We start from the raw sequence: 72,089 nt of genomic DNA on the forward strand, positions 1-72,089 counted from the left end.
CTATTTTTTTAAAAGTTAATTTTTTGAGGAAAATTCATCATCGTCTCAGAACAATCAAGTGTCAATCAAACAAATTCTAGAATACAGAATGGTAGCATAAGATAAATGCTCTAGGCTCTAGCTGGATTTCTTATTCTTAATTTCTGTTAAAATATCTATTAAAAGAGATGTATGGGAAAATATATACATTAACAGAAAAAACTCTGGAGATCTAATGACTGCAATGGCAATTCAGTGAGGATGGATTAAAAGACTCAATTGCTGCCTTCATTCAACCAACTGAGCAAAACCAGCAAGCACAGAGTGAGAGAATGGGGGCAGGGATGGTGGAGCCTTGTGCCTTTAACAGCTCCCAGGCAAGGACAAAGATTCCATAGTTAGCCAAGCAATTGTTAAATGCAAGTCATCCTAAGAATTAATATTGTGGAAATGTTCATAGTATCCAAAGCAATCTACAGATTCAATGCAATCCCTACAAAAGTACCGACCGTATTTTTCACAGACCTAGAACAAATAATTCTAAAATTTGTATGGAACCACAAAAGGCCCCAAATAGCCAAAACAATCTCAAGGAAGAACAAAGCTGGAGGTTTATCACAATCCCAGACTTCGAGATATATACAATGCTACAGTAATCAAAATGGTGTTGTACAGGCACAAAAATAGACACATAGATTAATGGAGTAGAATAAAAAAACCCAGAAATAACCCCACAGTTATATGGTCAATTAATCTATGACATAGGAGGCAAGAATATGCAATGGCAAAAAACAGTCTCCTTAATGAATGGTGCTGGAAAAACTGGACAGCTAGATACAAGAGAATAAAACTGGACCACTTTCTAACACCATACACAAAAATAAACTCAAAATGGATTAAAAACCTAAATGTGAGATCTGAAACCATAAAACTGAAAAACTCCTGGAAGAAAACACAGGCAGTAATATCTTGGACATAAGCCCTAGCAACATTTTTCTAGATTGTTTCCCTTGCCTGAGAAAATCTAACAAATAAATAAATAACTAAACTATCGAGACAACACCAAAATAAAAAGTTTCTGCATGGCAAAGGAAACTATCAACAAAAAGAAAAGGCAATCTACTGAAAGGAAGAGATCTTTGCAGATCTTATGATCCAGGTGACATGACTTTAGAAAGTAAATATTGTAATTACATAAGGGCTAAATTTTAAGATGTTGTTGATAAAAGAATCAGAAAGCTTGGTAAGCTGGTAGACCTGATCCTGAAGCGAACCACCAATCCACCTTGAGTACAAGTGACTGCAGGAGAGGAAATTTTCTTTCACTACTTTTGCATCCTCCCTTTTCTTAGGAGAGTGCATTGCATATACAAGTGTGTTGCACATATATGTTATCATTATCATTGTTGAATTTATAATTACTGAGACTGCAATTATTCTGGCAACAAAGGTTGTAACTATTTGGAAAAAAGCTTTCCATAAATACTGCCTGGCACTTGTCGGAAGTATATAATTTATACAAAAAAGAAGGTGAGTCTCTATCTGGTAAGAATAACCAATTTCTTAACCAAGGAAAAAAAAGGTTGTTTTGGTGAATGTGTTTTGGTAATGTACTATATTTTTAAAGAAAAAAAATTATAGATACCAAAACCAAATTTTGTTTCATTTCTTAATAACCACATGGAAAACCAAGAGAACAACTGGAAATCTTTAGAATTCTTGAATGCTAAATGTCTTGTGCTACTAGAATGTAAGTACTGTGAAAGCAAGGACCTTGTCCATCTTATTCTCCACTTTATCCCTGACCCCTCTAAAAGATGTAGCACAGAAATAGGATCCAATAAATAAAGTTGAATGAATTAATTAGAGTGAATTAAAGTTAACAGGCTCAGTCAGAAATGCTAAATTAGAAATATTTTGAAAGGTTTGCTTAAAAAATTACCTTTTTTATGTATGCTAAAGGGTCATAGATTTATTATCTTCCTAAACAGTAACTAGAGACCTGATCTTAAAAACAGATAATTTATTTTCTTAATAATTGTCATTATAAACTGTTTTATCTAAGTTTGGTTGTCCATAATTGTTGGATTCTTTTAGTAAACATTGACAACCTCCTGTATTTAAAGACAGATGAGTAATTACTCTTTATAAACTTGCTACCATGTAGTATGTTATAATGAGAATAAATGTAATATAGAATTCCACCACTCATATATTTATTAGTCAATAGGCACAAAATAGTTGTACAATCTATTTTATATGCTTCAGTGCAGTTCCTCTTCCATGAAAGGATCATTTGAGGCAAATATGACAATATTATAGAAGCAATATACAGCTAGTCTTTTATTTTGATCAAGTACCAAAAAATTCTTGGCAATCTCCTAGATATAGGACTGGCTCAAGAATTCTAACCATACAGAGCCATTATGAGAACTTAAGGCACTAAATTCACTAGATCCTTATATAACTTAGATATTGCTATAAAAGCTTGTACAGAAATTTTTTAAAAAGATTTTATTTATTTATTCATGAGAGACACAGAGAGAAAGAGAGAGACACACACAGGCAGAGGGAGAAGCAGGCTCCATGCAGGGAGCCCGACATGGGACTCAATCCTGGGTGTTCAGGATCAGGCCCTGGGCTGAAGGCAGTGCTAAACCACTGAGCCAGCTGGGCTGCCCTTCTACAGAGATTTGACCCAGTTCACATATTTGATTTTTTTGTTTGTGAAATAATGTTCATCTAGTAAAATACATTGCTTTATTTGAGAGACAGAGAGACAAGAACAGATGAAGCAACTTTAGCCACTGTCTATGTAATATTGTTTTTCACATGTTAACCATGTGAAAACTTGGGGAAAAAATCCCAACCAAGTGGTTGGTTAGCATGTAAAAAACCTAGGGAATATTGTTACTAGAAGTCCATGTTGAACCGTCTCAAGAAGTTGTCCATGTACTTGGGAAAAGAAAAGAGATTATAATTTAAATAATAGATGGTATTAAAGGGTGATGGAAGATTAGAAATGCAAAGACCTGAGCATGTTTCTGTGTGTAAAGGATTTTATGATAAAAAAAAAGGAAGAAGAATTAATGAAGTAAACACACATAGGAGAATATGATCATGGGATAAAGATAACAAAAAGAGGGATTAGGTTTGGAAATAAAGACAAGGGACAATGAGGGAGGGCCTACACTTGTTGAGCAATGCATTTCAGTGCTCAACAAGGATTTGCTTAGTGAGCATACAAAGAACTTTCGATAAGGAGGGCCCAATGAGAATCAGAGTGAAAATCCACAGTATCAAAAATTCTACTACAATTTTTAATTCACTAGACAATACATTAGTGATTCAACAATCTGACTTCTCTTTTCTCTAAATCTTTTCATCTTTAATTTCTCCTCTATCCAATCTGGGTGGACTTTAGGGACAACCACCTCAATGAACCTCTTAAAATATCTTCAGCTCCCTTTTGTCTTTCTTCCCCATGTGTCATAAAAAACTTCTACCCCAGATCAATTTAATCTTCAACTACTCCACTCCACTCTTTCCAAAGTATTAAGAACTACTGGTAAAAATCATAATCACAATATAATGCTGATTGCAGTCACTACAAATTAACTTATAGTCCTCAAACTTAAATAAATAAATATGGTAGAACATTGTATTTCTTTTTCTCCAAAGCCATTATATTAAGCCTTTTATACTATTTTCAAACCTCCTATACCACACACAGTCTCAGTAGACATCACATCCAAATCCACAAAGAAAAAGGAGGTCAACAGATAGATGCACCTTTGACTCTCTCCTTTTACATTTTAAAGTTGGAGGGAAGTGGCAATGATGAGGATGAGAAGACACATGTCCACCTCCAGGCAGTCTGACTTTAGGCTCAAAGCTATACGTCACTTCCAGGGCTTCTCAGAGTGGGTGCCACTGGATGGGACAATTCTTTAGGAGTGTCACTTAAGATATATTCAAACTCTTAGTTTGTATTTACCACTAGTTATTTTTATAGCTTTCTTTAAAACCTTATCATATATTATTTCACTAGGCTTGTTCACTAGTCCCTAAAAGTTTAGTTTTTTATTCTGTTTTTGTTTCTCCTTATATATCTTTTATCTTTATAATGCTTTTACATTTTGCTTCCCTTTGTTACTGGAGTCCTGCCACTTCATTTAGTCCTCTTGTCTTTTAGTATCTTTTTAAGCCTTTGTAACTTAGTGGATCCAGAGGCAGAAAGAGAGAAGCAGCAAGAGGGAGAGAAATGTCTCTGAAAGAATAAAAAGCTGTTTGAATTCTTCTTCTGTTTTCTTGGTTAATTCCTTTTGTGTGGTATTTTCTTCATTTGCTTTTGGCTTTATTCTTCTCCTTTTTTTAACCTTTGTGATAGATCCCAGGTTGGTTAATTTTTTTAATTATTCATTATTCATGTATTGGGTAAATTATTTATTAAACCAAAAGTGGGAAACCACAGGCAGGAACAGAGGGAAGGCAGTGAGGAGGGAGTAACACCAAACAGGTTTGCTTGGATTACTTATGGTCAAAACACTTCACCAAGTCTGTCACTTTCTTTTTACTGATGCTAAATAAAAACTAAAGTGGAGACCACAATTTGAATGTGCCCCAAGCCCAAACATTCGTAGTTACATAACCATCCTACTGATTTCTCTGAAATGCTGACTCTGACCTTAAACAAAGCTTAAATCTTCTTCATGTCAATGTGACCTTACAGCTTCCTAGCTAATCAGCTGCAAACCAGTAAGCTCATGCAGGAGAGGAGAGGAAAGTGAGTTTCCAGTAACAAATTACTAAAAAAAAAAAAAAAATGTACTTCCTCATTCTTGCTTTATAAACTGAGCTCTGAATACTAACAACTTTATACTAAAACTTTAGGTTTTGAAGTCCCCCTGTTTACCAACAGTTTCTCACTCAATAAAATATATCTAGTAAAGCTTTCTGAATTCCCTTTTGCCATTGGTAGCATTGGAAATATCTCCTCTTCCTTTTCAACATTCAGTAGGTATAAGTGGCCTGATTTAGCCTCCAGTGACCACTGTTTCCCTCCTTATTTTACTCTTTTGCCCCCTTGATAATCATGTTCACAGTGGGCTTTAGAAAAATCTGTTCTTTAATGAGCTTTGAAGAATATAGAATATTCTATAATATGTTCTATATATATTCTATAGGACATAGAATATCAGCAACCCCTTTCATTTCAGATTTCTGAGCATTTAGTGGTATTATCCTTCAAAATATAGGGTTGAGGATTGTCATCAGTCTCCTTATTTCATTGATAATTTTTTTCATTATTGTTTGGAGAAAGAGTTTTTCAAAAAGGAGGAGAAAAAGACCCTATGTCTATGCTATCTTTACCTAGAAGTTCTTTGAAATAGTTTGGCATTAGAAATTGTCCTTATATTAAAAAAAAAGTTCAAAACCATATTACCCTGGAAAATCAAATTCAACTTCACTAGCTCCTCTCACACTGTTAACGGTAAATGTGTTACAGTAAACCTCCACCGAATGGAATGGCCCATAAATGCTTATGAAATGAAAGGGAAGCAGCAATATTCTATACTCCATATTTCAACCCTTCCACAAAGCTTATTTTAAGTCTTGCCTCTACTACCACTTTCTGACTGGTTTAAGTTTTCTCATTTACTAAATGGGAATCATGAAGCCTACCAAGTACTCTTGTTGCAAGGAATAAATAACATTAGTAAGTTTTTATACTATAATGCATTTTCCTAGTTAACTATCATAAAGATCATGGAAAGCCCACTTCCAAACCAGGAATTTGGGAAGAGACAGAGTGCCTGCTATATACTTTATTATTGTTTTTCTCATTAACTTCAACTTTTTTTTAAAAAGTAATTTCACCTACTTTGTAACCTTTGTAGCTTTAGTATCCCTATCTGTAAAATAACTATTTTTACTTATTTCTAGAGTTCCAATTTGTTTTTTATTCCACAAATGGTTTCTTACAATTTGAGTTTTTTTTTTTTTTTTTTAACTCTGCTGTTTCCTTAGTTTGGCCTTTTGTTCATTCAATACTTCTTTTCCCTCTACTGCTTAAATGGTTGGCCTGAATCAATCCAAAAGATTTCCACTGACAATAGCTGGGTAGATTTCTGTGTAACAAAAATATTACATACTATTCGCTAGGGTTTCTGTTTAATGGATTGTATTCAGCCAGTTGTGTTAACATTTCAGCCTTATTTTCTCTCTACAAAAAGGGCACAATGTCAAAATCTCTAAACTTTCTTTTTAGGACTAAGGCAAAGCAGTAAAGATTTAAAATTATACTGAATCTACGTACAAACACTTGGAAAGCTTCCTATCAAAGAAAATGTGTCAAGTTTGTGCATTACAGTAGAAAATATAACATTTATGGATACAGAGGTCTTCCAGTTCTTTAGCTTGATACATCCAGCCAGTCTTCAGAACTGGGTTCCATATATTTTTTTCCACCCTGTGTCATTCTATTTTCCCAGAGGAAGATTCTATTGTATTCAGACTCTCCTAGATTCAAATATCTGAAGAGAGAGACTATTTGGCATCTAATACATAATTTTTGAATAAATGAATGAATTGTTGAATATATATATATATATGTATATCAGAATTTAATAGCTTTTACATCTGTTTAGAATTAATATATAGCAATGAGGGGTGTTAAAAAGCCAAATAACATATATCTTATCAGGATCCGAACAATTTTGTTAACACTAATGACAGTATGCTTTTCTAAGTACAGCTTCTTAAATAGTCAATTTCTAAAAGACTCTACCTAGAAATTATATAATGGGTTATCTGTCCTATGTCTCCTCTCCTTCAACTGAGACCTTTTGTCCCAGTACAGTGTATGTACTGGATTTTCTGTGAAAGGATACACTTAGAACCAATAAATGTTAAAATATGAAGGGGTTTTCAAAGTGTTACTAAGCTTTACTAATTTTAAAATAAGAAAACAAAAGCCTAGGGAGGTAAGGTACTTTTCTCTAATTACATAGATGTAATTGGTTAAATTGGGCTTTTTGATGCTGAAGCTAGTTATCTGTAGAATACTTTCTGGACCAACTTGGGTGATTTTATGTAGTCTATTTTAATTCTCTCTAGCCAAAGTACTTATTTGTTTCTCATTAAGCACATTTTTACAGCAGACATTTATAAAAATAAAAAAAAAGACACTGTTGAAAACACTGGGCGTTCAAACAAAAGCTAGATATAATGTCAACTGGGCAAATCATCTCTGAATCAGACCTTGAGTCTCATTGCTCTTCTATGATCACCCCACAGTAATCCCAGTCATGATCAACAGAATCAAAAGTGCCCTGACTGTTTTTTCTAATGAGACTTATATTTTCATTAGCAAATTTTCTTTCAAAGACCCAATCTTGACAGCAAAGGACTAAATATCGTCGTCTTAATTATAGTATCTGACTTGAGGAGAAAGTTTAATAATAGAAATAATCACATTAGGCAGATCATATTGACTAGTACAAAGTTATCACTGATCAATCGAACATACCAAATATGAATAAATTGCAAAGTGTTCACTTGATGTTTGCTTCTCTTTACCGCTGGGAAGAACACATAAAAATATTAATTATGGGTAAAAATTTCATAAAAGGGATAACACCTGATTTACCCACACAAATAAGGTGTCCAGCTGTACTATGGCCCCAGTGACTTAGCCTGAAACTCAGATTCCTCCTCCAAACTCAGGATATGTATGTAGAAACCTTCAGTTTCCTTCCAACTCTAAATTTTAAAATTTTTATTTTTCTATTAAAAAATGCTCATGGGATGCCTGGGTGGCTCAGCGGTTGAGCGTCTACCTTTTGCCCAGGGCATGATCCTGGAGTCCCAGAATCGAGTCCCCACACCGAGCTCCCTGTGCGGGGCCCGCTTCTCTCTCTGCCTGTGTCTTTCTGTCTTTTGTGAATAAATAAATAAAAATCTTAAAAAAAAATGCTCATGTTACCAGAAGTTTGTTCTGGGAGAAATAATGTTAAACTGGCTTTCTGGGCATGAATAAAATACCTGGTTTCTAGTGTTTGCTGATTACTGTTATGAATACTTCCAATATGACCAATTTCAAGCTACCAATGTGAAATCTATAGATGTAGAGTTGCAAAGAGATAGACAACAATCCATTCTTCTGTAGTACAAGCCAATTCCAGCACATTGGCTCATTAAGTGGCTGAAAATCAATAATTTTTTAAGAAAACATATTGACACATTTTTAGGTGTTTCTTATTTCATGTGTGTCCTGTAGGAATATGCACTTAAGTTCTTTCACTAGGCATGTGTTATTAACATCATTGATTTTCTTAAAAATTAAACATCTCGACAACAAATAGTTGCTGAGCACCTAATTTTACCAGGCAGTGTTCAAAGGAAAACAATTTATCAGTGAACAAAACAGACAAGAATCCCTGCCCTAATGGAAAGCGAGGTGTATCTCAAAAATCATTTACAGATGCTGTAGCAAAACAGAAGTCATTGTATCCGTTAGAAATCTTTTAGTTGCAAAACATAAACCAAAATAAAATTCATCCCTGTTGTAAGAGAATCTACTGGTTCATATACAAGCAGAATCTAGAACTATACCTGAGGTGAGTCTTCATCCAATGGCTCAAATCAGTCACCAAGGACCCAGTTGTGTTTGTCTCACTAGTCTGCTTTTTCTGCTTTACACAGGACCCTTTGCAAACCAATGATATCCCTTTCTGGTAGCAAAATAGTTACTGTGTTTCAGATCTCCAACCTCACATCCAACAGAAGAAAGAAGGTGCCTTTCAGAAGCTCCTGCAAACCAGAGAAAGAGCCTTTATTTTAGCAAAAGCCTCAGAACACACCACCTTACTTTTTATTAGATAAATTGCTTATCTCTAAGAAAATCTTTTTTTGGTTAAGGGAGTAAGATTTGTTGATTGACTAAAGCCCATGATAGTCCATTCTTAGAGTTAGACTGTCTAATGAGTCAAAGATTCCAAAAGCTTTTTAAGGACTTTATATATATAAAGTTTTTTTTTCAAATTAAAAATATCTCAAAAGATTTTGTATCCTTAAAAACATACTGTCATTTCCAAGTAGGAAACAATTTTTTGCTTTTAAAAATAGGCTTGGAGTGCCTGGGTGGCTCCATCAATTAAGCAACCAACTCTTGATTTTGGCTGAGGTCATGATCTCAGGGTTTTGAGATGGAGCCCCACGTGAGGCTCTGTGGTCTTCTTGAGATTTTCTCTTTCTCTCCCTCTCCCTTTACTCCTCCCCCTGCTTGTGGGTGTATGCTCTCTCTGTCTGCCACTACAAATAAATAAAATATATTTTTTAAAGGCTTAAAAAAAGTCTTCTGTCCACTCAAATATCATGGAACAACTAGAGGAGGGAGTTCTTCAAAAAGAAAATCTATTTGGAAAACACACACACACACACACACACACACAAGATGCTAGGCAGTAAAAATAACAAGTGTACCGTTGACTGGTACTTTCAGAGCACCTAAAGTGTGAATTATCACACTGTCAGAAAAATGAGTAGAGCCAGTATGGTTTCTATCTCTCTGGCCACTTAAAAAAAAGTGCCTACTGCCTCTGTGCTTATGGCCTAATAGGGATCTCAGACTTGGTCAAAATAGTGAATACTTCAAAAAGTACTAACTGAAGGTTGGGACATTTGTAATTAATTATAATTAACACAGCTGTCCCAGTTAGTTCAATAGAAAAAACAGAGAGGATAAATTTAAACAAGGATCAAAGAGTCTCCTTTTCATGTTTTATTCTTTTTTAACAAGTCATAGAAATTTCTTGGTGATATCAAGTTTTTTACTCTGTATCAATAAGGGTAACTGAGAGAGTTCCAACCTATTTTAGAGCAAATCAGAATTTACCTGACACTAATCACACTATATAGGTGCTTGTGGGGATTTCTGGAGAAATACATAGACTGAAAGCTGAAACTTATGATGTTTGCGGGAAAATAGTTGTATTTAAGTAACTGCCATGGATTATGAGAAATATAATCATGTATCTCTTTTCAAATAGTAATAACTGGTTTAGAAGCTTTAGTTTTTTTCTCCAAAACTATCCACACACAACTTTTTTACATATGTATCTTCCATTTTCAAATGAATATCTGCAAAATGCATTTAGCCCGAGGTTCAAAAAAAATTGAAGCATTATTAAAATGTATTACATTTCTCTTCTTCAGATGTTCATGAAAGAGACTGACAAAAGTCTTAAGTTTTTAGATATAATTATCTTTATGTCAACCAAGTGCATATCTTTTTCGACTACGATTGTCTCCTTTTTACCATGATTAAGTTGCAACCTGGCTAGTGATGTCAGTAGTTTCATTTAGATGTGCCTTCATATTATCAATCTAAATCCCACCGGAGTCTAGCTGTAACTTAATCCCATTCCTCCTTGTTACATCCTCCAGGGAACGTAAGGACAGCAATTAACCTAAGGATTTCAATTAAAAATGACATGCATTTTTTTTTTTGTACAAGGAAATGCCACCCACTGGCCTTGTTGGGGTAGTCTTAGCTTGCTCTGTATACATCTGAGTCACAGCTGATGGAAGCAGAGGTATTTCAGTTATTTACTTCTGCATAACAAACTATCTTAAAATTTAGTGGCATAAAACAATAACCATTTTATTAAATATTGTAACTGTGGGTCAGGAATTGAGACAGTGCTCACCTGGGTGATTCTCCTGCACATAGCATTGGCTAGGGACACATGGCTGGTACTTTGGTGGGGACACTGGAAGGCTGAACTCAGCAGGGCCCTTCCCTCTTTCAATGTAATCTCAGAGCCTTTGTGCATGTCTGTCAAGCCGGGTGGTTAACACAGCAGCTCGTATCCAGGAGAGACTATTGTTCTACCAGAGGCCCAAGTAGAGCTATAAGGCTTCTTCTGACCTGTGGAAGTTCTTCTTCCAGGTCACATCTACTATATTCTATCAAGTAGATCACTACAGCAAGGCCAGTTTTCAGGGGAGGTAACTTAGATTCATCTTTCAGTGGTAAGTAAAAAAGAATTTCCAACCCTCTGTATTTTGCCACAGGCAGCAGATCTATAGGTTTGCTAGGGATGCAAAGCCTGGTTGAACAGGTAAACTAGGCAAATCACATTCCACTTTCAGTAACCTGAAGTCGAGAAATTGGTAAGGTGGACCAGTTAGCTATGATAAAGTGGGGCACAAATACCAGTAGAGGCCACTGTAAAGCCAGCTGAGAAAGGGGAGGGTAGTCATATATATACACCTTGCAAAGGATTACATGGCTCCTGAGAGAGAGGGAGATGGAAAGAACAGCTCTCTGAGTTCTAATGGGCTTTCATGCCATGATGTCATGATAAAACTTGCTATTCTTGAGGTTATTTACATGAGACATTATTTCTTGAAACCAAAAATTTGTTGAGTCAGCTATTCCCCATCTGTACACAATGTTTTTACTGCATTTTGACATTAAAAACAAAATACTATATATTACTGCATCTTTTTTGCAATAGCATTTCCTTGTCAAAGTATTTCTCAGGTGGAACAGTATTACATGAAGTCTTTAGTACTAAAGTACGACATGAACATGCTGAAAAATCACATACTGAGTCTATACGATGCCAAAATATATGGGTAGATGTTGAAAACTCAGCTGATTTTGAAGGATTTTTCTATCCAATACCAATCACTTAGTTATCTGAACTGAAATTATTGACTGATTATCTACCTGTTTTATCCTTCTATCCTACCAATGAGGCTGAGACCTAGAAGGCAAAAAAATGGAAATGGGTGGCAGGAGAATAAAGCAGGATACTTAAACCTCTTGTTCATGGAAAATGCGGCCATGACTTGATGAGGCCAGCTGGGCTATGTTTCAATTATATAATAGTTATAAAAATGTTAGAAACTGATTCTTGAAGACCTAAACTATAAAGCAACACTCCTTATATCATATAATCTAAAATTATACTTTTCTTTCCTTAAAAGTATGCTGCTATTTAGATTTTTTTAAGAGGGTAAAACTTTAGTGAATTATATCATCAGTGGGAAAAATTCAAATATTGTCTAAAAGGGAATCAGGTCTATTTCTAAAAAATTATCTTAGTCTATAGCTAAAAATTCATAAACATTTCAAAATTAAATATTCAAAAATTTCCTTCTGCCATGTAAAATTCTGCAGAATAATTCTGATTTTAAAGTTACTAGACTGGTTGAATTGGAGTCTTTAAAATTGGATTTTTTTTTCTCATGAGAAACACAACAGTTTATACTCCACATGTAGTCAGGCTATTGAAGTAAAACTTCAGTGGATTTCACAGAATCTGAGATAAACAGAAGCTGACTATTCTGGTCAGAACCAAAGTTGGTTTAAGTGATAGAAGTAAAATAAACATAACAGTCTCCAAACTTAACCATCTATTGAGTGAGAAGAGATGACTTTTTGTTTGTTTGTTTGTTAAAGAAATTTATAGGAAGCTCGACCACCATAGCTGAGAGTAATATGTTCCTTTTTTAGGAGTTTCATATAGGCACATATTGGCTACCTCTGGAGATATTTAAATAGTGCTGAAGAAATGATCTAAGCAAACATTTTGCTTCAATGCTGAAAAGTCCCATTTTTGTTACAAGGAAAGATGAAGAAAAAGTCCTGAATTTTTATTTTGTTGCTTCTTTTTGTCATGTCAGAACCGTCTCTCTCTTTCCAGCTAGTGTTGGTGTTCTAATCTCAACCATTTAATGTGTTTCTAATTTGAAATTTTTCAGTCTGAAAAGAAAGCATACAACAGGTTTAAAAAGCACATTGTTCTGTCACCCATTTGCAGGGATTTTTTAATGGGATCAACAGAATACATCACAAGTAAACACCTAAATCACAGGGCAAGAGGTCAGAACAAACTTCAAATGGCTCAGATATCATCTCTTACTTTGAAGGACATTATGTTCAGGTAAATAGCAATGTATCTGAAGCCGTTTCTGGAAGAGGAATCATCATAGCTTTTATGAAGCTTTAATTTTCTTTCTTGTTTATTAGATGCCATTTCAACTTCACAGTGAAACAAATGCTTATCTTTCCTATGCAACAGCAAAACTGAAGGTGAAATTAGGCCTTTTTTTTTTTTTTTTTTTTTTTTAATTCGCCATGTGCTTTAGTTTGTCACTCTCTGGGTATTCTTTTTAATGTGTATGTGTTGAGAGTGTGGCCATGTTGTGCTTAGTGAAGATCCTTTTCTGCAAGTGGAAAGGTGTTTTAAGCAGAGGCAGGCAGCCAAAATGGCAGGCTGGCCCTCAAAAGGCCCTGTGGCAAAAGCAGATTGGAGAGATTTGTGGAGATGGGGAGGGGAGGGCCCCCGAAACACTACTTAATAGGTAATAGATCCTAGAGGGGGTATCAAATGAAATTGAAAATTTCTATGGATTTTGCTGTTTCTGCAAATAGTATTTTAGCTTTTGGGGGGGCAAGGATATAGTCATTTTCCTTCCTATGATTTAACATTTAATTAAACTGAATGTTACCCTAATATTTGCACCATCCTAGAAACACTGCAACTTGTTGTGAGAACCAGATTTTCAAAAATTGTCCTCTAGAAAGAGAATGCATTAACCAAAAGCTGATTGTCACAGAAAATATGATTTCTGACAAATACAAATTCAAACATTTCTAAGTAGATTTTTGGTGTAAGTAGTGCTGCATAAATCATCATCTTTCCTCTTCTCTTCCTGGAAATCATAAAGTAAAAACCTCCATTTTGAGCAAAACTAGATGAAAGTAATCCCTACAGTCTAAAATGAATGTACACAATGTCAATAAAAAAGCTGATATATGGCAGAAGGAGGCAGGCAACCTTGAAGAGGAAAATCATGAGGAATTACAGGTACCAAGTGGGCAGATCTCAGGAAAGGGCAGAAAGTATACTTTCTGTCAATGGTTCCCTCAACTAAAACATACAGTATGTTCCTTGTTTGTAACAATTTGTGGAAAAATCAGAGTTGGAAGCAGGAGGCTTCTTGAACTTGGTTTGCTTCAAAGAAGTGGAGGAAATGAGCTACAAAAGAAGAAATGTTAACTAGTGTCCAGACACAGTTGCAGAGGCTATTTTTCTCCATGGCAGCAGAGAAGGACAAACTTTTATATTAAAAATGTAGAAGGTTCCTCTGACTGTTCCCTTACGTGGAAAATTTCCACAAACTATAACTAATTTAATGATGGGGGAAACACAGAAAACAACAACCACAACCAGGAACTAGGAAATCACTGGTACAAAATACTGTAAGAAAAAATTTGAAGAAAAACAGTAAAACTTACAGAGGAATAACAGTGATCAGAAAAAATGGTACAGACAAAAAGAATGACTGAATATTTTCTCTGAATATTCATTATTCTTTGAATATTCAATTTTTCCTGAATAAAATAAAAGTAAGATTTTCAAATCTTAATGTATAAGCCCTAGGTTGGGGGATCACAATTCAGAAACCTGATAACTTGAAGAACTAATGATGAAATAACAGTAAATAAAATATAAGCTTGAAGAACTCACATTTTAAAAATAGAAAAAATGAAATTGGAAGGAGCTCTAGAAAGAATAGAAATCAAAGACAGTACACTAATGGATAAAGATGACAGATGACAAGAGGAAATGAAATGAGGATAAGGAAGGAATTTAAAGGACTGGGAAGAAAAGTTACACAAAACAGATGAAAGAATTCTAATAGAGAAAGGGAATCCTGAAGAAAACAAAATTGAATAAAATAATTAAACATTAAGAAAATGTTCTGAAATTAAAAGCAACCATGAAATAAGAATGGCTGTATTAAAAAGCATACTATGTGTTAGGCAAAATCAAACTGGAATGGCCAACACCGAAGTGTATTCTAGGAAAATTACTGTACTTTAAAGATAAAGAATTGGCAGACAGTAAAGCTAAAAAAAAAAAAAAAAAAAAAGTTCTATATAAAGAGGGTAAAAGACTGGTCCTCTGCTTTCCCAGGCAAAATTCCACGAAAGACAGCAAAGCAACACCCACAAGATATTGAAAAGAAGAAAGCATAAGGCAAACTGTTATTTGTGCAAAAATGTTAGCAAAATATCCCTAAACGTGCAGTAATGTAGGAAATACTGTCCTTACATATTCTTCTTTCAGAAACTATGGGAGAGTGAATCTCAGTGCATCAAGAGATGAGAAAGAAAAATATACCAAAAAGATTCGAAATCGTCACTAAATGTATATATTGGTGAAAGTAAGGCAAACAATGTGGCTATAACAAAAAATAATATGCTGTGTTTGGGGCACATTTAAAATAAAGTAATTTGGGGCACTTGATGGCTCAGTGGTTGAGCGACTGCCTTTGACTCAGGTCATGACTCTGGGAACCTGGGATCAAGTCCCGCATCTGGCTCCCCAAAGGGAGTCTGCTTCTCCCTCTGCCTATGTCTCTGCCTCTCTCTGTGTGTCTCTCATGAATAAATAAATAAAAGTTTAAAACAAAAGTAATTCTGAAATGGTGGAAATGAAGGAACACCTAAGATGTGTGATGTGGTGCAAAAAGAAGCCAGAGAACACAATCTTCACATCATGCTGTGGAGGATTCACACCAAAATCATTATCATGTTTTATTGAATCTAAAATGGCATTGGTTTTATGATTCACTATCATTTTATATTTCAATTAAAAAGAATATATCTTGCCAATTAAATTGTGATTCAATACTTTCTTGTCAACTAAGATTTTTATTCTGTACTTACTGAAATAGGTAGATTTATCTTTAAAAAAAGATTTTTTAAAAAATCATATATCACTATTGGGCATTTGAAATGGCATTAGAAGAGAAATACATCAATGAAATATATAGTTTATTATTTCCAGAAATTCTTGACATTCAGAGACCATTAATTTGAATCCATCACCAACTGAAATTCATTAATGTCCATAACGTTCTGCCTGGTATCAGTTTCTGTGCCATCGAGAGCATTGGTGATGCAGTATTCCCTAAGAGCTCTCCATTCCAGAATTTTCTTCAAAGCCATTGACTCTTGTGTAAATCATAAAATAGTTGGCACACACGAATCAGGTAATTTGAGGAGGGCTTAATAAAGAAACCATTTACATAGGTATGGGCGGGGGATGTAGTTCAGTATCCCAGGGGGAAGGAAGCCTTATAATTCCTAGGCCATATAGGGCAAGAAGAAAGAGTGGTACTGCCCATTGTAGAATCCAACTGTTAAGAGCCGTAGCCTCTAGTTAGAGCCACAGCTATGGCCTGTGGAATAAGCCTATTGGCTTAGAATATTCCAGCCTCCTTCCTTCATCTCCTCCTGAGGTTCCCTATTGGTTGAACACAACTGGATACCATAATGTCAATGAGCCCTTTAATTCAATCCTTCCAGGATCCTTCAGATTGGAAATAATGGATATTGAAACAAACCACCTACTAAACTGTAGCCATCTGCTTTCCTTGTATATTTTAAACACCTCTCTGTCAGAGAGTCCCATTGTGCAGTAATTTATTTGCCTATTTGACTGTCTTTTCTTGAGGCCTATGGGCAGGGACTGTGTCTAGCTTGATTTTGCATTCCCAGAGTGCAGTTATAGGGACATAAAGCTTTGGGTGTTCTGCTGGCAGATTTGATTCACTAAGTCTGGAAGAAAACCCAAATACCTGGAGTCCTTACAGTCACAGACAGTGATGCCAGGGTACTGTAAAATTTTGAGAACCACTGAAATAATATATTTACAGGTGATTGTAATACAATTATTGTTAGGTTACTTGGGTTGTCCTAAGTTATAACCTATTACACTAAGGATCCTGAAAGAATGCTTGAGGAAAGCCAGAGGAGATTTACTTCTTCCTCAATTTTTTGGTGTCCATGGGGATAGATTTCCCCTAATGAATCTGGTTCTCATACTTTTCGGAAGATGGCAGAAAATAAGGATCCTGAACTTACCTCGGTCCACGGAAACACTGAGATTATAGCTACATTGGTGCAACTAACTCTGAAAAACACCCCAAATACTAGTGGAACACACTTTCCATAGTTAGTCATGGAGAGGAGGCCACATTAAAAGGATAGGGAGGGTGGAGAATTAGAAAGCGGGGGTCAGGAAACAAACCCCTCCCAAGACTAAGCACAAATGAGAGGAGCACCACAATCATAGAAAAGCGAGATCATACCCCACATCAGGCCCCCCAGACATGGAGGACCTGCACTGGGAAGACAAGTCTCCAAACATACGGCTTTGAAAACCAGTGGAGCTTAACTTCATGAGTTTTTACAATCAATGGGACTTAATTCTAGATACTTTAATAATCAGTGGGCTTAGCTCCAGGAGAGTAGGAGGGTAATGGAAAATAGTCCTCGCCCTTAAAGAACCAGCATAACAAATACCCTGGCCAAAATACAGCATAGAAGCAACAGCTTGAGAAGCACCTGGGGTATATGTGAAGGAGATTTATTTACTAATCTCAGGGTGTATACTAGAGGGGCAGGGATTTTTAAGAGATTTCTCCAAGGACAAAGGACCTACCCCATCCCCTACCTAGATAGCTGGATACTTGCAGACCCAGCACAAATAGTCTCCCCCTACCTTGCTAACATGGTGCACTCTGCTCCTGTGCTCTCCTAGGGATCAACTCCATCTAAGTCACCCCATTCTCCAGGAGACCTTCCAAAAGCAGCTTCTGCTCTGACACACTTTACAGGCAGCTTCAGCAGGGCAGTGCCATTCCAGAAGACTTTTGCCCTGCAGAGTGGGTAAGATAATCACATACACTAGTGCACCTCCTGTCTCAGCAGCCAAACCTTATAGCCACTAGCACAGAGAGTGCTCTGCCAATTAGTAGGGCTATAGTCCCAGCAGACAGACAGGTGGCAGGTATCAGGTCTGACTCCTGGCCCTGTCCATCAACAAAAGCCTGTAAAGGGACAATGTGCAGGGAGAAATCCCTGTAGTTCAGTGTGATGGCAGCCCTGACATATGGGCTGAGGGCAGGCATCTGATCTGACTTCTGACACTACCCAGCTTTAAGCCTGCAGGGTCCTCAGTCTGGCCCCTTGACAGCACAGAAACCAAACCCTGCCCAGTGTACCCACAACAAGCAAAGTGGGCCATTGCAGCTAATTGGACTGAAGGCAAACACAACTTAGCCACAACAGTAGGGCACACACAACTCACATAGGTAACACACTGAAATGTCCAGTTCTGGAGAACAAGAGGCATTGCACTACAAAACACCACAGGATTTCTTCTTCATAAGGCACTACTTTCAAAATCAGGAGATACAGCTGACCTTTCTAATATACAGAAACATAGTGTTAGACAAAATGAGGAGATAGAAATATGTCCCAAATCAAAGAACCGGACAATACCACAACAAAAAAGCTAAATGAAAGGGAGATAAACAATATTGCTGATAAAAAATTAAAAGTAATGGTAATAAAGATACTCACTGGACTAGAAAAAAGAGTTGAGAATCTTAGTGAGAATTTCAACAATTAGCATCCATCAATAGATGAATGGATAAAGAAGATGTGATATATACCCACAATGGAATATCATTCATCTACAAAAAGGAATGAAATCTTGGTATTTGCAACAACACAGATGGATCTACAGTATGATGCTAGGGAAAGAAGTAAGTCAGAGAAAGACAAATACCATATGATTTCACTCATATGTGGAAGAAATAGAATGAATGAATAAACAGAGAAAATATAGAGACCAACCAACCAATCACCTCTTATGTACAGAGAATTGATGATTATCAGAGGTGGGGTTGTGGGGGTAGGTATGAGTGATTATAAAGGGGATTAAAAATACACTAATCTGGGGGATCCCCGGGTGGTTCTGCAGCTTAACGCCTGCCTTTGGCCTAGGGTTTGATCCTGGAGTCCTGGGATCAAGTCCCACGTTGGGCTCCCTGCATGGAGCCTGCTTCTCCTCTGTCTGTGTCTCTGCCTCTCTCTCTCTCTCTCTGTCTCTCATGAATAAATAAGTAAAAATCTTAAAAAAAAAGAATACATTAATCTTGATGAGCACTGAGTAATGTATAGAATTACCGAATCATTATATTGTACACCTGACACTATTATAACACTGTGTGTTAAATATACTTCAATTTTAAAAAAGAAAAAAAAATAATCCTCTTCTCTCACTGGCACCACTCTTATTGTCCCCAGGTTTGGAGGAATAAATTAATGCATGATTTGGAAGTAAAACTCCCCTTCTTTCCTGCAAAGGGCACCCCACTTTCCTGGTTTGCTCTCCTGTCTTCTTCTCTGAGGGTTGTAAGTTCTGCTTCTCCAGCATTGACAATGAATGTGGGCAGGCCTGTCTAACCTCGGTCTTTACCTTAGTTCAGGCTGCTAGAGCAAAATACCACAGACTAAGTGGCTTCTTAACAACAGAAATTTATATCTCACACTTCTGGAGGCTGGAAGTCGCAGATCAGGGTGTCCTTATGCTCAGGGTCTGTGTCTGGTAAGAGCTTGCTTCCCAGTTCATAAAAGTCTGCCTTCTTGCTGTAACCCCACCTGGTGAAGAATCTCTTTTCTGAGGTCCCTAATCCCATCTCCAGGGCTCCACCCTCATGATCTAAGCACCCAAAGACCCTACCTCTAGTACCATCACATTGGGGGTTAAGGTTTCAACAAATGAATTTGGAGGAGACACAACACTTTCACTGGGTCAGGTGTAGAGAGTTATGGTGACTCCCAGAATCAAGCCATATTCTCAAAAGCTCTATCAGTGACAAAAGTTGACTTTATCTCCATCTGTTAGATTCCCTGATCTATCTTTCAACTGGCTCAGAGCATAGGATGGAAGTACACTCTCTTTTTTCCTGTCCACCCCCCTCCCCTTCACTGTCCTTTCTTCTCCCCTTCATCCCTTTCCTCGGTTAGTCCCAGCTTTCAGCCCATGGCACATCATCATCACTGGATCATACAAGGACTCTAATTTTGCTTCTCATTTACTGACCACCTCAAAAAACAACCAAATTCTCATTACCTTATACAGACCCAGAACAATCTGTTCCTTTCCTTTTTTAAAGTTGGAATTTTCAATTCAGAGCACACTGGAGTGTCTCTTAAGATCTCCAGATAATTAAGAGTTGCTATGAGCTGTAGCAAACAACAAATTTAATTAAGGTCACTTTTAAACATTGTAAATGAAATTACTTTTATTTTGGTTCATTCCTGACTGCTGAGGCCTATACCAGCCATTCACCTCATGTAAAATGTGTATTTATAATAACATATTATTTTGGCCCTTGGTGTTGATGCCAGGTAACTTTAATTTTGTAACTATAGTATGATAAAGTTATTCTTCTTTCAAAGATGTGAATTTTATGTAATTGTTGAGCAGTGTGAGCCACCCCTGAAACACTCAGGAAATTTCCTGTCTTACCAAGATCTAGTCAAGTCATGTTCAGTGGCACTGGTCCCATAATGCTCCACCATGGTCACCTTCCACTGGGCAGCCTCAAGAGTGGTAAGTTTGTCTTTCTTAGTATATCTAGCATGAAGCTGGATATTGTATATCAGGTTCACAGAAAGTCTGTACTGTGCCTGCATTGAAAATTGCTTATTTGCCCTCCCTCTATACAGTATCCATGAGGGAAAACCCAACTAAACAAACAGAATATCTGGGAATTAAAGGAGTGGCATAGAAGAAAATGAACCCATGGCTTTTCCCACTTGTGTGTCTTTCTGGATGGGTGTGGAGGTATAGCTTCTTCTTGACCATACCTTCTCTGTGTGGAATCCTGGGCTAAACTTAGCATTCAGAATAAGGGGACAGGTGGACTGGGAGGGATAATGCTGGATTCTTCAAGCAGAAATATACAGACCACAAACTGCCATGGTCCAGAATGTAGCAGGGGCCCTGTTTTTTATAGTTTGGCTCTTCTCTATTTACCTTCAGACCAACAGCCTGCTGTTAACTATTCCACAGACCCCAAAGTTACTTTATTCAACTTGTGGATAATTCTAAATTGGTTTATTTACTTCAAAGCTTAACTCATTGGAAGACTAGATGATCCTGATTTAGTGCTTTCTTATTGAATGGTATTTCAGTTCACATCTCTTAAGAAGGTAAACATCTCTAATATATAACATGCTTTTTTTCCCTTTTGATCCCAAAGGCAGAAAATCATAACAATATTATATAGAAAATACCCCACCTGCTCTCCTGAACAAATTATAACATGGTTACTTCATTTGGAAAAATTTGAAACCTATTGCTATCTCTGGGGAGCATCGTGCAGAGTTTCCATTCTGAGTTTAGCTCCAAGCGAAGTTAGTTGGATGTCTGACTTCTTTCCCTCAATCACCCCAGTTGTCCACAAAGAGAGACTTTTAGGACACTCTCTTCTGTCTGTTCAAGTATACCCAATTGTGTCAGACAAAGCAGCTTCTTAGAGTCTCAGATAGCAGGTGCTTCAAAAGCTGAAAGGTCCCATTCCACACCTCAACTATCTTTTTATCAGTCCCTGACAAGTACAAAAATCATCTACTAGTTCTGCTAGATATATATCAACTCTAAAGTCTATCTGTAGAAACTCATGTTGCTCCAATCTGAAGACAGCATGCTAGCTCAAAAGCAAAGCACCCCATATTAAACCATTGAAAAAAATAAACATGTTTAAATAAATTGATTAATGTAAATGTGGTCACAGTAATTTTTTCTAACATATACTTCATTTAAATATGAATATTTGAAAGTGCTGAAAGACTATTATTGTCCAAACACCCAGGTATTATTCAAATATTTCATGTCAGAAAAAATTATTTTTCTGAAATACCTGTATTAAAATGATTATGCAACCAATTGAAAAGGCTATCTCATATGAACTTATATTTCTACATTTTCACAATATTTAATACTTTAAATGTTTCTAATGTTTATCTTGTTTTCAAGACTCTTACCTATGTAACTAAGCTGCCATGTTTATGATGTCTACTAAAAGAAGGAAACGGGGGAAATTTTGGAAGAAATCTATACTGTAACAAATCTTTTTTTGGGTTCTTTTGTGGTTCAGCTGTTTATTCTTTCTGCTTTTCATTTTTTTTAATACTCTTTGTCTACATGTGGGCATCTGAATAGAGAAACATCCAGATAATTCAAACTCCTCATAACAAAAACAAAATAAGGGACACCTGCATGGCTCAATCAGTTAAGTGTCTGCCTTTAGCTCTGGTCATGATCTTTGGATCCTGGGAATGAGCCCTGCATGAGGCTCCCTGTTCAGTGGAGAGAACTCCCTCTGCCCCTTCCTCTGTTCCTGTGCTCATGCTCTCTCTCTCCTTCCCTCTTAAATAAATAAATAAAACCTTAAGAAAAAAATAAGACAAAATAAAATCTTTAGTTTAGATCATATAGAAATTCTGCATTTTTATATATATAGAATCCTAGCTACAATTCAGGACAATAAAAGAAAACTAAATCTGTTTTCTGGAATATTTAACTAAATGACATGAGCAAATAGATTTTTATTTTATTTTATTTTATTTATTTATTTATTCATGAGAGACACAGAGAGAAGGAGAGGCAGAGAGACACAGGCAGAGGGAGAAGCAGGCTCCTCGCAGGAAGCCCGATGTGGGACTCGATCCCGGGTCTCCAGGATCAGGCCCTGGGCTGAAGGCGGCGCTAAACCGCTGAGCCACCCGGGCTGCCCATATGATATAATAATAATCTCCTCTTAAGGAGATTGTATTTTTTAGCAACGTGAGCTGTTTAGACATGTGCAGTGTTGCATCATTACATAATTGTCATAGGGACAAACTTTTTTATAGATAATATCTTGGAAGTGCTGTAAGAAGTTTGATTCAGGGAAATAAAAATTGGAAAACAAAAGAACAGAGTGAAAGTTATGATATACCATAATATGTTTAAGAAAGTGTTGAATAATTTCTGGGAGACAATATGAACCTCTATTCAAGCAGTAATTTGGCAGAATAAATGGCAGTTTGTCAAGACTTCCAACCACAATCCCAGAAGTCCTATCTGAGATCAAGAACAAACTCCTTCTCCAACATATCACCGATAACTCTTAACAGTCTGCCACAGCCTTTGAGACACACAGAAATGATAGGTATTTATGTTTAAAAAAGTATCATTTTTGTAACATGAAGAATAAAGAATCTTGGAAAGAAGTGGGTGAGACCAGTGAAGTATCCTTCAGAATCAAATCTTCTCACACCCAACCCCTGTTCCTAATTACCACTCTATTCAGTTTAAAATACCCTCAAGACAAACTGAATCTTCCTCTGCTTCCATCCATCCACATAAAGCCCTTTCAAGAGACCACATCTTTGCACCATTGCTTAAAACCTCATCATTCACCAATGCTCCCTCCAACATCATCAGGCATTTCTGGCAAACTTCTTTTCAAACCACAATGCTCAGCTCAAAATGTCATCTTTTGGTGAAGCCATTCTTGATAACCACTTAGAATTAATTGTTCTCTCCCTTATTTTCCAACTGCATTTTTTTTCATATTTCTAAAATGACCCATTACCATGTTGCCATCTTTTGCATGTAGTTCTTCCTACCATGCTATGGACTACTTAAGGTTATTATTCATCTTGTAACTTCAGCAATTAGCACATTTTTTGAGTATAATAATGCCTAAATGTTTATTAAATAAAGGGCTGAATTAGAATAGCATAAGAAGGTTCATCTGATGGGGTGATATTGGGCATTAACCTGAAGGAAATTGGAGGACTAGTCAGGAAGAGCTGGGAAAGAGAATTCCAGGCAGAGGAAACAGCAAGTACAAAATACCTATGGCAAAGCAAAGCTTGACATGATCCAGGAAAAACAAGAGGCCATTGTAGCTGAAGCAAAGTTAGCAGGGGGTTAAGTGATAGGTAATGGGCCAGAACATGTAGGGCCTTGTATACCATGGCACAGATTTCAATTTTATGTGTGGAAAGGAAAGACACCAGGGATCTGGTTTTGAACAGAATAGTGGAATGCTATCTCAGCCTTATTCATGTTGCTGATCAAAGGATGTCCGAAGGTTGACAATAATTCTTTCATGGTGGGAAATCTTTTTTGTTCTTCCTATCTCCACTGCTACTGGAGACTACTTAATATCTCGTTTATATTTCTTTTTCCATCTTTCCTGTATCCAGTATCTTCCATACACCACAACAGAATTTTATCTTAAGAATTAAGTCTTTTACAGATGCCCTTATCCTTTTAGGCATTTTTCTTTAGCCTGATTTTTAAGACATGCCACTGAAAAGTTTTGACGTTTCTACCTCACCACATCACTCCATTCTTCACACTATTTTCAATAGCTACTCAACACTGCATGAACAATCCTTTAGCACTCCTGCTTTCACTCTTTCAATAAGCTGATTTTTAAGTATTTTAGTTTCTGATTTCTCTAATAGGAATAACCATTTTCAGTAGTTATCATGTATACCTATTTCTAGGTTACACTGACAATGAAAAAAGAGACAAGGCTTTCAGAAAGAGGTTATCCTTAAGGTGATTTTATAAGAATCATTAGGTTTTAAGTTGGGAAAAGGGTAGTGGGAGGGGGGTAGGGGATGAGCATAGAAACAACAGTGTGGGGAAGAGGGCAGTAGTGGTGTGGGTGTATCATATATGATGTAAAGGGAACACATGTAAAGGTAGAGAGGCATGAAAAATATATTGGAAAGTGTAAGTAACCACTTGCACTGATTGCATCTGAGTAATGATGCAATCATGACCAGGGTCAGGGGAATAATCACCTAGAAATAGAGACCTGGATGGGAAGATAGTGAGGTTGTGTTAAAGAATTTGAATATTAGTCTGAAGGCAATGCAAGGAAGGATTTAAGTGAGGGTAGTAACAGATTTGAATTTGAGAAACGTATTATACCACATAAATAGAAAAATCGAGGAGAAAAGAGATTATTAAATTGGCAATTTATAACAAATAATCTAAACTATATTTCTAATAACTAATAATCAAAATGGAGATCACAAAATGTTTTCTTCTTTACCTTAAATCTCAAGCAATCAAATAACATGCTTAAATCATATTATTATACACTAGAGTTATGAAAAATGGATAAAAAATATATAAAATAAAAGAGAAAATTATCTTTGCAATTAGATTTTGTTTACAATAACTTAGTTCCTGTTATTGGTAAAGACCATCTGTCTGGGATAACCATTCAATTTAAGTAAGTGAAAGCATATTCTTGAGAGATACAGATCAAATCAGCTACAGAAAACAGCTCTTAAGGAGATTGTATTTTTTAGCAACGTGAGCTGTTTAGACATGTGCAGTGTTGCATCATTACATAATTGTCATAGGGACAAACTTTTTTATAGATAATATCTTGGAAGTGCTGTAAGAAGTTTGATTCAGGGAAATAAAAATTGGAAAATAAAAGAACAGAGTGAAAGTTACAAAACACCTGTGTAAGGAATGCATGTGTAAACAAAGTATGCCATTTATTTAAATGTTTATTGATCACCCAATATATGTCAGGCATATATTGGTTCCCTTTCTCTGGAGAACCCTGACTAATACATAGGCTGAGAAGGGAGAGCATGTTGGGGGGATAGTTGAAGAAGGAGCAAGAAGTGGGCAGAGAGATAGTTGCAGAGAGTTGGTCAGAAGAATGACCAGTGTCCAATGTTTCAAGACAGGCAAAATAGGGGTCTAATCGTTTTTTTTGCAAAAATATTTTTTTTAACTTCAATTAAGGCTTTTCACATCTGCCTTATTTCTCACTAGTTTCATTTAATTCAGATTTAAATATTTATCTTAATTCATTAACACTTTTTAAAAAACCCTGAATTTCTCCTATGAAGAAAACCTTGTCAACACCAGTGTTCAAAGATTTTTGATTGTGCACATTTATAGCAAGGGCTTTGTGCCTATTCTTTTAATATTCTTATTCATATACTTGTAAAAATTTTTTTAATATTTTATTTATTTATTTATTTATTTATTTATTTATTTATTTATGGGGGGGGGGGCAGAGACACAGGCAGAGGGAGAAGCAGGCTCCAGGTAGGGAGCCTGAGGTGGGACTCAATTCTGGGTCTCCAGGGTCACACCCTGGGCTGAAGGTGGCCCTAAATCTCTGAGCCACCCGGGCTGCCCCAGCAACACACATCTTAAAAGACAAATGTTAGATTTAAAATATCTTCCTGAATTTTAGAATAATTTAAACTCCATAGCATGTTCTATAACTTCAAATTAAAGGATAGTTTTTAAAAATAGACTACACTATGCCCAATATTTTCTGGAAATAATGAGATTTTGAGTGGTGCTAAACTACTGAGCCACCCAGGCTGCCCTACTTGTAAAATTTTTGCAATATTAATCCATAACATACCTATATAAAACATACAAAAAAATAAAAACTTTTAAATTGTGATACAAAGGTGAAATTTAAACATAGTTATGTAATGACAGCACTTTTCTCTTTCATAAAAAAATATTAGTAATTTAGAGAAGCAAAATATGATAGAAAATGTCTCCTTATTTTAAAAAATCTTGCCTTAATATTCTGTGCACAGCAATTTAAAGCATCAAACCTCAGTTCAGCTTATTTAATGAAAGCATCATTAATTTAAATGGTTTTCATAGCTGAGAGAGACACTTTACAAAGAGTTTTAACAGGAAGAGATAAACAAAATTCTGATATTCATTTTTCAATTCTATCCAATAATTAAGAAAAGGTGTTTGTTGAACTGTTTCCAGAAAACTTTCAATTTTCCTTCATGTTTATCAATTGTCCTTCCAGGCAATTAGAAATCAGATGTATTTTTGTATTTTTGACAAATGATCTAAAAATACACCTAAGGTTCTATTTGAAAGATTTTGAAACAACTTATAATAATTTATTCAATTTTAAGAGAGCAGATATAAGAATTACTGTAGATGACATACATTACCTTCAACATTCAAATTATATCATACTAACACAAATACCTACTTTGAAAATACTCTCTCAAAAAAAAAAAAAGAAAAAAAAAAAGAAAAAAAAAAAGAAAAAAAAAAGAAAAAAAAAAAGAAAATACTCTCTCATGCCACATGCATTTTTAAAATGGGGGAGTTTGGGCGGAAGATGGCAGAGTAGGAAGATCCTGAATTCATCCCACTGCATTGACACACCAAGATAAAAGCTACATCTATATAACTAACTTTAAATAACCTGAAGACTGGCAGAAAAGGCCTCAAAACTCATCATAGAGAGAAGGCCACATTAAAAAGGGTAGGAGGAGCTGAGACACTGTTGGTAACCAAGACTTTACCTGGACTAACCACAACTGGGAGGGATATTACAGGCATAGAGAAGCAAGAGGATCAGATTTCACTCCAGGCATTACAGACACTGGGTACCCACAATGGGAAGATAAATCCTCATAATGTCTGGCTTTAAAAACCAGGAGGGCTTAACACCGAGACCTTTAAAAATCAGTAGGATTAACTCCAGGAGAGGCAAAGGCAATAGAAAACTGAATCCCTGTCCTTAAAGAGCCATTATACTAAATAACTTGGCCAGAGACATAGCACAGAAGCAGTAGTTTGAAAAGTGCCAGAGGTATACATGAGATTTACTGAATAATCTCAGAACATGTGCTAGAAGAACAGGGAATCTTCAGGAGATTGTTCTGGGAACAAAAGTGCTGGTGGGCACCATTTCTTTTCTCCTCTTTCAGCATAGAGAGGCTGAAATTTGCAGGAACCAACACTAACACACCATCTACCTTGCTCACACTATATACCCAGCCCTAGCTTCCCCCTGTGGACCTACCCTATTCAACTCATCTGCTACAGCATGCATTCTTCCCAAGGGGTTTCTTCTCACCACGCCCAGCAGGCAGCCCAAGTAGGATCAGCACCACTCCAAAGTAACTCCTATCCTGGGGAGGAAGGCAGATAACTGTACATATCAGTATGCCTGTAATACCTAGAGTCAGGCTGTTTAGTGATATGCACTGGGAGCAAGCTCTGCCCTTTGATGCACCTGCATTTGTGACAGAGAGGCTAACTACAAGACAACTAGACTAAGTACTGGACTTGCCCACCAATAAACCCATGACAGCCACAGCTTGACTTCCCAACATCATGAGAGGAAATACTGCTCCATGCAACCACAACAGGAAAAGTGGGAGATTGTAGCCAGCTGGGCTGAAGGATATCATAGTTGAGCCAAAATAGAAGGTACATGCAGCCCACACAGAATACCCTTAGAGTCTGATTCTGGTGATGGAGGTGGGGAATCGTGTGAGAGGGCACCACAGGACCCCTTCTACATAAGGTCACTGCTTTCAAGATGAGGAGACATAGCTGACCTTCTTAACATAGAGAAGCAAACACATAATTAGAAAATATGAAGAAATAGAAGAAACATGCCCCAAATGAAAGAACAAGAGAAATTACAGTAAAATAGCTAAATGAAATGGAGATAAACAATATTCCTGATAAAGAATTCAAAGTAATGGTCATAAAGACACTCCCTGGACTTGAGAAGAGGCAGATATTAGTGAGAACTTTAGCAAACAGATGGCAAATATTTAAAAAATGGGTCAGAGAAGAAATAGTCAATAACCAAAATGAAAAATACACTAGAAGGAATCAGATTAGGAGAGGTAGAAGATTGGATCAGTGATCTGGAAGATGAGGTAATGGAAAGCCACTAGGCTGAATACCAAAAAGGAAAAAATAAAAAATAAAAATAAGTTAAAGGAACTCTGACATATTCAAGTGTAATAACCTACCCATGATAGGGATCCCAGAAGAAGAAGAGAAAAAGGGATGAAACACTTCTTTGAAGTACTAATAGTTGAAGACATCTCTAATCTGGAGAAGGAAACAGACATCGAGGTCTAGGAGGCATAGAGAGCCCCTAACCAGATGGCTCCAAGGAGGTCTACACCAACATACATAATAATTAAAATGGCAACAATTAATAATAATTTTAAAAGCAACAAGAGAAAAGGAAACAGTTACATACAAACAAAAATGCCCTAAAACTATCAGCTGATTTTTCAGCAGACACTTTGCAAGCTAGAAGAGTGTGGCATGATATATTCCAAGTGCTGAATGGTAAAAATCTGCAGCCAAGAATATTCTTTCCAGCAAGGCTATCATTCAGAATAGGAGAGAAGAGTTTTCCAGACAAACAAAAACTAAAGAAGTTCATGACCACTAAACTAACCATGTAAGAAATATTAAATGGAACTCTCTGAGGGCAAAGGAGAGATGCAATGTGACGATATAAAGGTCGAAACACAAAAGCAGTAAAAATGAATACTTCTGTAAAAAATCAGTCAAGGAACTCACAAAATAAAAGGACATAAAATATGACATCATATACCTCAAATGTGAGGAGGAGAGGAATAAAGAATGGGTTCAAATTAAAGGACCATAACTGAAACATTTGACAAATTTAATCTATCCATGATAAAAACTCTCAACAAAGTGGGTTTAGAGAGAACATATGTCAACATAATAATAGCCATATTTGAAAAATCCACAGGTAACATCATACTGAATAGTGAAAAACTGAGAGCTTTCTGCCAAAGATCAAAAACAAGACAAAGATGTCTATTCCCATGACTTTTACTTGACATAGTACTGAAAATCCTAGCCATAGCAATCACATAGGAAAAAGAAATGCATCTATATTAGTAAAGAGAAATTAAATTGTTACTATTTGCAGATGACATAATATATACATCAAAATCCTAAAGACTCCACCAAAAACCTACTTGAATAAATGAATTCAGTAAAATTGCAGGATTCAAAATTAATATATGGAGATAAGTAGCATTTTCATACTCTGATAACAAAGTAGTAGAAAGAAATTAGGAAAATGATACCAATTACAATTGCACCAAACTAATAGTACACACAAAAGACCCTGAATAACCAAAAAAAAATCTTGAGAATGTACAATAAACCCGAAGGTATCACAATTCTAAATTTTAAGATATATCACACAAAGCTATAACTAATCAAAACAGTATAAAATAAACACATAGATCAATGCAACATAATAGAAAGCCCAGAACTAAACCCATACTTATATGGTAAATTAATCTATGACAAAGGAGGCAAGAATGTTCAATGGAGAAAAGACAATCTCTTCGATAAATTGTGCTGGGAAAACTAGACAGCTAATTGCTAAAGTATGAAACCGGACAACCTTACATCATACACAAAAAGCCTCAAAATAGATTAAAGACCTAAATGTGAGACCTAAAACCATAATAATCTGGTAATGAATACAGGCAGTAATCTCTCTGACATTGACCACAGCAACAACATTTTTCTAGATATTCTCTAGAGACAAGGGAAACAAAAGCAAAACTATACTACTGGCACTACATCAAAATAAAAAGCTTTTGTACTGTGAAGGAAATCATCAAGACAATCTACTGAATGGGAGAAGATATTTGCAAATGGTCTATATGATAAGGGGTTAATACATAAAATATAAAAATAACTTATACCACTCAACACCAAAAAAAGAAGACAAAAAAATTCAATTAAAAAAATAAACAGAGGAACTGAATAGACATTTTTCCAAGAAGATATACAGCTGACCAACAGACACATGAAAAGATATTTACTATTACTGATCATCAAGGAAATTCAAATGGGAACTACGATGATATATCACCTCACACCTCTTAGAATGGCTAAAATCAACAATAAAAGGAAAAAACAGGTGTTGGCAACAATGGGGAGAAAAAGGAAGACATATACTATTGGTGGGAATGCAAGCCCATATACCCATGCTGGAAAAGAATACGAAGGTTCCTCAAAAAGTTCAAAATAGGACTTCCCCAAGAGCCAGCAATTGCACTGCTAGATATTTATCCAAAGAATACAAAAATACTAATTCAAAGGGATACATCACCCTGATATTTATAGCAGCATTATCTACAATAGCCAAAGTATGGAAACAGCCCAAGTGTCCATCTATTGATGAACAGATAAAGAAGAAGTATGAATATACAATGGAATATTACTCAGCCACAAAAAGAAGGAAATCTTGTCATTTGCAACAACATGGATGGATCTAGAGAGTATTATGCTAAGTGAAAAAAAGTCAGAGAAAGACAAATACCACATGATTTCACTCATATGTGAAATTTAAGAAACAAAAAAATTAGCAATGGGGGAAAAAAGAGAAAGAGAGGCAAACTGAGGAACAAATTTTTAACTGTAGGGAAAAACTGATGGTTACCAGAGGGGAGGGGATTGGGGGGTGGGGTGGGGATTAAGGGGTGCATTTGTTGTGATGAGCACCAGGTGTTGTATGGAACTGTTGAATCACTATGTTGTATATCCAAAACTAAGACTACACTATACATTAACTAGTATTTAAATAAAAAATTTTAAATGATGAAATCGTGCCATTTAAGACAATGTGGACAAACCCAGAGTGTATAATGCTAAGTAAATCAAATCAGACTGAGAAATACAAATATGATGATTTTATTCAAATGTGGAACCTAAAAAACAGAAGAAATGAATAAGCAAAAAAACAGAATCAGACGTGTAAATGCAGTTAACTAACTGTTTGCTTGAGGAGAAGAGGTATGAGAATGGGCAAATGGTTGAAGATACAGGCCTCCAGTTATGGAATGAGTAAGTCACAGGAATAAAAGGCACAGCATAGGAAATATAGGCAATATAATACAATGGTATTGTAATAGCTTTGTACAGTGACAGATGGTAATTACACTTGCTTGTAGTGAGCAGGGCATGGTGTACATAGAGGTTGAACCACTATGTTTTACAACTGAAACTAATGTACCATTGTATGTTAATCCTACTCAAATAAAAAATTAAAAATAAATCAATAAATATAACGAGACTAAATGCTGCAATCAAAAGTTATAGGATAATTGAATGAACAAAAAACAAGACCCATCTATATGCTGACTACAAGAGACTCACTTCGTATCAAAAGGTACAAAGTAAAGTGAAGGGATCAAAAAAGATATTCCATGGAAGTGAAGCAAAAAAAGCAGCATAGCAATATTTAGACAAAGTAGACTTTCAAACAAAGACTGCAGCAAGAGACAAAGAAGCTACATAATGATAAATGGATGAATTCTACAAGAATATATGACAATTGTATATATCTATGCATCCAACATAGCAGCACAAAACAAATAGAGCAAAGATTGATAAACATTTATAAATTTGACAGTCATACAATGACCATAGGGGACTTTAACATCCCACTTACATCAATGGATAGGTAAGACAGAAAAATCAGTAAAAAAACAGTGGGTTTCGGTGACACATTACACCAAATCACAAATATATGGACATAACAAATATATACAGAAAATTCCACCCCAAACAAGCAGAATACACATTCTTTTCAAGTGCACGAGGAACATTCTCCAGAATAGATCACGTATTAAGTCAAAAGACAAGTCTCAATAAATTTAAGAATATTGAAATCATATTAATCATCTTTCCAACCACAAGCATGAAACAAGAAATCAGTCACAACAAAACATCTAGAAAGAACAAAAATATGTGGAGGTTAAATAGCATGTTAGTAAAGAGCCAATGGGTAAACGAAGATATCAAAGAAGAAATTATAAAGCGCATGGAAACATGTGAAAATGAGAACATAATGCCAAAACCTTTGGGATTCAGCAAAAGCAGGTCTAAGAGGGAAGTTTATAGTAATAACGGCATATCTCCAGAAGCAAGAAAAATCTCAATGAACAACCGAACCTAGGAAAAGGAAAAACAAAACCTACAACTGGTAGAATGAAATAATATGGAGCTCGAATAAATGAAATTAAGGCAAAAAAGTAATAGAAAAGGACAATGAAATCAGGAGCTTGTTCTTTGAAAGGATAAGCAAAACTCTAGGCCTCTTAAGAAAGAACTCTTTTTTTTTTTTTAATGAACATGGAACATCTTCCATTTGTTTGTATCATCTTCAGTCTGTTTTTAATTAATGTTTTATAGTTTTCAGAGAACAGGTCTTTAATCTCCTTGGTTAAATTTATTCCTATGTATTTTATAATTTCTGGTGCAATTGTAAATGCTTTCTTAATTTCTCTCTACTTCATTAATGTAGAGAAATGCAGTGGATTTCTGTATACTGATTTTGTATCCTGTAACTTTACTGAATTCATTTATCAGTTCTGTAGTTTTTTGTGCAATCTTTAAGGTATTCTATCTATACAGTATCACTTCATCTACAAATACTAACAGTTTTGCATCTTCCTTACCAATTTGGCTACATTTTATTTCTTTTTCTTGTCTGGTTTCTATGGTTGGGACTTCTAGTCCTATGCTCAATAAAAGTGGTGAGAGTGAACACATCCTTGCCTTGTTCCTGACTTTGGGGGGAAAAGCTCTCAGTTTTTCACCATTGAGTATGATATTAGCTGTGGATTTTAGTATATGATCTTTGTTACATTGAGGTATGTCCTTTCCAGACCTAGTTTGTTGAGAATATTTATCATAAATGGGCAGTGTACTTTGTCAAATGCTTTTACTGCATCTGTTGAGATCAAATGGTTTTTATTCTTTCTCTTTTTAATGTGATGTATTATGTTGACTGATTTATGAATATTTAGTCACCCTTGCATCCCTGAAATAAATTCTACTTGATTGTGAATTTTTCAACATATTATTGGATTTTTTCTAATTTTTGAGTATTTTTGCATCTATGTTCAAAGATATTGGCTTGTACCTTTTTTTTTTAATAGTGTCTTTATTTAGTTTTGGTATCAGGGTAATACTAGCCTTGAAAGAATGAATTTAAAAACATTCCTTCCTCTTCTAATTTTTTGGGATAGTTTGAAAAGAATATACATTAAATCTTTAAATGTTTGGTAGAGTTCACCTGTGAAGCCATCAAGACCTAGACTTTTATTTGTTGGGAGATTTTAAAAATTATTGATTAATTTAATTTCTAGTAATACCTATGTTTAAATTTTCTGATTTGATTTTGGGAGCATGTGTGTTTCTAGGAATTTATCCTATTTCTTCCATGTAGTGCAATTTGTTGGCATATAATTTTTCACAATATTCTCTTATAATTTGTATTTCTCTGTTCAGTTGTTATTTCTCCTTTTCTCATTTTATTTGAGTCTTTTTTCTTGATGAGTCTGACCAAAGGTTTGTCAGGTTTGTTTATCTTTTGAAAGAACCAGCTGGTTTCATATCTGTTCTATTTTTTACTATTTCATTTATTTTGGCTTTAATATTTATTATTTCCTTCCTTCTACCAGCTTTGGTCTTTGTTCTTCTTTCTCTACCTCCTTTAGGTGTAAGTTTAGATTGTTTGAAATTTTTCTTGTCTCTTGAGGTATTGCTGTATTGCTATAAACTTCCCTCTTAGAATAGTACTCCAAAGATTTTGGACTATTGTGTCTTCATTTTCATGTCTATGTACTTTTAAAATTTCTTCTTTGATTTGTTCGTTTACTTGTTTGTTGTTCACTAGCATGTTTTTTAGCTTCCATGTATTTGTGTTCTTTCCAGATTTTTTTGTTGTGGTTGATTTCTAGTTTCATACCATTGTGATAAAGAGTGAAAGAGAGAGACAGAGAGAGAGAGAGAGATGCATATATGATTTCAACCTGTTTTAATTAAGAGACTTGTTCTGTGGTCAAACATGTGATCTATTCTGGAGAATTTTCCATGTGCACTTGAAAAGATGTGTAATCTTCAATTTTTGGATGAAATGTTCGAATATGTCTGCTGTTTATCTGGACCATGATGTTATTCAAAGCCAGTGTTTCCTTCTGTCTGGATGATCTATCACTGATATAAGTGAGGTGCTCAAGTTTCCTACTTTTATTGTATTACTGTCAATTTCTTCCTTTATGCCCGTTAACAGTTGCTCTATGTATTTAGGTGCTCCTATGTGGGATGCATAATATCTACAATTTTTACATCCTCTTGTTGGATTGTTCCCCTTATCATTATGTTGTGTCCTATTTTGGCTTTTTTTACACACAGTCTTTGTTTTAAAGTCTATTTTGTTTGATATAAGTACTGCTACCCCAGCTTCCTTTCTGATTCCATTTGCATGGTTAATGATTTTCCATCCCTTTACTTTCAATCTGCATGTGTCTTTAGGTCTAAAATGAGTTTCTTGTCGGCAGCACATGGATGATTTTTACTTTTCTTTCTATTCAGTCACCCCATGTCTTTTGATTGAATCATTTTATCCATTTACATTTAAAGTAATTATTGATAGGTATATACTTATTGCCATTTGTTACTTGTGTTATGATTGTTTTCAAAGTTTCTCTCTGTTCCTTTCTTATCTTGCTTCCTTCCTTTATGGTTTGATGAAACTCCTTAGTGATATGGTTGGATTATTTACTCTCTATTTTTTGAGTATCTCCTATAGGTTTTTGATTTGTGGTTACCACTAAGTTCATATATAACATCATATATATTAGAACTTCTGTTCTTGCTCCACTAGTTATTTTTAATTTGTATAGCCAACCACATAATTTTAGGTCATAAAACAAAGTATACAACTTAACTGTTTTTGAAGTGATCAAGAATAATATAATATGTTATATTTTATAATAGTTATATTTTAACTAGAAACATATTAGACATTGATCTGTTTCTTTTGACTTAAGTTATATTTTAATGGATCTGTACTCTGTTAAAGACCAAGTAACACTTTTTTATTTATTTGATCAAATGTTTTGTATTTAAATAATGAAGCCAAAGCAGGTGAATATTCATCTTCCCTCTATTATATTGTCTTATCTTCTGACATAATAGAAAATAGGATAAGTTATTAAATATATTTTTTCCTGTGCTTAAGATAACAATTTTAAAAACCTTCTTTCCTTTATAATAATCTGGCCCCAGTTTATCCCTCAAGCTTGAATTTCCTCCCTTCTCCTTGCTTTATGTATGAAAGCCATGAGCTTTTATCAGTTCGTTAAGCATGCCATGATTTTACTTACTATCAGGATTTGCCTACCTTCTTTCTTCTGCCTTGAATGTTTTTATCCATCCCCATCTTTACCTGGCAAAGTGTTGTCCATTCAAGACTTAATTAATTAATTAAAAGATTTATTTATTTAATCAAGAGAGACAGAGAGAGAGAAAGAGAGAGAGAGAGGCAGAGGCACAGGCAGAGGGAGAAGCAGGCTCCATGCTGGGAGCCTGAAGTGGGACTTGATCCCGGGTCTCCAGGATCACGCCCTGGGCCAAAGACGGCGCTAAACCACTGAGCCACAAGGGCTGCCCAAGACTTAATTTAAATGTCACATAACCAAAGGCCTCCAATCCCCCACTCCTGACCCAGCCACTGCAAACAGATTAAGTCATCCTTTACACACTCCTCAAACCAACAGCTAATTTGATCACTGCTATATACCTAGTATTTAACAAAGTCTCTGGCATTTAATAGGCACTCAATAAATAATTATTCATAATAAACATTTCTGTAGCATAACCTCAATATGATTCCTTTGGCTAAAAATCTAAAACATATTTGTTATTCAATTTCAATTACATAACACAAGTAACTTTTGATCCCAAATGTCTCCTTCAATCAATAACCTTACAGTTGAGAGAATATGCTTGTGATGGTTCATTTTATGTGTCAACTTAGGTAAGCTATGGTGCCCAGTTATTTGGTCAAAGAACTGTCTAGATGTTGCTGTAATGGTATTTTGTAAATATGACTAACATTTACAATCTGTGGGCTGTAAGTAAAATAGACTATCCTCAATAATATGGGTGGCTCTCTTCCAATAAGTTGAAACCTGAAGAATAAAAACTGAAACCTGAATAATGTTGTGGAGAACGGATTTGCAAAACTGACATAGAAAGTCTGCCTCAGTTTCTAATCTACCAGGCCATCTTACAGATTTCAAGACTAACGCCAACAATTACACAAGTTTCCAGTTTCCCAGCCTGCTGAAACACATAACTAAATAAATGCCAAATCCAAGTGAAAATTTTTCATAATTATTTTTATTTTTATTTTTTATTTATTTTTTTGTTTTGTTTTGTTTTCATAATTATTTTTAGATAACATTAGCTTGATCATATATCAGTATCTATTAATATTATAAATTTTCCTAAAATATCATCGACAATAAAAAAATAAAGAATATTCTTTTTTTAATCTATCATCTATCTATCTCCTTTCTTTGATCTCTTAGAGTAATATATAGAATTGATTAAAGTATAATATATTAACTCAGCATGTCTCCCAAATCTGGAAATATATTTTGGATCCTAACCTTTTGTACCCATTATACAATAAATTTTAAAGCTTTTCTGCATTGTTTAAATATCATTTTATTGCCCCTTTCTCCTTAATATGTAAGATATTTGTGCATACCTGGCAAAAATTATAGTCTTCATTCACATTAATAAATTTTGACTGACATGCCACCCTAGAAAACTCATAAAAACTTCATTAGCATATGGTATATAGAATTTCTTAACACTGTTATTAATATTTCCTTTGAAGCTTTTAAAACTCAGTTGTTCTAAGTGTAACACCACTGTATTTCAATCTTATTATACAGTTTTTTGAGTTTTGAAAAGAATCTGACAACCACAAAATATAATCTGCTTTGTTCATATGTGGCATAACATTGGTGGGGTGTCCTGCCTTGAGTCAAGTTTTGTATGAGAACTAAAGCCTAAGAATTTCCAAATTACTGCTGTTATTGTAGACTTTTAAACTCTTTATTATGAAAAACAGTATTTTCTTTCTTTCTTTTAGAGGGAGAGAGACAGGCTGTGAATGGGGGTGGGGGGTAGAGGAGAAGGAGAGAAAGAAACTTAAGCAGGTTCCATGCCCAGTATGGAGCATGATGTAGGGCTCAATCTCACAACCCTGAGATCATGACTGAAACTGAAATCAAGACAGATGCTTCACCAACTAAGTCACCCAGGTGGCCCCAAAAGAAGTATTTTCAATATCCAATATTTACTAGCCATTTTAAACACACAAAATTTGACATAATGGTATAATGATTTTCATCCAGCTTCCAAAATTAACAGTTCAAAGACGATATTGTTTCATCGACCCCCTACTCAAATTCCTTGCACCCATACTATTTTGCAACAAGTCCAGACATTATAAGATTTTATTCTGAAATGTTTTAGTATATATCTCTAAAAGACAGGGACTCTAGAAATAGAATAGCCATCAAATGATCACCTATAAAAATTTAATAACAAAGTTCCTTAACTCATAAAACATTAATATTAAACATCAATTTTAAGATTTCTAATGTGTCTCATAAATGTTGTATAGAAAATAAACTCTTTGTTACAAAGGGAATCCAGACGAGGCCTCCTACTGTGATTCGTTGAGACAGCTATTAAATTTATTTTAATTTATCAGTTTTTCTCCATCTCCTTTTATCCTTTACAATTTATTTCTTGAAGAAAGTTGATTATCTCTCCTTTAGAACTTCCAAGAGTCTCGTAACTCTGGGAAGCGAACTGGGGGGTGGTGGAAGGGGAGGTGGGCAAGGGGTGGGGGTGAATGGGTGATGGGCACTGAGGGGGGCACTTGATGGGATGAGCACTGGGTGTTATTCTATATGTTGGCAAATTGAACACCAATAAAAATAAATTTATATTAAAAAAATAAAAAAAGTGGGAAAAAAAATTTGACATCATTCTCTAGGGGCATATACATATACAACAGAAACACTATAAAGACATGCTGCCAGGGGCTTTACCATTCAGGTTTTTAATCCTGTTCATTATCTTTTCCAATGGTCATTTGGGCTTTTTAAAGTAGGTAATCCTAAATCTTAGTCTGGTGTAAAAACTTGGCTGCCATGTTCATTTCTGAAAATAAATAAATGCATTATTTTTTGTTTGTTTGTTTTGTTGTTGTTTTTTTTTGCATTTTTTTTTTGCATTATTTTAAAAAAAGGAACTTACAAGAGTCTGAATTTGGCAAGTCCATTCCCGTATTGTTTTGATATCATTTTGTCTTTAAGGCTTTCCTTTCCTCTATCATCAGTACTTCTGTTAAATTGGTAGTGAACATAAAGACTCGATGTAATTTGCTTATTTAATTTATTCATTTCCTGCAAAGGTTGTGTTTTCTTCATCAGAAATCACATATTTCTTTAATTTAAATTTTAGTTAATATACAGTGCAATATTGGTTTCTCAAGTAGAATTCAGTGATTCATCACTTACATGCAACATCTGGTGCACATCACAACAAATGTCCTCTTTAATATCCATCACCCCATCTAGCCAACCCCCACTCACCTCCTTCCATCAACCCTCAGTTTGTTCTCTGTTGTTAAGAGTCCCTTATGATTTGTTTCCCTATCTCCTTTTTTCCCCTCCTTCTCATCTGTTTTCTTTCCTATATTCCATATATGAGCTTTGATGATATTTGTCTTCTCTGACTGACTTATTTCACTTAGCATAATACTCCAGATTCCATCTACATCATTGCAAATGGCAAGCTTTCATTCTTTTTGATGGCTGAGTAATATTCCATTGTTCATGTATATTACATCTTCTTATCCATTCATCAATTGATGGACATTTGGGTTCTCTCCATAGTTTGGTTATTTTTGATAATGTTGCTATGAACATTGGGGTGCATATACTCATTTGGATTTGTATTTCTGTATCCTTTGTGTAAATACTTAGTAGTGTTATTGCTGGATAATAAGATAGTTCTATTTTTATCTTTTTGAGGAACCTCTATACTTCTCCAGAGTGGCTGCACCAGTTTGCATGGAAATTGCATATTTCTGACTGTCTCTTTTCTTAATGTTAACAGCCATTTTAAGTATCAATGATATTCATTAACTCATGAGGAACAAATGCTGAGCATGTGAGCCCTAACTTTGAAGTTCAGTATGAGGCATGCATTTGGTGTAGGTGTGTTGGGGGGGGTGCAAATCATCAAGGACTATGAGGGGTGTGGAGATGTGTCCCTCTGATCATATGGTGTTGTTCTTAATTAATACCAAAGCTACTATGCAATTAAACAAACCAAGTTTCTTCATTTTTGTCTCTCTGTGGCACTAGAACTCAGAACTAATCCCTTATTCCTAACAAACTCCCCAAGGGCTTTGAATAATTTGTGGGCTTAGGAGTAAGGCCTCAGAGAGCAAGAGAGTATACTTAATTAAGATATTTGTGAACTAAAGTTGGTGACCAGAAAAAATAAGAATTGTCTCTGCGTTTGAGCCATAAACTGATTATTTGGGTTGCACTGGTTATAATTACCCTCACTATCAAACTCACCAACAGCCATCATTGGAGAAATCTGTAGGTGTATGGTACTGTGTTGAGTGCCAGGTTATAGAAACTTAGAAGGCATGTCCTGTGATCTTCTAAGAGACACTAATATACTTGGAAAAGAGAGAGAACTTGAAAAAAAATACAGGAAATAGTAAAATGAATCAGGATGCAAACAAAAGAAGTAAAAAATACATATTTTCAAGTTAGAACTAGTGAAAAATTTACTCAAGGTTGATGATGCCAGGAAAGTCTAGGGAACCATGCCCACTGTGAAGGAGCACTATGAACTGGCAGTTTGCAAATAAGGAGACAAAAATCTTCCTTTGAACAGAAGCTTTTTAAAAACATCATTGTGTTTTTATTTTTATATTTTTACTTAAATTCAATTTGCCAACACACAGTGTAATACCTGTGCTCACCACATCACGTGTTCTCCTTAATGCCCTTCACCCAGTTAGCCCATCCCCCAACCACCTCCCATTCAGCAACCCTTAGTTTGTTTCCCAGAGTTAAGAGTCTCCCATGGCTTATCTTTCTGTCTGATTTTTCCCCACTCTTTTTCCCCTCTTTCCCTTATGGTCCCTTGCACTATTTCTTATATCCCACATATGAGTAGAACCATATGATAATTGTCTTTCTCTGATTGACTGATCGCACCTAGCATAATACCTCTAGTCCCATCCATGTCAATGTAAGTGGTAAGTATTAACCTTTCTGATGGCTGAGTATGTGTATGTGTAGATAGATAGATAGATAGATAGATATAGATATACACACACACACATATATATACACATATATATTTACACATACTCACATCTTCTTTATCCATTCATCTGCCAAAGAACATCTTGGCTCCTTCCACAGTTTGGCTATTGTGAACATTGCTGCTATGAACATTGGGGTCCAAGTGTCCTATCATTTCATTACATCTGTATCTTTGGGGTAAATACTCAGTAGTGCAATTGCTGGGTCATAAGGTAGCTCTATTTTTAAGTTCTTTTTTTTTATTTTTTTTTATTTTTTTTTTATTGGTGTTCAATTTACTAACATATATTTTTTAAGTTCTCGAAGAACCTCCAAATTGCTTTCCAGAGTGGCTGTACCAGCTTGCATTCTTACCAACAGTGTAAGACGGTTCTTACACTGGGGTTTCTCTACATCCTTGACGACATTTGTTGTTTCCTACCTTGTTAATTTCAGTCATTTTAACTGGTATAAAGTGATATCTTATTGTGGTTTTGATTCGTATTTCCCTAATGATAAGCGATGTAGAGTATTTTTTCATGTGCCTATTGGCCATGTGTAGGTCTTCTTTGGAGACATGTCTCTTCATGTTTTCTGCCCAATTATTGACAGGATTCTTTGTTTTTTGGGTGTTGGGTTTGATAAATTCTTTACAGATCTTGGATACTAGCCCTTTATCTTATAAGACATTTGCAAATACCTTCTCCCATTCTGTAGGTTGCCTTTTAGTTTTGTTGACTGCTTCCTTCACTGTGCAGAAGCTTTTGATCTTGATGAAGTCCCAAGAGTTCATTTTTGCTTTTTTCCCCTTGCCTTTAGAAATGTATTGCAAGAAGTTTCTGTGACCAAGGTCAAAAAAGTTACTGTTTGTGTTCTCCTCTAGGATTTTGGTGGATTCCTGTCTCACATTTAGGTCTTTCATTCACTCTGAGTTTGTGTTTGAGTATGGTGTAAGAGAATGGTCTAGTGTCATTCTTCTGCATGTGGCTGTCCAATTTTCTCAATACCATTTATTGACAGAGAGAGAGACAGAGACACAGGCAGAGGGAGAAGCAGGATCCCTGCAGGGAGACCGATACAGGACTTGATCCCAGAACCCTGGGATCACACCCTTAGCCAAAGGCAGATGCTCAATCCCTGAACCACCAGGAGTCCCTATTCTGTAGTTTTTAGAGTACAGATCATTTACCTATTTGGTTAGGTTTATTCCTCAGTATCTTATGGTTTTTGTTGCAAGCGTAAATGGGATCAATTCCTTAATTTCTTTCTTCAGTCTCATTGTTAATGTATAGAAATGCAACTGATTTTTGTGCATTGGTTTTGTATCCTGCCACATTGCTAAATTCTTTAAGATTTTATTTATTTATTCATGAGAAACACACATACACAGAGAGAGAGAGAGAGACAGAGACAGAGAGAGAAAGAGAGAGAGAGAGGCAGAGACACGGGCAGAGGGAGAAGCAGGCTCCATGCAGGGAACTGGACGTGGGACTCCATCCTGAGTCCCCAGGATCAAGTCCTGGGCTGAAGGTGGCGCTAAACAGCTGAGCCACCCGGGCTGCCCCACATTGCTAAATTCTTGTATGAGTTCTAGCAATTTTGGGGTGGTCTTTTGTTTTTCCATATACAGTATCATGTCATCATGAAGAGTGAGAGTTTTTCTCCTTTGCCTTTTATTTCTTTTTGTTGTCTGATGGCTGAGTCTAGGACTTCTAGTACTATGTTGAACAACAGTGGTGAGAGTGGGCATCTGTGTCATGTTCCTGACCTTAGGGGAAAAGTTCTTAGTTTTTTGCCATTGAGAATGATATTCACTGTGGGCTTTGCATAGAGCGCTTTTATGATATTGAGGAATGTTTCCTCTGTCCCTGTACTTTTGAAGAGTTCTAATCATGAACGGATGCTGTATTTTGTCGAATGCTTTCTCTGCATATTGAGAAGATTATATGGTTCTTGTCTTTTATTTTATTGATATGATCTATCAACTTGATTCCTTCATGAATGTTGAACCACCCTTGCATCCCAAGGATAAATCCCACTTGTTTGTGGTGAATAATCCTCTTAATATACTGTTGGATCCTATTGGCTAATATCTTGGTGAGATTTTTTGCATCCATGCTCATCAGTGATATTGGTCTATAATTCTCCTTTTTCATGGGGTTTTGAAGCCATCTGGTCCTGGACTTTTGTTTCTTGGGAGGTTTTTGATGACTGCTTCAATTTCCTTGCTGGTTATTGAGGTTTTCAATTTTTTCCTATTTCAGTTTTGGTAGTTGATAAGTTTCTAAGAATGCATTAATTTTTCCCAGATTGCCTAATTTGTTGGCATATAGTTGCTCATAACACATTCTTAAAATAGTTTGTACTCCCTTGGTGTTGGTTGTGATCTCTCCTCTTTCATTCATGATTTTATTAATCTGGGTCTTTTTTTCTTTTTAATAAGTCTGACTAGGGGTTTTTCTATGTTATTAATTCTTTAAAAGAACCAGCTCCTAGTTTTGTTGATCTGTTCTACTGTTCTTCTGGTTTCTATTTTATTGAGTTCTGCTCTACTTTTTATTATTTCCCTTCCCCTGCTTGTTTTAGGCTTTATTTGCTGTTCTTTCTCCAGCTCCTTTAGATGTAAGGTTAGCTGTGTATTTGAGATTTTCCTAATTTTTTGAGAGAGGCTTGTATCAAAATATACTTCTGTCTTAGGACCACCTTTGCTATATTCCAAAGATTTTGAACAGTTGTGCTTTTATCTTCATTAGTTTGCATGAATTTTTAAAATTATTCTCTAATTTCATAGTTGACCCATTCATTCTTTTGTAGGATTCTCTTTAACCTCCTAGTGTTTGAGTATCTTCCAAATTTGCCCTTTGATTGAGTTCAGGTTTCAAAACACTGTGGTCTGAAAATATGCAGGGAATAATCCCAATATTTTGGTGTCAGTTGAGACCTGATTTGTGACCCAGTATGTGGTCTATTCTGGAGAAAGTTCCATGCACAGTTGAGAAGAATGTGTATTCTGTTGCATTAGGATAGAATGCTCTGTATATATCTGTGAAGTCCCTCTGGTCTAGTGTGTCATTCAAAGTCCTTGTTTCTTTGTTGATCTTCTGCTTAGATGATCTGTCCTTTGCTGAGAGTGGGGTGTTGAAGTCTCCTACTATTATTGTATTATTATCTATGTTTTTTTACTTTGGTCATTAATTGATATAATTGCCTGCTCCCAAATTAGGGGCATAAGTATTTATAATTGTTAGATCTTCCTATTGGATTGACACTTTAAGTATGATGTAGTGTCCCTCTTCACCTCTTACTATAGTTTTTGGCTTAAAAACTATAGTTTTTGGCTTAAAATCTAATTTATCTGATATAAAGATTGCTATCCCAGTTTTCTTTTGAGGACCATTTGAATAGTAAATGGTTCTCCACCCCTTTATTTTCAGTCTGAAGGGATCTTTAGGTTTAAAATGAGTCTCTTGTAGACAGCATATGGATGGGTCTTGCATTTCTATCCAATCCAATATCTTGTGTCTTATGATTCAAGCATTTAGCCCATTCACATTAGGAGTAACTATTGGGAGATATGATTTTAGTGCCATTGTATTATCTGTACAGTTCCTGTTTCTGTGGATTGTCTCTGTTTCCTTGGACTCCCTCTTTTCTTAGAGGATCCACCTAATATTTCTGGAAGAACTGGCTAGGTGTCACATATTCTTTCAGTCTCTGTCTGTCCTGAAAGCTCTTTAACTCTCCTTCCATTCTGAATGAGAGCCTTGCTGGATAAAGTATTCTTAGCTGCATGTTTTTCTCATTTAGGACCCTGAATATATCATGCCAACCCTTTCTGGCCTGCCAGGTCTCTGCAGATAGATCTGTTGTTAATCTCATATTTCTCCCTCTCTATGTTATAAATCTCTTGTCTTGAGCTGTTTTCAGGATTTTCTCTTTATTGCTAAAATTTGCAAGCTTCATTATTATATGTCAGAGTGTTGATCTAGTTTTATTGATTTTGGGAGAGGTCGTCTCTACCTCTTAGATATGAATGGGTGTTTCCTTCCCCAGATTAGGGAAGTTATCAGCTATGATTTGCTCAAATAAATATACCTTCTGGTCCCCTCTATCTCTCTCTCTCTGTGCCCTCAAGAATTCTAATAATTCAATGTTATTTTTTTTTCAAACTATCACTTATTTTTCAGAGCCTCTGTTTTTGGAATCTTAGTTGTTTTTCTCAGCTTCCTTTCTTCCCATCAACTTGTCTTCTATGTCACTTATCTCCTCTTCTGACTCATTTACCATAGCTGTTAGAGCATCCAGTTTAGACTGCATCTCAGAGTATTTTTTTAAAGATTTTATTTATTTATTCATGAGAGACACACAGAGGGAGGCAGACATAGGCAGACATAGGCAGAGGGAGAATCAGGACTTTATGCCTGATGGGAGCCTGATACAGGACTTGATCCCAGGACTTAGAATCATGACCTGAGCCAAAGGCAGATGCTCAACCACTGAGCCACCCAGGCATCCCTCAGTTAGAATATTTTTAATTGCAGCCTGATTAGATCTCATTTCTGCACTAAGAGATTCCCTGGAATCTTAAATGCTTTTTTCATGCCCAACTAGTAACTTTATAATTGTTATCCTGAACACCATCTCTGACATTTTACTTAAATCCATATCCATTAGATCTGTGGCAAGGAAAATTACCTCCGGTTTTTTCTTTTGTTGCGAATTCCTCCTTCTAGTCATTTTATCCAATTCAGAAAGGCTGTTCTTCCAGCTGGTCTTCTGGGTGGCAGACCTGCTGCACTGATTATCAGGTGTCCATGCCTGAGTGGAGTTGCATTTTCCCTTGCCAGGGGGCCAGGCTCAGTGTAAGCTGTTTGGTGAGTGAGGCTTTTGTTCCCTGGAGGCTTTCCTTGCCTCTTTAGAGTGAAAATAAAAATGGCTGCACCCCACTCTCCAGTACCAGAGCTGAGACATCGCTGAATGTGCCAAACTCTGCAGGTCCCTATGATGCCCACCCACTCAGATCCTCTCTGGGCACAGGCAGAGAGACACTGATTTGTGCAATTTGTAGGGTTCAGGCAGGGACAGCCTTTGCTGCTGGTGCCTGCATGGCTCCGTCCTGCCTGGAGGAAGCACAAGGTCGCCCCCTTTCTGTCTCTTGCAAGGCCCTGACATGGAGAGCATTCACTAGGTTGAGTGCACCCTGCTCTGTCTCTCCCAGAGGAAGGTGGAGGGTTGCTGCATCCCAGTCCTTTGCCGGGATCCAACACAGAGATCAGTCACCTGATCCCATGGCATTTCATGGTTTATGGCACAAACTGAGGCTTCTCCCAGGATTTGACCTAAACCTATTTCCCCTGCTCCAATGTTTGGGAATTCTTCTGGCTCAGGCACCCCTGTTCTTTCAGTGCCTCTGGGCATATTGAGACCCCACTGTCCCATTTGCAATTCTGCCCCACTTCACTATCAGCACCTTTTAGGCAGGGAAGTCTCTCACAGGAGCAGATTTCTGCAGGTCCTGATGTTGAGCTCTAGGGCTGTATCCTTTTCTTGCAGCCTGCTAACAAAGGCTCCCTCTCCCTGCCATTTATCTTCCAATATATTCCTTTTGTTTCTCTTCTCTGCACTCCTACCTTGCAAAAAGTGGTCACTTTTCTATTTCTAGAGTTCTAGCCATTCTTTTTTTATACCTCAGGTTGAATTAATTGGTGTTCAGGGTGGTTTGATAGTTATCTAGCTAAATTAAGGGGACCAGATGAAACGAGGACCCTTACTCTTCTGCTATCTTGCCTCTCTCCTGAATGGAAGCATCTAAAAAAAAATGGGCACAGTTTCCCTTTCCATCCATGGCAGACAAGGTCCCCCAAATGGCATCATAGTTGAATTTTTATCAAACATTTAAGGAAAAAATAACTTAAATCCTAAAGAAATATTTTCAGAATATAAAAGCAGCAGCAATAATTCACAAGTCTTTCTCTGAATCCATCTTAACTCTAATGCAAGCACCTAACTTGACAAGGAGAGAAAATATAGATAAATCTCACTCATTAACATAGATGCAAACATTTGAAATAAAATTTTCATAAATTATATTTAATTTGTAAATATACATTTATAACTATATATGTATTACCTTACTTTACTTTCAAATTCTAAAATATTCTCACTTAATAAATATTTATTTTAATTTCATTTTAGAATTTGAAAGTAATTTACCGCATTAACAAAGGAGGAAAACCAGATGTTCCATTGAATACATTCAGAAGAAAACATTTAACAATATTCAACATTCATTCATGACACAAAAAAAAATTTCATAGGAACTACAGAAGAAAACTTCCTTAGTCTGATAAAGGACATCTGTGATAAATCCTACATTTAAAATTATAATTAATGATAAAATATGGAAGTCTTCCCTCTAAAATCAAGACCAAAGCCAACATTTCCCATTTTGCCATTTCTGCTCAGTATTCACTAAAGGCCTAAATCAATGTAATAAGGAAAAAATGAAAAAACAGGAAGAAAAAAAATAAAAGGCAGAACAACTGGGAATGGAAAAGTACATTATTTGCATATGGTATGATTTTATATATATAGAAAACTCAAAGGAACCTAAACAAGACTACTACATTTATACTAAACTGGGTAAATTGAAGTCAGCATGATTTTGGGATATAAGGTATATAAAAAAGTAACTGTATAGATAAATTTTTAAAGATCAAGACCATTTAAAATTAATATGAAAAGACATAAAGCACCTAGGAATCAAGTTTCAAATACATATAAAGTATTCTATAGCTAAAGACTACAAAAATATTGAGAGAAATATGAAAAGATTTTCATATTATAAAGTCATTAATTCTTCCAAGTTGATCTATTGATTCAATTCAATTATAATTAAAGTTGCAGCAAGGTTGGCTTTTGAGGGGGTGGAGAAGTTATATATTGATAAGTTGATCCTAAAATATATATGCAAATGTAGAGAGCTTAGACTAGCTGAAACAATTTTGAAAAAGAATAACAAAATTACCTGATTTTAAAACATATTATAGAGCTATAGTAATCAAGACATGAGATATGAACAGTGGTTTGATATGTTGATCAACAGAGCAGAATAGAATTTCAGACATAGATCCACATGTATGGTCAACTGATTTTCAAAAATAACTCAAGAAAATAAGGAAAAACTTTAAGCAAATAGCACTGAATCAAGTATTTATATTAAAATAATGGGAATTTGATTCATATATCACACCATTTATGGAAATTAACTTGAAATGTATTGCAGAATTAAATTGAAAAGCTGAAACTATAAAGTTTTTAGAAAAAAAAGAGTAACTTTGAAACTTTTAGTTACTCCAAGATTTCCTAGACAGAACACAGCACAAATCACAGAAGAAAAACATGATAAAATGGATTTAAACAAAATTAAAATTTATCAAAGGATATAGCTAATAAAACAGAAAGGCTAAAAAAATTTTTTAAAACACACACACACACACAAAAAAAAAACAAAAAGGCTAAATATGATTATACTCTAATAATATTAACAACAACAACAAATTCCTTTTGGGAGAGGAGCCATGATGAAGTACTACTATAAACCCTCAATACAGACAATAGTTAATGTTGGAGAGAATATGAGTGAAACTACTCTGATTTGCTCTTGGTTGGGGTGTCAGTTTATACAACCACACTGCAAAACCGTGTGGTATTTGCTACTAATGCTGAATATAGCATGTTCACTCCTGGCTATATACTCAACAAAAATGCATAAATATGCACACTTGAGTGCAAGAATATGTGCAGCATTATGCATTATTGCCAAAAATAGAAAGAAAATTAAATATCCAACAGAATAAATTTTGCATTTGTATAAAGTGAAACACCATACAGCTTGAAAATGCAGTACCACTGCAACACACAACAGCATAAACTGAGAGGAAAAGAACAATGAGTTGAGGATGGAAATGTAGTTAATGGTCAGATTTTTTCAGGGACTTGGCAGTTACAGTAAGGAGATTGGGGTTCTTGATCCATCTGATGACAAAGTCACTGACAGGTTTTATGAAGGGAGTGATCTGATACGATTTACATCTTTTAAAAAGGTTTCTCGGGCTTCATTATAGAGAAGTGGTTGGGATTTGACTCAGGAAAAAAAAAAAAAAAAAGCCAGGGATTCATTAAGATGCTGTTGAAATCATCCAAACAAGGGATGAGTGCCTTGAACTAGAAAGTAGTAACGTGTCTCAAAAATCATTGAAAATGAAGAGCTTCCAGACTGGTGAGTCAGAGCATTTGTATGTGCCACCATGCTGAGCCCCAAACCTGCAAGAACAGAAGCTCCTTTGTTTGAAACCTTTCTCTCTGCTTTACTGATTGCTAATTTGTATCTTTTAATATCCTTTGTCATAAACCCATAACCCAGCACCTGAGTGGCTCCATTAGGGGTCTGCCTGTGGCTCAGGTCATGATTCCAGGGTCCTGGGATTGACCCCATATTGGGCTCCTTGCTCAGTGGGGAGCCTGCTTCTTTCCCTGCTTGTGTTCTCTCTAAAAAAATAAATAAAATCTTCAAAAAAAAATAAACCCAAACTTTAGTGAGTAAAAGAAAATGAAAAGGAATAACCTATCCCTATAACCTAAAATAAAGACCAGCATTTGCTCCTTGATATACATGAGATTTAAAAAAAAAATTATCAAGAGTTAACCTCATTCCAAAATCATCCAAAAGCAACTGCCAGGGTATTTTGTATTCTATACTAACTGTCAAAGTTAATTCTTCCCCATTGCTTTTTTTTTTTTTTTCAAATTCATGAATCTCTAGACTTTTATCTATTACCCATGGAATTTCTAAAGATACCAAGCTTAGTTATAAGGTTACAGAAGCCTTCTATTTATGTTGGTATTTACTCTGTTCTTTAGCAGGAACAGTTGTAGTTGGCACCATGCTGTTATATGTCTGCTTATCTGAATGGTAATGTAAGTTATTAGCTTGTGTAGTTTAGCATAAAGCTCAGGTCATTTGATTGCTAATGGTAAATGAGAATACACTTGATAAGAATTATATCTTTTCATTTACAACACACATTATCTTTTCTCAAAATTCCCTTCCATTTATCTCTTAATGAAATCTAGCAATGCAGGATGACTCTTCAATGGACTCCAAATATAAATGAAAATACTAGATCACATTGGCACTGAATCTGGCACACTTGCGTTATTAAAGAATCTCCCAAGTGTTGACTGATTGGGGCTGAGGGTAATGAAAATGAGTAAGAATACCATGGTTTTTTGCTCTTTTACCTATGAATCAAATGAGATGCTCTGAAGTGAAACTCCCACACCTATCTGTAGCACTTTGCAGGAAGTAACAATGGCTTTATTGCCTTTCTAAAGAACTCAGATCAGAAGCCTTCAGAGAGTGACTGACTCATTCATAGTGCTGGTCTACACAATAAACTTGTGTTCTGAAAAAGGGGGATTATTTTGGCCTCTGTATGTTGCATGTATATGAATTTTAAGTCCCAAAAAAAAAAAAAGTCTTCTGATTTTTTGCTTCAGCCAGTTCTACTGCCAAGTTGGACAATAAAGTCAGCACAAAGTCACTTCAATTTTAGCTGTATGGTTCAATTTTAATGTCAATTATAGATTATGGATTAAATGGATTCCTGGTGCAAGGTGGTTTTGACCAAGAAGATTTCTGATAGGAGGCAACATTATAGGGTTATGACTTATTCTAAAGCCATGTGTCCTTCTTGGCTAAAATGCTATTTATTGTCTCTTTCCAATGAGAATATAATCTTCATGAAGACAGATATTTTGTCTATTGTATTTATCCTATATCCTTAGCACCTATAATAGAGTCTGGTGCAAAAGTTCAAGGTCAGTGAATACATGGGGTTATTTGTGCTGTCCATCAAATATTTACAGTTTTACTATCAGGCATATGGAAAAAGACTATACTCCCATGCCATCCCTTGCCTTGAATTGAGGTCTAGTCATGAGATTTGCTCTATGATAAAAGTGATCTGTGACACTATATTTGCCATACAATAGACATTAAGAGACTTTTGGGGAAAAGATAAGAATGGATCCTTCATAAAACTTGGTCACAGTGGTTTATGGATTTAAGTGTAGAAAACAAAACTTTGAAAGTCTAAGTAGAAAATACAGTTGAATACCTTCCAAATACTGAGCTGAGGAAAGACATATCAAGACATGGAAATGTTAATTATAAAAGAAAGATGGATAAATGTGACTATATTAAAATTAAAAACTTCTGTTAATCTAAAGATATTCCAAAGAAAAGTGAAAATACCAGTTACAAATTTTAAGAAGCTATACACAATGCACATGACTGGTAAATATGAAGATATCATATATAAAGTACTCCCAAAATGAATAAGAAGAGACAAACAACTCAACTGAAAAATGGCATGAAGGTCAACAAATCATAATGGAACAACTGGACAACCACATGCAAAAAAAAAAAAATGAATGTAGGCACAGTTCTTATACCCTTCAACAAATGAACTCAAAGTGATCCACAGATACAGAACCATGAAACTCTTCCAAGATAACAGGAGAAAACCAAAATGATTTTGAGTTTGGTGATGCTTCTTTTCAGATACAACATCAAAAACATGATCCATGAAACAAAGAATTAATAAGCTGGATTTCATACAATAAAAAAACTTCAAGAGATTGAAAAGATGAGCCACAGACTGGGAGAAAAGAGTTAGAAAAGACACATGTGATAAAGGATTCTTATCTAAAATATACAGAGAACTCTTAAAGCTCAACAATAAGAAAACAACTCGGTCCAAAAAAAAAAAATGGTGCAAAGACCTTACCAGATATCTCACCAAAGAAAATCTATGAATGATGAATAAGCATATAAAAGATTCTCTGCATTATATGTCATATGTCATTAGGGAAAAATGTTGAAGCTGAATGTTCTCAAGCAAGTTATTTGGTTATTCTATGCTACCTCGTTGGTAACATGGGCCAAATCCGAGTACTTATTGCATAGGGTGTGCTTGACTAAATACATTGATCCATGGGAAGCTTTTCAGCATAGTGCTTAGCCCACAGAAAGTCCTCAAAAAATATTCTCTCAGAGCTTATGAATTACTCTGCTTAGCCTCGTATCTTATAGTCTAGCAATTCAGTGTTGTTTGAGGTCTCCGTGCTGTCCTTGTTTACACTGAAGCTATTCCTCAGGCATGGAATGCTTTGCATCTAATTTCATATTAAGTGTCAAAGATCAAACACATTTATGAATGAAGGCATTAATTTAAAAAATGACTAGTGTATCAGCCATGGTTCAATCAAAGAAATAGAACAAGCAGGAAATACAAGACATTTACTACAAGGAGCTAGCTGACATGATTGTAGGAGCTGGCTAGGCAAGTCCAAAGTCCTTAAGGCAGAATGTCAGGAGGGCAGGCTTGACCTTTTAGGCACAGGCTGAAGCTGCTGTCTATAGGGGAATTTATTCTTCAGAGAAACCTTAACTCTTAAAACCCTTCAACTGATTAAGTCAAGCCCACCCAGATTACTTAGAATAATTTCCCTTATTTAAACTCATTGGATTAGGAATGTCAATCACATCTACAAAGCACCTTCACAGCAACACCTAGATCAGTGTTTGATTCAATATCTGGGGACTACAGTTTAGCCAAATTGTCATAAACTGACCATCCCCAATGATATGTAAATTCTGCTTATATATGCACACACTAATGAAATGTATCTTGACAGAATATAGAAGAAGGGATTGTACAGGGCTCATGTTTCTTGGAAGTTTCCCACAGACTATACATAGACCCAGCTCCAAAAATTCTCAATTTATTAGTGGCTGTGTCTACCTTGGTGTAGCTAAATAGTAACTCCTTAAAAGCAGGGGCTATAACATTTATTTCATTTTTAAAAAATTCTCTTCAGGGTTTGTTGGTTTCTTTTTAATGGCTTCTCTATTCATAAAAGGTACATAATAAAATTGTATGGGAAGTTGAAGAACCAAAAAGGAATTTATTCATTTGCTATGCCTCATATTATTCATCAGTCCAAGTCTGCATAAAATTTAAACATTATGAGAATCTTCTGGGGATTAAATTCTACTGGGAAAATAAGGCAATCTAAGAAGTCTATGAAAGTAATAAAAAAATTCAAGCACAAGATTAAAATATCTGCTTCGCTTGGAAGATATATACCATTTTCCAGGGCAAAAGATTACTAATAAATGGAATGTTTGGTTTCTTCTTGCTCCCATTGACAACAGTGTAATTCACACCAGACAGTCAACAGGCAGATCTTTGGTCTCATAAAAATGGAATAATTTGGGGAGAATTATGAAACCAAAGAATGCTAAATAAATGGAAGACATTTTCACTAGCAAGTTTTGAACAAAATATTCAAATGAACAGGTGCAGACTTACTGGCTTATGGGACATACTGTACATTTTCATCTATGCCTTAATTATCTTAATTCAAGCACCTGAGACAGGAAAGTTGCTCTCTTTATTATTTAATTTTTAAAGAGACTATGGTCCATTGCTTGCTGGTGTAATCTAAAGTCTGAGAGCCACTGGTGACAAAATGCCCTTGATTAGCTTTAACTTGAATAGCAATGTTTTTCAAGCTGTAGAATATGATGAGAAGTGGCTGCGGAGCATGCAAAATGCAGATTCCCAGGCAAGGTCTGTGATTTTGATCCCACAGGGATGAGATGGGAACAAGAGCACTTTTGAGATGCTGATTTGAGACCTCAGGGACAATCCTGAGAAGAAGCTCTGTGTTGTCATTTATGTCTGCACCCTGGATTGATCAGGATTCTCTGCTGAAACATTCTTGGCCACATCTACCATCCTCTGGGCCATCCTAAGGCTTCTCTTCTTTCTTGAAAGTTATTTTGGCCCTTATCAAACTATGATAAACAAAATGGAACATGTAATTTCAGATTTATCTTATGAAGAGGGAAGCTAATAAGCTCAGAAATTTCTAAGGTTAGCATAAAATCTGGAGGATTAAAACAAAACAAAACAAAACAAAACAAAATTTACCTTCCATCCCCCAGGAGGTTAAGAATGGTTAAGAATGCTTTCTTTCTCTTTCTAATTATTTTTGATTTCACATTCTACCAAATCTAACCAAATGCACTCTCCTACTCAAATGAATTAATAAAAAGAGCGGGGTATGATGAAAACTTATTTTATGGAATTGTAAAATGTGGCTCAAGAGGATTCAGATGTTTGTGAATAGAGGACTTTCCTGTTTCATGAGGCTGTTCTAGGATGGCACTGACAGTGACCTGGGGTTTGCAGACCCTGGGTACAAACCTACCAACCTCAACCCCTACACTCCCCTTTAGGCCTGCAGGGATGCAGGAGGGAACTGCTTTCTCTAACTCAATGGAATTTAGTTATTAAAGTCTATATCACTTACAAATATAATCACTTTGATTTTCTGCTTGTTATATCAGTGTGTACACAGTAACAAAAAATACATAAGGTAAGTAACACAATTTTAGTACATTTTAAAAACCTGTACTTGGTCTGGACCTTAGTAAAAGAAATCATCATTTCGCAGTGACTTCCAGGTTTTTTTTTTTATTAGACAGGAAAGTTTCCATTTCTTTCCATATTGATATTGTTACCAGTCCTACTATGATTCCCTAAAACTATGGCAGCAACAGCCTTAGGTTATTGGTAAGCCCAAGACAGCATAACCCTGGATAGTGTAAAAAATTCTCAATGGGACCTCTTACTGCCAGCTGCCCAGCAGTAATTTTTTTAAAGATTTATTTATTTACTTGAGAAAGAAAGAGAGAACCAGCATGGGGAGGGTCAGAGGGAGAGAGAGAAACCTCAGACTTCCCACGGAGCATGGATCCCAATGTGTGGCTCCATCCTGGGATCCTGAGAATCATGACCTGAGCTAAAATCAAGATCTGGCCACTTAACTGACTGAGCCACCCAGGCACCCCAGCAGCAGTATTTTTTTTTAATTCTGTATTATGGCAATTCACACTGATGCACTTCTGTGCATACCTCTCTATGAAAGTGGCTGGTTAAAAATGTTTGGGAGTTGTTAAAAATTAAGAATGCATTTGTTAGCACATCAACAGTCTCATTAAAGTGGATGGTAAAAATTTTTTAGTAATTTCCTAGAAAGTTGTTTTTCAGTACTACTCCTTTCTGCTGAGGAAAATAGTAGTTTCTTTACTCTAGCAATTATTATTATGCTAGTAACAGTAACCATCAATATTTAACCATGCCTCGCTCCCAGCAACATCATGACTCAGGGAAAGGTTGTTTGGGTCCATTCGCCATTCTGTGTTCAGAATTTATTTTATTAATGTATTCGTCCCATGTATAAGTTTTCTGGTGACCTTGAAGAGTACAGTGTTGACGGAATTGAGAAGAGAAAACCAGATGGGAGAGGATGTGAGGAGAATGAGATGAGAAGACTTGGTGATGATTTTGAGAAGTTTTGCTGCATTGGGTGACTGAGAAAATAGGGTGATTAACGTGGTGGAAGTGAGAACAAGAGAAGGCATTTTAAGTGAGAGAAATAACAGCATGTATGCTGATGGGATAACTTAGGAGATACTGAAGATATGATGGAGGAAAAGGGGAGACCAGCCACTCGGACCTTCAGAAGGGGAGAATCATGGGACCCTACACAGGTAGAGGGCTTGGCATTATTTATGATCATGAACAGTTCATTTTTAGTACTCAATTGAAGGCAAGTTATTTGGGGCTTTGCATAGCCATGTTAAGTTGGAATGGTGAGTGAGTGAAGATGTTGGTGTCTGATAGTTTTCCTCATCGAAATAAGAATCAAATGTGAAAATTATGAAGACATTTGGGGGATTTGAAGAGAATAAAGATTTAACATAGTTTTCTACGGCAGTGAAAGAATAAATGGACAAAAGAAGTGCAGAAATGCTGTCTGGTCCCCAGTGGTCTCTTTGAGGTATATGACTTCAATTTACTGTCCAGGATGTAGGTCAGAGAAGGCAGAGAATCAGATTTATCCTTAGATGGGGTTTAGTTGGGCAATCGAAGTGAAGGGGGAGAGGGGTATCAGTATTGATAGGGCCATTAGGGAGGCAAGTAAGGCGAAAGGATGTCATAAGGGGGGGTGGTAATCTAACAGAACTGGCATCCTTATAAGGAGAGGAAGAGATAGTAGAGATCTCAGGGTGTACATACTAAGAAAAGGCTGTGGTAGTGTGCAGCCAGAAGGCAGCCATCTACAAGCCAGGAGGAGAGACCTCACTAGAAACCAAACTTGATGGCATCTTGATCTTGGGCTTCTGCCACCAAAACTATGAGAAACAAATTTCTGTTGTTTAAGCCACCCAGAGCTTTGTTATGTATGGCAACCCTGGGAAACTAATACACTAACTTTCATTACCAACAGCAAAAATTTAGAGAAGAAAAACCAAAGATAGTTTTGAGAGCTTATTGCACTAAAGCTTTATCTGTGCATCTTTGCTGACATTTACTTGACATTTACTCCTAAGTATATTTTCAATATACATCATTATTAGCAGATAAAAAAATTAAAATGCATGAAACTATTTGAGAATAATACATGGAAGTATGTAATTACAAATCCAACACCAGTATTTGTGAACCTTCCCATAAATCTCCTACGTAATTAGTCTCTACATCTACTATTCCTGGGAATAGAGCAAATATAACTGCATTTGTTTCCCCCCTTTTCATGTAAGTTAGAACAATTTAATAATAGAAGGAAATCATTTGTCAAATAATGAGGCACAGATGTATACATGACACTTGACTCTTACAGACTGTATATATTACAGATAATTCTCCTTAAAACCTTTAGGTCCATTTTTCTGTGGGTTTGTTATAAACTCCCTCTAGAATTCTTGGACCCAGTAAAATGATTGCATTTATTTTTTGAGAAAAGTAAGGTAAAACTCCTAACCTGGTCATGATATTTTGTCATAAACCAAGATCTGCTAGCTTCTTTATACTCCAGATTTTGCAATGGGATCAGCCACCTGGGTAGCTCAGTCAGTTAAGTATCTAACTCTTGATCTTAGCTCGGGTCTTAATCTCAGGGTGGTGAATTCAGGCCCTCCATTGGGCTCTGCACTGGGCATGGAGCCTACTTAAAAAAAATGGAGAGTAAAGCAATTCCTGCTGCTCATAAAAGTGCTAGTTGCTAACTTGGAACTGGCATTCCCATTAGTGACATAAAAAGAATCCTATTATATGCTTCTGGGCTATAAGCATTAAACTGCATAGTTCAAACCATGTTGTGGGAAAGGAAGGAAGGAAAATATAGATCATGGTAGATTGAAACAATAGAAGGAGTTTCTATCCATACCCCTGCACATAAAAATCAAGAACAAATGAATTAGAAGTAACTAAGATTTAAGAATGCTATCTGAAACTTAGTTTGATGTAAAGATTTTAAAAATTGAAATGCTCTTCCACAGACATATCAGATTAATTTGGGGATGATACAAGTTTTAGGAAAGGGCCAGAGATGAGGAAGAGGAGTATATTTTGAAATTCAAAAGAAGGTAAGTAGGAGTCAGGCTTCTCTGGAAATTCAAACAAGAAAATGAACAGTTTGATACAAATGATAAACCTGTCTTGCACAGAAATTCAGTTTTCTAAAAATTTCAGTGCACATTGTCTAGCTCATATGAATTTAACTCTAAATCATTGACCATGATGCTGTTACTTTGTAACAACATTTATGTAAAGCTACTTAGAGATATTTATAGTTAGAAACATAACAAAACACATTTGTAATAATTTTTTCTTCCACTCAAGAAAGCATGTTGAACTATAAATGAGCAAGCACTTCGAATCTGCTCCCATTTACATACTTAGCACTTTATTATTCAAGTGGTCTGCAGCAAACCTTAGGACAGGCATGACTAAGGTGACCATAATTCCAGTTTGCCCAAGGCAGTTGATGTTTTATGCCTCTTGTTCCAGTGCAATTATTAATTGAGCCTTTTTATTCTCAAAAGTATCTTCATTTGCATTAAACTTTTTCTTATATTGTGACCCACTCATCAGCATTTCATGACACCAACTTTGGCAAGCACTAGGTTAAATAATCTACAAATTAACAATGGTTACCTTATACTCATCTGAATATAAAAATAATAAAAAAAAACAGAGACTTCCAGGGGTTGGAAGATGGAAGAGGAGTAGGAGGACCCCATGTTACCCTTATTCCACAAATACAACTTGATAAATATCAAATCATCCTACATACCACAGAAACTCCACAACTAAAGGCAGAGGAAAGGCCATATCAAAGAAGGTGGGAAGTGTGGAGATGCACTGTGGGAGAGAAACAGACTGCGGCTGCTGTGGTCAGAGAAGGGAGACAGGCTAGCATACTGGGGGATGCACAGGGGAAATGAATCCCCATAACAACTGCCTTGGAAGCAAGAGGGGCCAAATTTCCTGAATTCTTGCAACCAAGGGGGCTTAAAGCCTGGAGTTTTAAAGGTCAATGGGTGTGGCTGGGATAAAATCCCAAGTGTATTGTGCTGTTCTTGGAGAGAAGGCAGACAAAGAACTGGGGGACACATAGCATGGAAACAGTGATCTGAAGAACACCTGGAGCACACAGTGGGGAGGTTATTCATTCATCCTGAAGTTCATCCCAGAGAGGCAGTGTTCATGGAGAGACTCCAGGAACAAAGGAACTGACCAGAGTCATCTCCTGCCCCTGCCCCTCAGCATAAGCAGAGGGCACCTGTAGGAATCAGTGCAGCCTGAAACTCATTACCTAACTTGCTTATACCAAGACTAACCACTCCCCTCCCTGGGTGTAAGCGCCCTTCCCAGTCATGTTTGCCTCAGTCCCAGCACAGCAGGCCTTCTCCCTCAGAAGACTAGCCCAAACCCCTACTCATACTACATTTCCTAACTTGGGAGTCTTGCAGTGACTCAATACCAGAGGCACTGGTGATAGGTCTCATTTCACAAGTAGGTCATAGCATAGCTAGTTAAGACACACCACATTCAAGCTAGGGACCAAACACTGCCCACAACAGGCAAAGAGAGCCTCTACAGACATCTGGTATGATGAATAAAGTAGCCAGGGCAAAATAACAGAACATATAAAGAACACATTGTAGATGTCCCCAGAATTGTCAGGCTCTGTGGAACAGGAAACACTCCACTGGAGAGCACCATAGGAACTCTTCTTCAGAGGCCATTACCCTCAAGGATAGGAGATACAGATTTCCTAACACAGACAAACAGGCACAGAGATTTAGGTAAAATGAGAAGGGGCACCTGGGTAGCTTAATTGGTTAGGCATTTGCCTAAGGCTAAGGTCATGATCTCAGGGTCCTGGAATTGAGCCCCACCACAGGCTCTCTGCTCAGTGGGGAGCCTACTTCTCCCTCTCCTTCTGTCTGCTGCTCCCCTTGTTTGTTCTCTCTCTCTTTCTCAAATAAATAAATTTTTAAAAAACATAAAAAATAAAATTAAGATAAAATGAGAAGACAGAAAATCTTATCCCAAATCCAAGAACAGAACAAGGCCATGGCCACAGATCTAAGCAAAACAGATGGAAGTAAGATGCCTGATAGACAATTTGAAGTAATGATCAAAACTGGCAGCCCTGGTGGGTCAGCAGTTTAGTGCCGCCTTCAGCCCAGGGCGTGATCCTGGAGACCCAGGATTGAGTCCCATGTCAGGCTCCCTGAATGGAGCCTGCTTCTCCCTCTGCCTGTGTCTCTGCCTCTCTCTGTGTGTCTCTCATGAAAAAATAAATAAAATCTTTAAAAAAAAAAAAGGGTACTCACTGGACTTGAGAAAAGAGTTGAAGGCATAAGTGAGACCCTTAACACAGAGATAGGGAATACCAGAGCAGATATAAAGGGCTTAAAATGAAAAACACACTTCATGGAATGAACAGCAGGCTAGAAGAAGCAGAGGAATGAATCAGAGACTTTGAAAACAGAGTAATGGAAAGTAATTAAGCCGAATAAAAGAGAGAGAAAGAATTATGCAAAACAAGAAGATACTTAGGGAACTCAGAGACTCCATCAAACATAATAACACTTGTATAATAGGAGTCTCAGAAGAGGAGAGAAGGGACAGGAAATTGATTGGAAGAAACAATAGCTGTAAACTTCCCTTATCTGAGGAAGAAACAGATCTCCAGATTCAGGAGATACAGAGAACCCCCAACAAAGGCAGTACCACACCAAGATATATTGTAATTAAATTTGCCAAATATTGTGAAAAAGAAAAGATCTTAAATGCATCAAGACAAAAGACAACAGTAACATACAAAGGAAAACCCATAAGGGTATCAGCTGATTTTTCAGCAGAAACTTTGCAAACTAGGAGAGAGTGGGATGATTCCAAGTGCAGAATGGGAAAAATCTGCAATGGGAAAAATCTGCAGCCAAGAATACTCTATCCAGCAAGGATAGAGTCTATTCAGAATAGAAGGAGATATAAAGGGTTTCCCAAACAAAAACTCAAGAAAATCAGCAAACTATGAAAGAGATAAAGAAAAGATCAAGAAAATTTACAGAAATAACCATAAAATAAAAAATGACAATTAATACATATCTACTGACAATAACATATTATGTAAATGGATTAAATGCTCCAATCAGAAGACATAGTTGTCATAATGGGAAAAAAAAACACAAGACCTATCTATATGCTGTCTATAAGAGTCTCATTTTAGACCTAAACACCTGCAGAGTGAAAGTGAGGTGATGGAGAAACACCTGTCATGCAAGTGGATGTCAAAAAAAGTTGGAGTAGCAATATTTACATTGTATAAAATAGACTTTAAAATAAAGACTTTAAGAAGAAACAAAGGACACTATATAATAATAAGGAGGATTATCTAACAAGATATAACTAAAACACTAATGCATCCAACGCGAGAGGATCCAAATATATAAAACAGTTAATGATGAACATAAGGGAACTAATTAGTAACAATACAATAATAGGAGATGATAACACCCAATTACTTCATTAGACAGATCATCTAAACAGAACATCAACAAGGAAAAAATGACTGAATGACGCAGTGAACCAGATAGATTTAACAGATATATTCAAACATTCTATCCCAAAGCAGCAAAATATACATTCTTTTCAAGTGAATATGAAATACTCTCCAGATTAGATTGCATAGTAGCCCATAAAACAAGCCTTGCCAAATTCAAGAAAATTGAGGTCATACCATGTATCTTGTCTGACCACAACACGACAAAACTAGACATCAACCACAAGAAAAAATCTGGATAGGCCACAAATACATGGAGATTAAATAATATGCTATTAAACAATGAACAGGACAACCAGGAAATAGAAGAAGAAATTTAAAAGTACATGGACACAAATGAAAAATGAAAAACAATGGTCCAAAACATCTGGGATACAGCAAAAGCAGTATTGTAGGGAATTTTATAGCAATACGGTCCTACTTCAAGATGCAAGAAAAATCTCGGACAACCTAAAAACCTAACCTTACATCTGAAACAGCTAGAAAAACAACAATGAAACAAAACCAGCAGAAGGAAGGAAATAATAAATAATAGACCATAAACATGATATAGAAACTAACAAAAGAAAAGAAAAAACAATGAAACCAGGAGCTGAAAAAAAAATTTTTTTTAAATTATTAAACCTGTAGCCAGAGTTATCACGAAAAAAAGACTCAAATAAAATCTCGGATGAGGAGAAATAACAGCCAACACCACAGAAACACAACTATAAGAGAAGATTATGAAAAACTATATGCCAACAAATTGAACAACCTAGAGGAAATGGATACATTCCTAGAAACATATAAACTACCAAAACTGAAGCAAGAGGAAATAGAAAAGTTGACCAGGCCAATAGCCAGTAAAGAAATTTAACAGTAATCAAAAGCTCCCAAGAAACAAAACCCTAGGACCAGATGGCTTCACAGGTGAATGTATCAAATATGTAAAGAAGAGTTAATATCATTATTCTCAAACTATTACAAAAGCATAAAAGTAAGGAAAACTTCCAAATTCATTCTATGAAGCCAACATGATCCTTATGCCAAAGACACCACTAAAAAAGAGAACTACTGGCCAATGTTCCTAATAAATGTAAATACAAAAGTTCTCAAAAAAATACTAGCAAACCAAATCTAACAATACATAAAAAAAATCATTCATCACGATTCAGTGGAATTTCTTCCTGGGTTGCAAGGGTGGTTCAATATTTGCAACATGATACCTCACATCAATAGGAGAAAGGATAAAAACCATATGATCATTTCAATAGATGTAGAAAAAGTATTTGACAAAATACATCCATTCTTGTTAAAAACCCTCAATAAAGTAAGGTTAAAGAGAACATACCTCAACATAATAATGTCTATCTCTGAAAAACCGACAGCTAACATCATCCTCAATGAGTAAAAACTGAGAACTTTTCTCTTAAGGTCAGGAACAATATAAGGATATCCACTTTCATTCAACAAAGTACTAGAAGTCCTAACCACAGCAATCAGACAACAAAAAGAAATGAAAGGAATCAAAAGTGGCATGGAAGAAGTGAAAATTTCACTAAAGATGGCATGATATTCTATATAGAAAATGCTGAAGATGCCACCAAAAAACTGCCCAAACTGAGAAATAAATTCCCAGGATACAAAATCAATGTACAGAATCCAGTTGCATTTCTATATACCAATAATGAAGCAGCAGAAGGAGAAATTAAGAAAACAATCCCATTTACAATTGCACCCAAAATAATAAGATACCCAGGAATAAGCCTAACCAAAGAGGTCAAAGACCTGTACTCTGAAAACTAGAAAACACTGATGAAAGACATTGAAAATGACACATGGAAATGGAAAGACATTCCATGCTCATGGATTAGAAGAACAAATATTGTTAAACTGTTTATACTACTGAAAGCAATCTATACATTGAATGTAATCCCTGTCAAAATGCCAACATTTTTCTCATAACTAGAACAAACAATCCTAAAATTTGTATGGAACCACAAAGGACTCCAAGTAGCCAAAGCCATTGAAAAAGAAAAGCAGAGCTGGAGGCATCACAATTCCAGACTTTGATTTATATTACTAAGCTATACTAATCAAAACAGTGAAGTACTACTACAAAAATAGGCACATACATCAATAGAATAGAAGAGAAAATCCAGAAATAAGCCTACAACTATATGGTCAATTAATCTTTGACAATGCAGAGAAGAACACACAGTGGGAAGAACAGTCTCTTCAACAAATGAGTTAGGAAAACTGGACAGCTACATGTAAAAGAAAGAAACTGGATCATTTACATCACATACAAAAATAAATTCAAAATGGATTAAAGACCTAAATGTGAGATCTGAAACTGAAAATCCTAGAATAGAACACAGACTGCCATCTCTTTGACATTGGCCATAGCAACCTTTTTCTACATAGGTCTCCTGAGTCAAGGGAAACAAAACAAACTATTGGGACTACAAAATAAGAAACTTCTGCATAGTGATCCTTCACTATCAGCAAAACTAAAAGGAAACCTACAGAATGGGAGAAGATATTTGCAAATGACATCTCTGATAAAGGGTTAGCATCCGAAGTATATAAGGAATTTGTAAAACCCAACTCCAAAAAACCAAATAACCTAATTTAAAAAAGGACAGAAGACATGAAGAATTTTTCCAAAGATGATATGAATAATTTTTCCAAAGAAGACATCCAGATGGCCAATGGACACATGAAAAAATTCTCACCATCACTTATCAGGGATGTGCAAATCGAAACTACAATGAGCTATCCCCTCACCCCTGTCAGAATGGGTAAATTTAATAACACAGGAAACAAAAGGTGCTACAAAAATGAAGAGAAAAAGAATGCTCCTGCACTGTTGGTGGGAATGCAAACTGGTGCAGCTAGTAGAAAATAGTATGGATGTTCCTCAAAATGTTAAAAATAGAGCTACCCTATGATCCAGCAATTGGACTACTGGGTGGTTGCTAAAAGAATACAAAAACACTAAGTCAAAGGGATACAATGCACCCCAATGTTTATAGCAGCATTATTTACAATAGCCCAAGGTGTGGAAGTAGTCCAAGTGTCCATCAACTGATGAATAGATAAAGAAGTTTTATATATATATATGATGGAATATTACTCAGCCATAAAAAAGAATGGAATTTTGCCATTTGCCATGACATGGATGGAAATAGAGAATGCTAAGTGAATTAAGTGAGTCAGAGAAAGAGATACCATATGACATCACTCATGTGGAATTTCAGAAACAAAACAAATGAGCAATGGGGGAAAAGAGAGAGAGGAAGATGAATTGGGGAACAGATTATTTTTTAAAAATTTTTTAAAGATTTTATTTATTTATTTGAGACAGAGAGCACAAATAGGGAGGAAGGTCAGAGGGAGAGGGAGAAGCAGACTCCCCCCTTGAGCAGGGAGTCCAACCTGGACCCTGAGATCATGACCCCATCCAAAGGCAGATGCTTAACTGACTGAGCCACTCAGGGGCACTGAGGAACAGACTCTTAACTATAGGTGGTTACCACAAGGGAGGTGAGTGGGGGGAATGGGTGAAATAGGTGAAGGGAATAAAGAGTACACTTATCACAGTGAGCTCCAGGTGATGTATGGAATTATTGAATCTCTATATTATACACCAGAAACTCATATAACACTACATTAACTGGAGTTAAAATTTATAAGTAAACAACAAAAAATATAAATTTTTTATATATGCCTTATATATAAATTCTGATATATCTAATATCTCCCACTTTGTGCTACATAGTGACTCATCCTTGGTATAAATGAATTCACCATTATTGCAAAAGGAACTCAGCATTAGTATATATGAGTGCAAGATTGGGTGTTGGAGTAGGAACCATACAAAAAAATAGATTGTAACTAATAAGATTACATATTTCAAAGCAGGTCTGAACTTGACCCTCAGAGGTCTAGGTTCACCCATCACATAACTCAAAGAATGTGTTATAGGGTCGAGGCAAGAAGGTTGGTTGTCAAGAACACTGCCTGAAACAGGTCAGGAATTAAGAGACAAATTAAAGAGAGATTATGGATGAAAGTATTAATTACTATAAAAAAGCAACTATATTTGGTAGGAAACTAGGAATTGCTGGATCTACTAGAAAGCCACAAAGAAAAAGGTCAAGTAAGAAAACAGTCCAAGACACATCAACAAAAGAGGGCCTCACGGTTTGGATCTTAAATCTCAGACACAATGAGCTCTTTTCCTAGCTTTCTTCTGATGTAAGTCTGTAATGATGGTAAACTGACTAGTCTGTTGACTTGGTTGTAAGTGACTCTGGTGACAAATGAGTGACTTTGATTGTCCATTCTCCTCACTCTCAACAGCAAGTGGGCTGTTACGCAGATGGTGCAGAATTAATTTAGAATTTAGGTCAAAATCAGAATGTATTTCAGTTGTACATTAAAATAAACCAAGACTGATAAACCCTAATACATTTCTTTTTTTAAATTTTTTTATTGGAGTTCGATTTGCCAACATTTAGCATATCACCCAGTGCTCATCCCACCAAGTGCCCCCCTCAGTGCCCATCACCCAGTCACCCCAACCCCCCACCCACCCCCCTTTCCACTACCCCTTGTTCATTTCCCAGAGTTAGGTGTCTCTCATGTTTTGTCACCCTCACTGATATTTTCACTCATTTTCTCTCCTTTCCCTTTATTGCCTTTCACTAATTTTTATATTTCCCAAATGAATGAGACAATATAATGTTTGTCCTTTTCCAATTGACTTATTTCACTCAGCATAGTACCCTCCAGTTCCATCCATGTCGAAGTAAATGGTGGGTATTTGTCGTTTCTGATGGCTGAGGAATATTCCATTGTATACATAAACCACATCTTCTTTATCCATTCATCTTTCGATGGACACCGAGGCTCCTTCCACAGTGTGGCTATTGTGGACATTGCTGCTAGAAACAGCGGGATGCAGGTGTCCCGGCGTTTCAGTGCATCTGTATCTTTGGGGTAAATCCCCAACAGTGCAATTGCTGGGTCGTAGGGCAGATCTATTTTTAACTCTTTGAGGAACCTCCATACAGTTTTCCAGAGTGGCTGCACCAGTTCACATTCCCACCAACAGTGCAAGAGGGTTCCCCTTTCTCCACATCCTCTCCAACATTTGTGGTTTCCTGCCTTGTTAATTTTCACCATTCTCGCTGGTGTGAGGTGGGATCTCATTGTGGTTTTGATTTACATTTCCCTGATGGCAAGTGATGCAGAGCATTTTCTCATGCGCTTGTTGGCCACGTCTATGCCTTCCTCTGTGAAATTTCTGTTCGTGTCTTTTGTCCATTTCGTGATTGAGTTGTTTGTTTCTTTGCTGTTGAGTTTAATAAGTTATTTATAGATCTTGGATAGTAGCCCTTTATCTGATACGTCATTTGCAAATATCTTCTCCCATTTTGTAGGTTGTCTTTTAGTTTGTTGACTGTTTCTTTTGCTGTGCAGAAGCTTTTTATCTTGATGAAGTCCCAATAATTCATTTTTGCTTTTGTTTCTCTTGCCTTCATGGATATATCTTGAAAGAAGTTGCTGTGGCCAAGGTCAAAAAGGTTGCTGCCTGTGCTCTAGATTTTGATGGAATCTTGTCTCACATTTAGATCTTTCATCCATTTTGAGTTTATCTTTGTGCGTGGTGTAAGAGAATGGTCCAGTTTCATTCTTCTGCAGGTGGCTGTCTAATTTTCCCGGCACCATTTATTGAAGAGACTTTTTTCTAGTGGATAGTCTTTCCTGCTTTGTCGAATATTAGTTGACCATAGAGTTGAGGGTCCACTTCTGGATTCTCTATTCTGTTCCATTGATCTATGTGTCTGTTTTTGTGCCAGGACCACACTGTCTTGATGACCACAGCTTTGTAGTACAACCTGAAATCTGGCATTGTGATGCCCCCAGCTCTCGTTTTCTTTTTTAATATTCCCCTGGCTATTTGGGGTCTTTTCTGATTCCACACAAATCTTAAGATGAAAAAAAAATCTTAAGATGATTGTCCATGGTATTTTGATAGGGATTGCATTAAGTGTATAAATTGCCCTGGGTAACATTGACATTTTCACAATATTAATTCTTCAAATCCATGAGCATGGAATATTTTTCCATCTCTTTGTGTCTTCCTCAATTTCTTTCAGAAGTGTTCTGTAGTTTTTCGGGTATAGATCCTTTACCTCTTTGGTTAGGTTGATTCCTAGGTATCTTATGCTTTTGGGTGCAATTATAAATGGTATTGACTCCTTGATTTCTCTTTCTTCAGTCTCATTGTTAGTGTATAGAAATGCCACTGTGTTAATACATTTCTATAAATTGTTCCAGTGTAGGTCATGGGTCCTATGGTGCTCACAGGGGTACAAAGGCAGTTAAAATCCTAGAATATTTAGTTTGAGATGATACACTCTTGACCTTACTGAAGCATGTATCTGTATGTAAATACCATGATTTTGTCTGTCAGAGCTTCAAAGAAACAGTTTAAATCTCTGAGCAATCCAAATCCCTCTGGAGTGTAAAGATTTCTTTTTCTTGACAAACATTTGAGTCTTTTTTCATTAATTCAGCCTTGGAAAGAAACAGTGACAGACTAGTTGCTACAGGGGTAATGTCCTGAAAGAGATGAATCTTTAAGGCAAAAAGTCTGAAAGCATAAAGCTCTCTGTGGTGAGTACAATAGAGATGTGGGAAGCATTTATAGACGATTGACCTTGCCTCACCATCACCTGGGTTTATGAATGGCTTCTTCAGTGCTTCCTGGTAACAACATTGAATACAGAGTGTTCAGCTCAGCATTAACAGAAGGTGACCTGCACTAGATCCAGGCCCCCAGCTGAGCCTGTGATGAGCATCCTGGAGCTGACTGAATGAGGGATCAAGGACTTGTAGGTTATTAGACAGAATGATGAATAGAAGTAGGACAACAGCAAGCAAACTTGGCACAAGAAATGAGGGTACCAGGAGCATGCAGCCCACAGTAGGGCAGAGCTGTGTAGAATTGAACTGGAATACTCCATCCTGGCCTATAAGGGACTGACTGGGAATGACCAGGTCTCCCTTCAGAATAAAGGCTGATTAACTTCCAGTGCTTCCCTGCCTTCAGTGAAATGCATTATTGTGGGCCAGCTATGTCCCAGGAACTAGCTAGCCTTGCCCTGGAAATGCAAAAGCAAAATCAACATGGTCTCTGGGTTCATGAAGCTTGGAGCCTAGGACATGACTATTAACCATATCATTATACCTATATATGTAACATATATATATGGCTTTTTAATATTGCATTTTCAGAGGGGATTACAGCTTGTTAAATCTTTTTCCCTTTACTCAAAACAAAATAGAAGAAATGATATAGGTTTAACTCACAAAAGCAGTTAATTGGTACAACACGTACACACACACACACACACACACATAAAATCTAGATGACAGGCTTATTTGTAATGAGGAAACATATAAATTGAAGTAGTTTACAGTTTTCATATGAAACAGTAAAAAAAAAATCAAACATGCTACGTGGGTGCCACTGCTTGCAGCAATGCCAAAGAGGAGAAGACAACCCTTATTCAGGGACATACAGACCACAAGGTCCAGGCTTTACAGCATCAGTGTAGTAAGTTTACAAGACCATACTATAGTGAGTTAAGCTGAGTTCAAGAACTATTCCCAAACATGTCACATTTTTGGCCCTCAGAATTCCTAGAAGCCTTCCAAGGAGTTAGAAAGTCTCTGTAGACCAAAGATTATTGTTGGCTTTCACCAACAGCCCTTGTGCTCTTCAGAGAAATAGCTAGAAAAAAAGTTGGATGCCTGCATAGTCCCCACCTCCTATAATAAGTATGTTACCTATATCTATAGTAACACACGTACATATGAAACATGATGTTGTAAAGTGGCACATGGAAGTGGTATATGCTGCAATAAAGCACACACTAGGGATTTCCACCTCATCTGGAAGGTGAGAAAAGGCTTCCCCAGGAAGAAACAGTTGAGCTAGAACTAGACGTTAAAACAGACACCTAGGAGGGATGGTGATGGTCTGCGGAGCAAGGGAAACCTGGGAACTAAGGGAAGGGTGGGTTCTGGCAAGCAGCTGGCAAGGGGCTGGCAAGAGACATGAGGAGGCTCTATAGACAGTAAGAGGCCCGAGGCCAGGAGGCTCCAGAGGCTGTGTGCAGGGTTTGGGTCATTATTCTAAAAGCACTAAGGAGCATTGAATGTGTCTTTAGTAAGGTGATTATATATTCAATCTTCCTTTGTGAAAAGACCGTCCTGGAGTGAGTAGATATGTTACCAGCCTAAAGGCTTCTCATGTACAACCATAGGGTAGAAAACATGGTAGTCCCAGGAGAATGGCAGCCCCTAGGACTGTGCACAACTTGAAGAGCCACATGTGTTAGCTCTGGCAATACAGTGAAAACATGAGGAAATGTTTAAGGCCAGAACAGGACTTTTTAATAATGGTTTATTTTCATCCATCCAGTAGGGATTACCACTTGGCAGGCATCCTGCACTAGAGCTAATCCCTCCCTGGTTCTGTTTATTGAGACAGAAGCTGAGTTGAACCCCCAACTGAGTACAAGACTAATTGTCCATATTATATAAAGAAGCTTTCTGTTACAAAAAGCAAAACATGCCAATGGTTGATAGAGTATGTGCTTGATGTGCCTACAACTGGGAAGCCATTGCGTCTCTTAGAAAAGTGGTTTGGATTTCTTGGTTGCCCGTGCACAAAGGCTTTTGTCTCAACAATTGCCTCAGAAAGTTCCTTCATCTGGCAGCAGACAAAATTGTGCCCACGCAGCAGGGGGAAATTCCATTCTTCATGGAGGCCTTTTATAAGTATTAATGGTTGTATGTAGGACATTTGGGAAGCACAGGAGCCAGACTATTCTGGTAGGATTTCTATAGTAAAGCATTGCCTAATTCTCTCCTGTTTCTTTCTGTGGTTCTCCAATTTGTGATTAGTAATGGCTGAGAGAATGGGCCAGTTTGCTCTGTTTTTCCCACCCTCCACAATCAACTGTAAATCAACATTTTTTAAGATTTTATTTATTTATTCATGAGATACAGAGAGAGAGAGAGAGAGAGAGGCAGAGACACAGGCAGAGGGAGAAGCAGGCTCCATGCAAGGAGCCTGATGTAGGACTCTATCCTCGGTCTCCAGGATCATATCCTGGACTGAAGGCGGCACTAAACCGCTGAGCCACCAGGGCTGCCCTAAATCAACAATTTACTGAGATACGCCTAAATGTATCTATTACTTCATTCTGAACATCAATATGAAGAACATTTATTCAACTGTCTGCCTATGTATGTACTAGGCACTCTACTAAGAATTACATAGACCTTGGTTCTGTTCTTTATAATCAAAGACAGTTAAGGACATCGTCATATGGATACTACAATCTATGTATAATTTACTTACATTACAGATATAATTTAACTGTTAAGGGTATAGCAAGGACAATGCTATGTTTACAAATCCATTTAATTTCCCTCCTGGGTACTCTGAACAATTACATTTCCTGGTCTTCCTTACACATATATGGGAGCTACGTACTCAGTTTCTAGTTGATGCAAATGAAGGTAGATGTTATATGATAATTCCTGATTTGGCCATAAACATCCCTGTGGAAGATTTTTGATCCCGTTTTCTCTTCACACAGCAAACCTGGAGGCCATGCATAGTGAGGGAGACATCTAAAGTGGAGAGGGCCTGCATTCCTGAGTCACTACCTGGAGGAGAGGCATGCATGAGTGCTGCTGCCCACGAGCATTGGACTTTGAGAGAAAAGTGTGCTGAGATTTGGGTGTTGTTACAGAGGACAGACTATCCTGGTACAACATGTTGACATTATTAGATTAGATCTAAACCTTTTTAAAAGAAAACTGAATTGTTAAAAAATAGTGAAAGGGAATAAAGGGGAAAGGAGAAAAAAATGAGTGGGAAATATCAGAAAGGGAGACAGAACATGAGAGACTCCTAACTCTGGGAAACGAACTAGGGGTGGTGGAAGGGGAGGTGGGCGGGGGTGGGGGTGACTGGGTGACGGGCACTGAGGGGGGCACTTGATGGGATGAGCACTGGGTGTTATTCTATATGTTGGCAAATTGAACACCAATAAAAAATAAATTTATTTAAAAAAAAGAAAACTGAATTGTTACAGTGTATGGTATTGAGGGTATTGCTTTGATGACTGAATATCATTCGTCTAGTGCTACATACCCATTATAAAAACTCTTGTGCAACTAAGGGGCAAATGGATAAGTAAACTGTGGTACATTCAGACAATGGAATATTATTCAGCACTGAAATGAAATGAGATATCAAGACATGAAAGGACATGGAACGAATTTCAAGGCATATTACTAAGTGAAGGAAGCCAATCTGAAACAACAAAAGACTGCAGGATTCCAATAATACAATATTCTGAAAAAGGCAAAATTATATAATTAATAAAAAGTTCAGTGGTTGCCAGGGGTTCGAGGTGATGGGGAGGTGATGAATAGGCATAGCATAGAAGATTTTCAGGACAGTGAATATACTCTGTATGATACCATAACGATAGATACATGTCATTTTACATGTGTCTAAACCCGTAGAATATACACACTGAAAGAAAACTCTAATAAGAACTGTGGACCCCAGGTGATTTTGATGCATCAGTGTAGATTTATCAATTGTCACATAGATATCACTCTGGTGGGGGGAGGGAGTGTTGAAGATGGAGAATGTTATTCATGTTTAGGGGCAAGAAGCATATAGAAAATCTGTACCTTTCCTTCAATTTTAAAAAGATTTTTATTTATTTATTCATGAGAGACACAGAGAGAGGCAGAGACGTAGGCAGAGGGAGAAGCAGGCTCCCTATGGGGAGCCCCATGTGGGACTCAATCCCAGGACTCCGGGATCACACCCTGAACCAAAGGCAGACCATCAACTACTGAACCACCCAGGCACCTTCCCTTCAGTTTTGCCATGAACCTAAAACTGCTCTAAAAAATAGTCTTAATAATAATAATAACTTTTTGTAAGAAATAGCAAACC

Source organism: Canis lupus, chromosome 16 (assembly GCF_011100685.1).
Source record: "Canis lupus familiaris isolate Mischka breed German Shepherd chromosome 16, alternate assembly UU_Cfam_GSD_1.0, whole genome shotgun sequence".
NCBI lineage: Eukaryota > Metazoa > Chordata > Mammalia > Carnivora > Canidae > Canis > Canis lupus.